This window comes from Silene latifolia, chromosome 5 (assembly GCF_048544455.1).
Source record: "Silene latifolia isolate original U9 population chromosome 5, ASM4854445v1, whole genome shotgun sequence".
Lineage (NCBI taxonomy): Eukaryota > Viridiplantae > Streptophyta > Magnoliopsida > Caryophyllales > Caryophyllaceae > Silene > Silene latifolia.
The window spans coordinates 80839699-80911787 of NC_133530.1; the positions used below are offsets into that span (position 1 = coordinate 80839699).

The window sequence follows — 72089 nt, forward strand, 5'->3', positions numbered from 1 at the left end:
GAGCCCATTCTGTTCTCATTCGTCGAAGCTTCATTTTACTGGTTTGAAACCTGGCTTAATCGGAATCCTATGTTCGGCGATATCCCCGTTGATCCCGGCATGTCTTTGTAGGACCAAGCGAAAACGTCTTTGAATTCATTTAGGAGGTCTATGAAATCGGCCCTTTCGGTAGAGCTCAAGGTAGTCCATATCCTAAGTTCTTTGGGTTCTAGTTCGGTTCCAACATTGATGGGTTCGGTGTCCTCTATTATCGGTCCCCCTTCCCCTTCCCGTAGTATTTCTTTGGCCGCGTAGGAGGTAGTTCGATTGAGTCCGGTCTTGGTCATCCTCGGTATCATCGTAAATGAATGCACTCAAGATAACACAAAGAGTAAGCAGAACCTAATTTATTCATATTAAGATTTGAGTAAAGTTGAAACAAAGAAGCCAACCGATCCATGGTCGGTGGCGGCAAAGGACATGAATGGGGCATTTCCCGAACTACCGTGACTACTCGAGGCTAAGCTAGGAGAAACGAAGGGAGTGGGGATGACAACAGAGAGTAGATTCTCTAATGACTTCTCTGACTCCGACTCGACTCGGCCTCCGACTCGAACTCGTCGTCTCCTGGTTCTCCTTTGAACATCTCTCCTTCTCCAGTGGTGAGCTTGAAGAGTCTTCCTTGGTTGTTGGTCCATTTGATAGATTTTCTCCATCCTTTCTCGCTTTGTGTCGGTTTACGTGATCAACGCGGTGGGGTTGAAGCGATCGTCCTGAAGTATCATAGTAATGATATCATCCTGCGCGGCCCTAATGAATCGATCTTCTCCAAACAATTGGCTAACAGCTTGTTCGTCGAAGCAAGGTGCTTGACGGGTTTTGACGGTAGGAACCGTTTCTGGAGGAATGAAGTAGCAATCGTGAAAGATCTCGATTCCGGCTAACTTCCTCTCAAGATAATGCCAAGGTTCGGGAAATCCATGAAAGAGTTCTGAACTTCCTTCTTGAACAAAGTATCCGTTTAAAGTAGGGAGATATGGCCTCATTTGGACTCCTACGTGCTTGCGATTTTGGACTTGGGCGAGCATTTCGAGAACTTCTTCTTTTGTGGGTTTGTACCCTAGTCCAAGTGGTATCCTTGTCGAGTTGCCTTCCTTGTATGGTGCGAAGGTATTCTTCCGAATTGGGTTCAAAGGCATTCCAGGGAAGTATCCCTGGGATTTGAGTATGTGGTTGACCACCAAGTTAGAGTAGGGATTATAGTATAAGGGTGCCAACTCGCTTTCTATAACGCTTACACTTTGGAAGCCCCCAAGTTCATATACGGGATCCGCAAGGACTTGATTGTTTGATTGCTTCTCGATTATTGCCTTAATGGGTGACGAAGTGATCGTCACAACTTTGCCATTTAGTGGGATCTTGATCTTTTGATGAAGGGTGGATGTTACCGCTTTGGAAGCGTGAATCCAAGGCCTTCCCAGAAGTATGTTGAATGAAGCTTCAATGTCCACTATTTGGAAGTTAACCTTTCGTTCAATCGGCCCCGTGGCTATGGTTAGGTTAACAAGTCCTACCACTTTTCGTCGCGTACCGTCATATGCACGAACACCTTGATTTGTAGGAGTCCAATCCGACTCTTTCATGCCTAGTTTGTATGCCGTTTTGAGGGGTATGACGTTGACCGCGGAGCCATCATCCACCAAGGTCATTGGCACATTCTTCTTTAGACAGATGACAGTGATGTATAGAGTAAGGTTGTGACTAGCGCCAAAAGGTGGCAAGTCTTCATCCGAGAAAGTAATAGGATTACTTAGCTTAGGTGATTCTTGGAAGACCAAGTTGACTACATCTTCAGGAGTGGAGTTATGTGCTACATTCAATTTGGCCAAAGCTTGCAGTAAAGCTTGGCGATGTGGAAATGAGCTTGCCACTAGTTGCCAGACTGAAAGATCAGCCTTGGTCTTCTGTAGTTGCTTGAGCAAATGATCAGTGGGGTCATCTTCGTTGTCATTTGGTGTGATGACGTTGGTTGAACCGTTTTGAGTAGTGCTTTGATATGGGCGACCCGAACGAGTTAGGTGATCCACATCTTGGTCTTCACCATTTTGGACTATTTCTTTGACTAGGGAGTTTTCAATGAGATATTCGTCCTCATCGTCATCGGCCCAAACCCCATTAACTGCAGCTAGTTCCCTCATTCTCATGATATCACCTTCTAGTCGTATGATTTGATCGACTAGTTTATCGACCACGGTGACTACTTCTTGCATAGTGGCATTTTGAGAGAAGACCAATGGTACACGTTCTTTAGGTATTGCGTTGGGATTGCGCAAGGTCGTTACCATGCTTTCTAGTTCCCATACTTGTCTATCTACACTCCTTGCCCATGTGATGAAGTCGGAAATGGTAGGGGAGATAGTAGAGTAGAGCCTTTCTTTCTCAATTGCATGAATTTCATTTTCGGTGGGAGAAATGAGGTGTGAGCAATCTAAGGTAGATTCATCACTTGTAATCACTAGAACTCCAAGAGGATTTTGAGTGTTGTTGGGCTTACCTCCTGGTGGAATTGGAAGTCGACCATCTTCAATCATATCTTGAAGCACGTGTTTCAACTTGTAGCATTTTTCTGTGTCGTCCCCCTTGCCCCTATGGTACTCACAGTATGAATTTTCATCCCAAAACTTGGACTTCCTTTCGGGTTCGGGAGTAGGTCCAATGGGTTGGAGTTTACCTTGCTTCATTAGCCTTTTTAGAGCGTTGGAGTACGTATCCCCAAGGTTTGTGAATTTCCTTGGTGGGGTAGTTTTCTTGGATGGCTCGAGAAGGTTAACTTCGTCGGTCTTGCTAGTAGAGCCGTATAAACGACTTGTGGACCCTTGATATCCTCGACCTACCGTTTTGGACAAGAGTCCTTTACGGATGTCATCTTCAATCCGTGTCCCTAATACGGTTAAGTCTTTGAAAGTCTTGATGTTTTGATATCTCAAATGGTTGGCATATATGGGCTTGAGATTATCCACAAACTTTTCCACGAGAGTAGCCTTATCCGGGCGTTCAACTAGTTGAGTACTAGTTTTCCTCCACCTACTTAGAAAGTCGGTGAATCCTTCTTTGTCATTTTGGGTAAGAACCTCTAGAGTACGCATGTTGACTTGGATCTCGGCATTATCCGCATATTGTTTAGAGAACTCGATTGCGGTGTCTTCCCAAGTAGCGACTTTCTTGTGATCTAAAGTGTAGAACCATTGCTTCGGGATGGTATCAAGAGATGAAGGAAAGATCCTTAAGAACATCTCGGGTTTGATGCCTTTGATAGACATGTAATCCTTGAAGGCGCGGATGTGATTCAAAGGGTTCTCATGCCCCTTGAACTTAGGGATATCCGTCATGCTAAAGTTAGTTGGCAATTTGGAATTGACGGCTTCATACTTATGATTGTTTTCCCTATAAATGTCATCCCCCTTAAGGTACATCAATTGCTCCTCTAGGTATTGGAGTCTTTTCTCAGCTGCAGTCATCCCCATGAGAGGATTCTCATCCCTAGACTCGTCATCGGAATTACGTAGCACTTCACTTTTAAGGGGAGGCAACTTTCCCTCTACGTCATAGATACGGCTTTCGATGTGATCAAGGCGGTCGTAGGTTTGCTCTTGGGTAACTTGCATTTGGGCTAGCGCGGCTAGGATTCGATCATTACTATCTTGAATTTGCTGGAGATTCGTTTCATCACTTAATCCGGGCATCTTGGAAACTGGATAAGAGATCGGCGACGAATCAAAACACGATCGACCATTCTATCACACTTGCTAAAAGAGGAAATGTTTTGACTCATGAAGTGGGTGTGTGCCACTTGTGTTGAGTGAGTTTTGAAGAAAGACAAGGTCTTTGAAAATGTGTGTCCTAGTCAACTGTAGTGTAGTTGTAGGAGTGGACTCGAAGTGAGGTTTTAAAATGGGCTTGTGGCCCGAATTTTGACTCGACAAACGGACAGAGTTTGGACCGGATTTTTCGCTAATTGAAGGCCTTTTTTTTTCGAAACTTTGTTTTGAAATTGGGTTTTGATTTTTGAAAATTCGTCATGATTTTGTTTAGAAATGGTGATCACGTAAGGTTTACACATTTATACAAGCATTATAACGGGATGCTGAGTGCATTTAAAAGGGTTTTGGTTTAAAGGGTGGGTTGCCATACCGAACCATCAAACCCGAAGTCTGTGGAGAGGCTCGCGCCAAACAAGAGTAAGGCCGATTCCTAGTCCATTTCCTCAAGTAGTGAAGGCCCTTGATACAAACAAGAGTAAGCATCATGGTATGGATGACGTCAATCGCTATCCATCCTTAGGCCCAAATAAGAATTAGGACCGTTTAGACGGGACGATTGGTCGAATGGGTTGGGTTGGGCCTAGGAAGGCCGAATAAAACAGTTTAGGAAGACCGAGTTATGAAAACCGACAATTGTCTTGTACAAACTTATTCCCTAACCTTGTTCAAGTTTCACCCTTGGCTACACGTAAGTGTATTATCCCCAGTGAGTCGCCAAACCGTGGACAGACGGGCCGCCCCACGGGGCGCTTGGTGAAGGTCGAAAAACAAGCGTTTGCATTTTGTATGGAGTCGCCACCAATTTTTATGGGAAATTGGAACCGTTCGAATACCTCGTGTCATGTCAGGACACAAAGTAGTGACATGAACACTAAGCAATCGTTACCCTTAGCATTCTATGTCTAGAATGACTCTCGTGGATGCCAATGAACACGGGTGCTCACGGAGATCTGGAGTAAGGGGTGAGGGTACGTATTAGGAAGCTCTTTTGATCGAACACCTAATCCCGCCCGCCTCGATAGCGGCCTCTACTAATGATTAGGGAAGTTATTTATACTTGATATATCGTCGGCTATATGCATGCAATGCAGCATCCAAGTTTTAATCCTAGCATGTGAAGAATTAATACTAAGTCGGTTGACACGTAATTAGCATACAATTGGGTCGAAGTAGGATTTAATGTTGATTACATGTGAAAACATACAAATGAAAGGAATACAATAAAAGAAATACAATAATGAAAATTACATTAATTACATTGGATTAGGCGATTTATGACGAAAATACCTTTAAAACGGATAATTTGAGAAAAAAGAATAAAAGAAGGAATTACGAACAGAACAGAAGTGATAATATGATTAGTAGTAGATTAATAGGTAAACTAATTAAACTACGTCAAAGCGCGTAAACGGAGTTCGGGGACGAAAATCATCCTGAACAGCGCAGGCGAGATCGCGCCCTGGAAGAGGCGCGGCGATTCTTGCGTCATTCTCCAAGGGTGAGTTCTGTTGTGGCCGAAATCGCAAATCGTTAATGTCGATTGGTGAATTTAATGATTGATTGATAATATTTACTCGGATGAAAGTGATTAACAGGTTAATTACATGTGAATGATGGTCATAAAAGCGATAAACATGGATGGGATGAATCGGAAACGGATTATTTACGAATTACAGAGGACAAACGAAGAAGAAAAGAAGCAGGAACTGCGGCAGCCTCACGAAGAGGCGCAGCAGGAACTGCGCTCCTTCGAAGAGGCGCGGCGATTCTTTGCGTCCTTTCTCGACTTGATTACTTACGGAAATCCGCAAAAACAGGTTTTAACAAAGGGTTTTAGAAATCGATTTTAACGGTATTTTCGACGTAAATCTTACAATTGACAACGATAAAGTAAAATACAATAAATAAAGAGAATTATACACCCTCAGACTTACATGTTGACGAAACGAGAAGGACTAAGATATCGATTAGTGAATGCTCGATGATGTGGCTAAAGTCTTATTACCAAATCAAAGTAAAACTATCTCAGGACTAACAAGAATAGCTAGTGATAAGACAGGTATCGAATCCACAGGGAGGCGGTAAAAGCTAGTCTAAGAGTATTTAAACTGTCTAGGAGTAACCAATTTCGGGGGTTTTGTTTTGAGTTGATTCTAACAAACTAATTGCAATAAATAAAGGATGAATAACAATATTATTAAAAGTCTAGGAATTAGGTTCACTAGGTCAATCAGTCGGGGATTATCAATCAATTACTAAATCTATCAAGTTGTTTAAGGTCATAAGATCGGTCGACTCCATTATGCCCTTTAGATCGATTCTAACATGCGGTCGCTATGATTAGATACTTTCTATTTGATTATCGCAGCCTATATCAATTCTAACCCGGTCGGCGATAGGATCGATTCGCTACACTAATTAATAACTCAGGCCTCAAGTGATTAACTAGAAGAATTACAACAATCAAACAACAACTTTAACGATATCAATAGCAACTAATTGATTTTCCCTTCTTAATTAACCTAGATCCCCTTCATCCTAGATGAGGGGATTAGCTACTCATGATTATAATAACAACAACAAACATGATTAAAGATGAAAACATAATTGCAAGATGAAAACAATAATTGAAGAACATAAAACAATGATTTAATTAAAGAGGAAAGATTAGTACCATACAAAAGGAAGATTAGGGTTCTTAAGAGAGTTTTCCAGCAATACTTAGCAAAATATAACGTAGTTTAACAATAAAACCCGAGTCTTTAATTTATAACAAAAGATTAACGTTTTAGGAAATTCCGGAAATAAACCCGCCAGAAAGGATCCTCGATCGAGTCGAGGTGACTCGATCGAGGATTTACCGCCGATCGAGTCGGCGGTGACTCGATCGAGGAACTAGCTCACAGGTTCCTTCTTCTCTTCTTTGACTTCTAGTCTTCATGATTCCTCGTTTCCCGTGCCATGCTTCGTGTATTCTTCTATGCCGTCTCCGCCATGCTAATCTTAGCTTGATCATACTCATAACGAGTCATTTCGCATCAAAACACAAAATAGCGGCGATTTCGACAATTCATTGAAATAAAGCATATAAATGATATAATAGGCACGAAACGGTATGGAATATGATGTAAAGGGAGCTATAAAAGTATATATGAAAGTGATACATCAAACTCCCCCAAACCAAACCTTTGCTTGTCCTCAAGCAAAGCAATCAGACCAAAACAAAGGACAACAAACATATGGTGAATGAATAACTCAGAGCAAATGTCTAGGCACATACAAGACTCAGCTGTCCATATCTATAACAAAGTAATGACCGAAGTTGTGCTAATAAAACAAATTCAAAAGCACGGGTAATAGACTCACGCAGCTCTTACTCAAGATGTGACATGATACTGAGACTCAACCAAACACTTTTCAACCTTGCAAGACCATTTTGTCGGATTCTCGCGGTTTCACTCATGCACTCATAATGGGTGATTTATGTAAGATAGAAAGAATTAGACTCTCACTCAACTTATGAGATATGCATGCAATCTAATGTGATAAGAGATTCTCCAACTAATACGCATTCACGAAATGACCCAAGTACATGTATCAAGGACAGAATGGTGGTAAAGTGGCATGGGTATAGAAGTGGCTTGTGCAACAGCACGTATGGGTATGTGAGGCTCAGACGGTAGTCGCAGCTCTAGACACCAATAGCCAAAACTAATAAGTAATAAATCAAACATCCAACTGGAGAAATAATCTCAACTTTGACAACATATGAGAGAAATGTAAAGGCTCTCCAAATGTGCATTAGACTCCAGTAATTACCACACACGACCTCCTAACAAAACTGAATGAAGCATACATTTTTTCTTTTTCTTTCTTTTTCTGAATCTTTTTTTTTTCGAAACTTCTTTCTTCTTTTTTTTTTTTTTTTTTTTTCTTTCTTTTTCTTTTCTTTCGAGACTTTCATTTTTTTTCTAGCTGCTTCATAATACTTCTCTTTTTCAACATAAGAGGTCACACAATTGTTACAAAAAGAATAGCTACTACCCACATGACAAATAAAGTCCCAACCCAACCAAAGTAGCTATAACAATAAGGACTCAAACAACTGCGACTGTCCCGAAAAAGGTAGGCAAATTCTGGAATGTAGCTAAGAAATAGGATATAAAATGGCTACATGGTTCAAACGGGCTAACAAAACTGGGTAATGTAAGGCTTATTTGAACGGTAAGAATCGCCTATCCACATGTACTTAATCAAATGAACGCGCAAAAGCTAAGAAACTAATGTCACACTTATGCAGTTTGATATTACATATACCACAAGGAGACCACACTCATTAGCCTAAATAACAATGAGACCGGTTTATTAATGTTCCCGGCCTAGGAAGCTCTAAAGACCTCAGAAATTTAAGTGGTTTACCAACAAAATAAAGTCAAGTCTACTCGGCATAAGGCATATTGTGACGGTCAAGACTTGAGTAAAGAGCTTTGTTCATCATAGCTAACAGGTCAAAACAACGTACATGGACAACTAAATGAGACTCAAATGCAAAGACAAAGCAAGTTATCATCATTGCTATACAATTCACCATGACTCGACTCAAAATAAACAAAAAATAAATAAAAGACATGTTTTTGGATTTTTTAATTTTTCAATTTTTTTGAATTTTTGATTTTTTTCACACAACAATAAATAAAAGCACACAACGGGAATAAACACACTCCCCCAAACCTAAATGTCACAGTGTCCTCATTGTGACGCCTACAAAGATAGCAATCACACGAGAAAAAACCAAAGAACCTATAGGACACTACTAATAAAGGAAAGAGGGTAAAAAGGAAATGCAATAAAAATAAAAAGAAAGATAATACCACCGAGTAATGCAAAGAGCCTCCCCAAACCAAATTGGAAAAAAGAGGGATGTAGTGACCATTTTGTCACTCACTGGGCTCCAGAACCATCATCAAAACCATCAATATCAGCATATAAGGACATAAGCTCAGGATCAGGAACGGTGCTGCGGTCACGGCCTCTACCACGAGTGGGTCTCCTAACACGGCTGCGACCACGAGTGCCTCCAGTAGCAGCAGCGGTGGAAGTAGAAGCAGCAAACTGGACGAATGGGCCTCTCTGGGAACAAGGGATGCCGGTGTCCTCCCCGAAAACAGAAGTAGGCTGAGAGGGGCGGACTGGAGTGTAGAAGGGACGGCCTAATGCACCAAACTCGGTGCTAAACTGTCCAAACTCTGTAGGAGTCACTCCATAAAGATGAAACACACGGCACATCGTCACCGGGAGTAGTGTAGTAAGAAGGTGACACACCGCCATCTTGTCCCCCGTAAGCTAAAGTCATAGCCTCCATCCTGTTCCCACATCCTCCTCTCTGTCAAAGCAAAGTGTTGATGCCGGTATGCATCCTCACTTCCCGTTCAACGACGGGATCAAAATGGTAACCTGGAGCATAGCCTGAAGTGGAATAGGCTGAAGGAGGTGGAGGAGGAGCGGGCTGGTAGGAACCCGGCAGATGGGTAGTGGGTGCACGACGTCTCCGGCGCCCGCCGGTGGTGGTGGTAGTACTAGACCCAGGAAAAGTAACCAAAAGATCCTCGGGAATCAGATAAGTAACGGGTGGGGGTCGCACCACAGCCGTACTCTCCTCGAGGGGGTCAACGAGGGCAAACGGGCGCAAGGAAGAAACATGTACGACTCACCTCGGACCCTCCAATAATGGTCCTTCCCATTCTTAATATCAATATAGGAAATGTCATAGCGAAGGTGGTCATCATCAACAAGTGGCTCATAGTCAGCCATGGGCTCATATGGGTCATCACCCTCAAAGTCACAAACAGCCCTAGCAATCTTGGTGATAAGAGCACCACAGTCAAGGTTCCCGTACCGCCCAATCGCCCTATCAAATGCTGAGCAGACAAGAGCAGGGGGAGAGAATTGGAATGTCTCCTCCCTAAAAGGATTCAGGTAACTAGCAAGTATTAAGACCTCAATAGTGGAGGTCTTGCTCTTATCAGTCCGACCATACAGCAAATAACTCAGATACCTCAAAAACATACGAAGGCAAACGTGTTGGACATCTAACAAAGCCATAGCACTGACGTCCGCATCCATATAACCAGTAAACAATGGAAAATAACGAACGGCAGACAACCCACCAACACCATACAAGTCCCCTTCAGTATGCTTATCCAACTCCAAGATTTCAGAAATACGGCCAAAGGTTAAAGACCGTTCAACATTAAGCAAACGAAATCTGATTAGGTGATCACTGGGGAAATAAGTATAAGAGCTCAAAAATTCAAGAGTTAGGGCGGGGTAAGATAACTCGTGGAGCGTGAAAAGACCCTGCAACCCGATTTCATTAAACATGCCAAACATAATGTCGTCTATCTTCAAAGTGCGCAAAATTTTCCTATCAACACATCGAGTGGCACTCATAGACTTGGATAACAGATACACAAACCTGTCCTTCTGCACTTTGTCACGAAATTCGATAAATGGATAATCGTCTAAGGGAGACAACTCATCCTCCGAAGACACAATCTCCTCAGGAATTACTTCGGGTTGTTGAACCGGTGCTCTCCTTTCTCTAGTCCGCTTATTTCCTTGCCTGGAAGTCGACATTATCTACATAAGAACAAGTAGAAAATTAAACTCCAACAATGTCACAAAAACAGTCCCGGTTTTGGCACTTATGGGTCCGAAAAATCAATTTTTAAGACTCCAAATGACAATGAAAGCATCCAAAAACTTAGGGGAACATGAGTGTGTATCAAATATGGAAGATTCCAAGCAATAGAATACAATTCTAACCAATTTAATGCAAAATTTCTACCCGGATTTTGAAGAACCCTAATTCCCAAATTAGCAAATTAGGCATGAATTTCAACAAGTAAGGGGCTAGAAAGCAAGGAAATAGCAATTGTATACTAGCAAGGGAAGATTCAATACAATAAACTCAAGATTTAAGCAAGAAAAATCAGAATTTTCGAGACAAATAAAGACCAAATCGCGACTTACCTGAGCAGTTTAAGCAATAGAATGGAGAAAATAAGCACAAGAGAATGATTCAATCAAGTAATAAGCAAGAAAGCACAAATTTTAAGTGAGTTTTTATGATGATTGATGAAGAAAATAGAGAGAATGAGTAGTAGAGGAGGAAGTATGCAGGGATTGTGTCGAAAAAGGAAGAAGGAAAGTGAAGGAAATAAGAGCAATTAAACACAAAACCGGCAAAAACAAAACGCGGAACCGGGTTTATTTTGGTTCCTCGATCGAGTCGCAGCTGACTCGATCGAGGATCCAATTTAAGGACTACCCAACTCTCGTTTCAAACTTTTCTTAATTCTGCGCAGGTTCCTCGATCGAGTCGCAGCTGACTTGATCGAGTCGCAGCTGACTCGATCGAGGAAGTAGTCTGGGGCTCCTTTCTTCGTCGTTTGTTACTCATAGCTTCAAATCCCGTCAAAATTCTTGCAAAAGACACTTGAAAGCATATCAAGTACCCTCTCCTCGCCTCTCAAAGTTCAAAGAAACATAAAAACAAAAGCAATACGCGAATTTAAATCCTAATTACAAACTAATGATTTACAAAATCCGAGCCGCCTCTCGAGCGGTTTTTGCGGTCCCAAGACGACCGTAATTCTTCATCAATGAGAAGAATCAATGGGGAAGAGGTCAAGAGCCTCTATGATCCCCACGAAAGCACCTTCATAGTACGTTTTCAAGCGTTGCCCATTCACTTTGAAGGTCTTTCCCGTGTCGAAATGCGATGTAATCGACCCAAATTTGTTCACATCGAATGAAGAACGGTCCGGACCATCTACTCTTCAATTTACCTGGAAACAAGCGCAAACGAGAGTTAAACAAGAGAACTTTCTCACCAACATGAAATTCTCTTTGCAAGATATGCTTGTCATGCCACTTCTTCGTTCGCTCCTTGTAAACTTGAGCACTATCATAGGCATGCAAATCGAAATTCATCTAGCTCATTCAATCGCATCCGTCGTTTCTCACCCGCCAAAGGAGGGATCCATATTCAGCTCCTTAATGGCCCACATAGCCCTATACTCAAGCTCCACGGGTAAATGACAGGACTTGCCATAGACAAGTCGGTAAGGTGAGGTGCCAATCGGCGTTTTGAAGGCGACGGTAAGCCCACAAAGTATCATCGAGCTTCCGACTCCAATCCTTTCTATTCTTGCTTACCACCTTTTCCAAGATCTGTTTCAGCTCTCTGTTGGAAACTTCTACTTGTCCACTGGTTTGAGGATGATAAGCCAGTCCTCTTCGGTGTGTAACGCCATACTTCTTCATGAGGGAATTGAGATGACGCTCATTGAAGTGCGTGCCTCCATCACTAATCATCGCGCGAGGCACTCCAAACCGTGGAAAGATAGTCTTCTAAAACAACTTAACAACAGATTTAGCATCACAAGTGGGGGTGGCAATTGCCTCCACCCATTTAGAAACATAATCTATCACTACTAATATGTATTGGTTCCCAAAAGATGTAGGGAACGGCCCTTGGTAATCAATGCCCCAAACGTCAAAAATCTCTACTTCGAGATTCCAACTTTGAGGCATTTCATGCCTTTGCGAGATATTGCCGTTCTTTTTGACAAGCATCACAAGAACTGACAAAGTTAGTAGCATCCTTAAGGATAGTAGGCCAATAAAAACCCGATTGCATTACCTTAGCAAATGTCCTAGAAGGACCATGATGACCACCATATGAAGAAGAGTGACAATGAGAAAGGATGGCACGTACCTCACCCTCCGGGATACATCGTCTGTATATACCATCAAGACACTCTCGGAACAGATAGGGATCGTCCCCGTAAGTACCTCTTCACATCATGCATGAACCTCTTCTTCTCACGATAAGATAAATCAAGAGGAAGTGTACCTCCTACCGATAGTTGGCATAATCTGCAAACCATGGGGTATTTGCGCTCTGACTAGAAGATGGTCGTCTGGAAAAGAATCATCGATGGGCAAAATCTCTCTTCCCGAGAATCTCAACTGACAAATGATCTCGCAACAACATTTTCAAAGACCATACTTATCACGGATTTCCAAATCAAATTCTTGCAATAATAAAATCCATCTAATAAGTCTAGGTTTAGCCTCTTGTTTGGTTAAAAGATATTTTAAAGTCGCATGGTCGTGTGTACAATAACTTTAGAACCAACAAGATAAGCTCTAAATTTGTCTAAAGAATAGACAACTGCAAGAAGCTCCTTCTCTGTAGTAGCATAGTTGATTTGTGCATCGTCGAGAGTCTTGCTTGCATAGTAAATGGCATGTAACACCTTATCCTTTCGCTGCCCCAAAACAGCTCCAATTGCATAGTCACTGGCATCGCACATAATCTCAAAAGGAAGGCTCCAATCCGGAGATCGGATAATAGGAGCTGAGATAAGTGCTTGTTTGATCCTGTCAAAGGCTTGAACACACTTGTCGGAAACACAAAAGGAGCATCTTTATGAAGAAGTTGAGTTAGAGGTTGAGCAATTTTAGAAAAATCCTTTATAAAGCGGCGATAGAACCCTGCATGACCAAGAAAACTACGCACACTTTTAACATTAACCGGATGCGGAGTTGCTCAATTACCTCAACCTTAGCTTTATCCACTTGAATGCCCTTACCTCGACACCAAATGACCGAGTACCACTCCTTCAAACCATGAAATGGCACTTTTCCCGATTGAGAACAAGGTTGCTCTCCTCACAAACTAAAAACCTTAGTCAAGTTTCTCAAGCAAACATCAAAATCGCACCATATACACCGAAATCATCCATAAAGACTTCCATGATAGACTCTATGTAATCATAAAATATGGCCATCATACAACGCTGAAAGGTAGCAGGAGCATTACATAAACCAAAGGGCATCCTCCTATAAGCAAATACACCATATGGACAAGTGAAAGTGGTCTTTTCCCGATCCTCGGGATGAATGGGTATCCGAAAGAAACCGGAGTAGCCATCTAGGTAACAGAAATAACTATGACATGCTAATCTCTCTAACATTTGGTCAATGTAAGGAAGTGGGAAATGGTCCTTTTTAGTGGCCGTGTTCAACTTCCTATAGTCAATGCACATCCTCCATCCCGTGACAAGTCTAGTAGCAATCAATTCATTTTTATCATTCTTTACTACCGTAGTACCTCTCTTCTTAGGTACAACTTGGACAGATCGACCCATTTAGAATTAGAAATAGAGAAAATAATACCAAAGATCAAGTAATTTCTGTACCTCTTTTCTTACCACCTCCTGCATAGGAGGATTTAGTCGTCTCTGACGTTGTGCACTAGGCTTGTGGCCTTCTTCCAAGTGAATTCTATGCATACAAAAGTCAGGACTAATACCTTTGAGATCGTCAATGCTATATCCAATTGCCTTTTTATGAGTTCTCAAAACAGTCAACAAAGCAGATAGTTGACCTTCAGTTAGGTTAGCATTGACAATCACTGGATTCATTTCACAACATCAAGAAATTCATATTTGAGATGAGAGGAAGGGGTTTCAATTCAGGTTTCTTTACCTCAGTTACCTTAGGTGTGACACCCAAACTGTATACCTTCTGATGTGGGCATTCCTCTCCAGTTAGAAGCTTCTCAATTCGATGAACTTCTGGACTCCATGAACCCGTCTGATCACCGGATCGAAAACCAGGGCAATCTCCGAGAGGATCCCCTGTCAAAACACATAGGAAGACACTCATCAATAGTAAAATCAACAACATCTATACTATGACAAGTCTCTTCTATCATGGGGTTTTTCAATGCTTTTTCTAAGTTGAAAATAATCGTGTCGTCCCCCACGGCTAAGGTCAATCTCCCTTGCCTAACATCTATGACCGCCCCCTGATGTAAGAATGGTCTCGCCCAAGATGATAGGGATCTGGTTGTCTTGACCATGTCCATGACAACAAAATCAACGGGGATGAAAAACTTCCCTATTCGAACGGGAACATCCTCTAACACCCCCGAGGGTGTTTAACATTCTATCGGCCATCTCGGTGTCATATTAGTAACTGTCAACGGACCCATATTTAACTTTTTACAGATAGAATACGGCATAACACTGACACTAGCTCCCAAATCACAAAGAGCTTTACTAATAGAAAGATGACCAATTTGACAAGGGATAGAAAAACTTCCTGGATCCTTTAATTTCGGTGGTGAGTTAATTGGCAACATGGCACTGCACTTCTGAGTGTAAGCAATAGTTTCTACCGCGTCAAAGGATCTCTTCCTTGTCAAAATCTCCTTCATGAACTTTGCATAAGCCGGCACTTGAGTGATCAATTCAAGAAAAAGGGACACTTACCCGTAGATTCTTCACGACCTCCATAAACTTACCGAACCGCTTATCCAATTGGATTTTTGTTGTTGGTGAGGAAAAGGTAGAGAAATAGTTATGGGCTCGGCTTGCTTATCCTTAGAAACCACTTTTGAAACACCGTCGGCTGGCGATATTGGATCCTCGATCGAGTCGGGGTGACTCGATCGAGTTGGTGGATCCTCGATCGAGTCGCTTGGACTCGGCCGAGGAACCTTGCGGAGTTCACTTTTTCGTCTTTTTTACTTTCATCGTCAGCTCGTGTTTCAACTTCGTCAGGCTCTTTCTCATCATCACTAAGCTCCAAATTACCCAATCCTTTGGGATGCATGTAAGGGACTTCATCAACAGTAATGGGCACTTCATTCTCAAGACTTTGCAGGTCGGGGTTCGTATAAGAAGTACCGCTCCTTAGCTGAATTACATTAGCTTGCTCATGAGCTTGCTTACCTTGAGGAGGAAGACCTACGACCTGTTTTGATGGGTTTTGAAGTGCCATCTGAGCCACTTGATTATCTAGCATCTTGTTATGGGCAATCAACTCGAAATCGAGCCGTCCGCTTCGTCGCCGCATGACAAAGTTTGTTGCAAAAGATCGCGCAACTCGCCATATCATTATTCGGAGCTTGTTGAGGAATTTGTTGAGGAGTTTGCTTTGAGGAGGTCACGATATTGATTGTTGAACTGCTGGCCTCCTTGATTTTGCCTTTGATATCCCCCTTGTTGTTGATTACCGCGATTGTTAGGAGGGATATAAGGATTCTTTTGCGGTTGTGACTGCTGCGGGTTTTGCACATTCTGGCTAGACCATTGAAGGAATGGATGCTCCTTCGTTCTTTCATTGTAGAAATTAGAGAAAGGTGTACCTTGTGCACCTTGTCTGTAAGCCTGAAAGGCGTTAACCTGCTCAAATGTGCTCATACAATCAGCTGCACCATGACCATCTAAACCGCATCTAGCACAAGTCTCCTCTACTTGCTGACTCATAGCATGAACTCTCTCTTTACTACCCAATGATTGGGTAGTCTTCATCTCAAAGAATCTGGGCGAAATAGCCTCCACTGTGTCGCCAAAGCACTATCAACCCCAGTACCTCGCGTGCTTCCCCTAGGATTTCCATACCTCGCGGTATGGGTAGCAATCTGATCAATCAACTTCCACGCGTCACCATCTAGTGTGTTATCTTGAAACCTCCCATTAGCAGATGAATCCAAAAGGGCACGATGATCGTCAAACAACCCGTTATAAAACTGGTTGCAAAGGAACCACTTTGGGAAACCATGATGGGGAACTGATCGAACTAAACGCTTGAAGCGAGTCCAAGCTTCGTTCAAATCTTCAAAGGGCCGCTTGCTTGAAACTAGTAATTTGATTCCTCAAAGCATTAGTCTTCTGAGGCGGAAGTACCTCTTGTAGAAAGCAAGAGCCAAGGAATTCCAGTCTGTAACTCCTTCGTATCCATATCCATATCTCTTAACCACTCAAAGCCTCCATCTTTCGAGAGAAAGGAAAGAGCACCGCTTAACTTGATCTTGTGTCACTCCGGTGTTAATGGGATTGAACAATGAAAGTGACAAACTTTTCCATATGCGTTGCGGGGTCCTCGTAAATGTCCCTCCAAACATGTTTCGTTCCACCAAATTAATGTAAGATGGTCGAATCTCGAATGTTCCATTGGTAGAAGTGGGCAGCTTGAAACCTTGTGGAATAGAATCTAAGGTTGGCTCGAGTGACCGGCTACGGTAGACATGATGATATTTTCGAAACAGGAGTTTCAGGAATAGGAATATCAGAGATAGGAATTTCTTCCTCTTCCTCTTCGTAGGACCGATCGGGTTGTCTCCGGGGCTCGCCGTTTCGACGTCAAGTATACTCAAGTCTTCTACTTGACTCACTTCTTGATTAAATTTCCGTCCAGTAGCAAAAAGTCTTCTCGGTTCGGGATCAAAAGGAATAATCTCGGACCTATTAGACCAGGCATAAACAAACTAACAAGAAAGTGTGAGAACGGTCTCAAGGAACTGGTTCCCGAGACAAAAAGACAAAATAAACACAAAAAGACTAAACAATTGTTGCCTCCCTGAGAACGGCGCCAAATTTGATGTGGCTAAAGTCGTATTACCAAATCAAAGTAAAACTATCTCAGGACTAACAAGAATAGCTAGTGATAAGACAGTGCTCGAATCCACAGGGAGGCGGTAAAAGCTAGTCTAAGAGTATTTAAACCGTCTAGAAGTAACCAATTTCGGGGTTTTGTTTTGAGTTGATTCTAACAAACTAATTGCAATAAATAAAGGATGAATAACAATATTATTAAAAGTCTAGGAATTAGGTTCACTAGGTCAATCAATCGGGGATTATCAATCAATTACTAAATCTATCAAGTTGTTTAAGGTCATAAGATCGGTCGACTCCATTATGCCCTTTAGATCGATTCTAACATGCGGTCGCTATGATTAGATACTTTCTATTTGATTATCGCACCTATATCAATTCTAACCCTATCGGCGATAGGATCGATTCGCTACACTAATTAATAACTCAGGCCTCAAGTGATTAACTAGAAGAATTACAACAATCAAACAACAACTTTAACGATATCAATAGCAACTAATTGATTTTCCCTTCTTAATTAACCTAGATCCCCTTCATCCTAGATGAGGGGATTAGCTACTCATGATTATAATAACAACAACAAACATGATTAAAGATGAAAACATAATTGCAAGATGAAAACAATAATTGAAGAACATAAAACAATGATTTAATTAAAGAGGAAAGATTAGTACCATACAAAAGGAAGATTAGGGTTCTTAAGAGAGTTTTCCAAAGAATACTTAGCAAAATATAACGTAGTTTAACAATAAAACCCGAGTCTTTAATTTATAACAAAAGATTAACGTTTTAGGAAATTCCGGAAATAAACCCGCTGAGAAGGATCCTCGATCGAGTCGGAGGTGACTCGATCGAGGACGGCTGCTCGATCGAGTCAGCAGTGACTCGATCGAGGAACTAGCTCACAGGTTCCTTCTTCTCTTCTTTGACTTCTAGTCTTCATGATTCCTCGTTTCCCGTGCCATGCTTCGTGTATTCTTCTATGCCGTCTCCGCCATGCTAATCTTAGCTTGATCATACTCATAACGAGTAAGTGACAAACTTGATCTTGTGTCACTCCAGCTGTTAATGGGATTGAACAGCAGTAAGTGACAAACTTTTCCATATGCGTTGCAGGGTCCTCAGCAGCTGTCCCTCCAAACATGTTTCGTTCCACCAAATTAATGTAAGATGGTCGAATCTCGAATGTTCCATTGGTAGAAGTCAGCAGTGACTCGATCGAGGAACTAGCTCACAGGTTCCTTCTTCTCTTCTTTGACTTCTAGTCTTCATGATTCCTCGTTTCCCGTGCCATGCTTCGTGTATTCTTCTATGCCGTCTCCGCCATGCTAATCTTAGCTTGATCATACTCATAACGAGTCATTTCTGCATCAAAACACAAAATAGCGGCAGTATCGACAATTCATTGAAATAAAGCATATAAATGATATAATAGGCACGAAACGGTATGAAATATGATGTAAAGGGAGCTATAAAAGTATATATGAAAGTGATACATCACTCGACGCGAATGCAAAGAAAGTGCCCTCGTAAGAGGAAAACGATTGATTAATTAAGTTGATTGAGTGTAGTTGGTCAAATTGGTCGGTCATGCAACGGAGAGGCTGGTACCCGGAAAGATCCGAGCTTACGTGGTCGAAAGTTCAAGCACGTAGGCGCCAATAAGTAAGAACAAAGTCTAGACTGCAAAGGGAGAAGAGAAGGGCGGACACTCGTGTGAGAAATATGAGGAACGAAAGCTCCTATTTATACTAATCACACGACGGAATTAGGGTTTCGGAGACTCTTTGGAAGTGAATCTCGGAAAGATATGAAAAAGATACGTAAAACATACAGAAAAGGGCCTGGGAAGAGGCGCAGCAGCCACTGCGTCTCTTGGAAGAGGCGCAGCGCCTGCTGCGTCTGTTCCCAGGAGGTTTCCTCCTGCTGAAGAAAGATTTCCGCGTTTGAGTTATGGTAGGACGGAAATAATTTGAATATCTTATGAATATTACGGGATATTATTTGCCAAAAGATAAAATTTGTGAAATATGGAATAGAAATATCCGGAACATTCCAGAACATTCTGACTCGGGATTTAACAGTTATCAGAAAATGGAGACGGTTTTTGACCGGACTCAAATGTACTCTAATTACCGCCAAAACGACCGTATCGGGACGTAGATGACAACTAAGAGGTAGACATTTAATATTTAAGCAATCACTTGACGATAATCTTACGAACTGTCACAAATCGTTCTGCGTATCAAACATGCGGCCCAATCATCACCGGGTGGCTTGCGGGAGGTGCAGAAATGAGGTATCTACACGTGTCGGCTGGGCCGACACATTTAAAGAGTGGACTTATTACGGACCTTCTGTACAATTCTCCTTCAAATACTAAGTACCTTGCGACGATCCTTCTTATCTTCTGAGAGAGACTGTGGTCCTCCGGTAACTCTTTTGTTAGTTTGTATTTCATTATCGGAGTCATCCACGTCGTCTCGGCTTCGATGTCGCCCACCATGCCGACGGTCTCGGTGATGCTTTTAGCATTTCGATATCCACCAGACGTTCGACCGACATTCTTGATCTTTGGAACCGCAAGTTTTGAAAGAGCGTCGGCTCGGTTGTTCTCAGACCTGGGGATGCACTGTATTTGGAAAGATTTCAATTTTGCGGTGTCGGCTTTTACCCTTTCCAGGTACCTCACCATCCCGTCGTCTCGAGCCTCATACTCTCCTCTGATTTGATTAGTCACTAAGAGTGAATCTGTCTTTAACACAATATGCTCCGCCCCGGCAGCTCTAGCTAACTCGACTCCAGTTATCACCGCCTCATATTCGGATTCGTTGTTTGAGGCCGAGAAGGTAAACTTCAAGGCGTACTCAAACTCGTCCCCGTTAGGGCCGGTGATAAGGATGCCGCTCTCGAGCCGTTCGCCGTGGAGGACCCGTCGGTATACACTTCCCATACGCCGGGATGTGATTCTTCTTGATATGTGCACTCGGCTAGGAAGTCTCGCAAGCGCTTGCCCCTTTATGGAAGGCCTCGGCTTGTACTGAATGCCAAAGCCGGAGAGCTCCACCGCCCATTTGATAAGTCTGCCGGATTTTTCGAATTTTTCCAACGCTTTCTCCAATGGCTGATCGGTTAAGACCGTCACGGGATGTGCGTCGAAGTAGGGTTTTAACTTTCTTGCGGCAACGATGACGGCGAGGGCTGCTTTTTCGATAAGTGGATAATTTCTTTCGGCGGCCAGCAGTGTATGGCTGATAAAGTAGATTGGGTGTTGCTTTGCTTGTTTTCTTCCCGACGATTACGACCGACCGTGGCCGAGGTAACTCGCTAAGTATAGATATAGCGTCTCCCCCAGCGTTGGCCTGGACAGGGTCGGGAGAGTTAGAAGGTGGGCTTTCAGTTGCTTGAAAGCCGTGCTCTGTTCCTCCCCCTAGCTGAAGTCTTTATTCCCTTTTAGCACTTTAAAGAACGGAGTGCTCTTGTCGGCCGACCGAGAGATGAAGCGGGCGAGAGCCGCCATCCTCCCGGTCAGCATCATAACCACTTTTCGATTCCTCGGCTCCGGCAGGTCTAGTATTGCTTGGACTTTCTCTGGATTGGCATCAATTCCCCTGGCGCTTACAAGCACGCCGAGGAACTTGCCGGCCCGAACACCGAAGTTGCATTTCATTGGGTTAAGCTTCATCTTATATTTCCTTAGTGAACAAAATGTCTCGCTCAAATCGGCCAAGTGCTCGCTGTCAGACTTGCTTTTTACAATAGTATCGTCGACGTAAGCCTCGATGTTTCGCCCTTTTTTATCTTGAAACACTTTGTCCACCAGCCTAGTGTAAGTTGCGCCAGCATTCTTCAAACCGAACGGCATCATTTTATACATGTATGTGCAAGTTACGGTGATGAATGCGCACTTAGGCATGTCTTCTTCGGCCATAAACACTGATGATACCCGAGAAGGCGTCTAGCGAGGCTTAGCATGGTGTAGCCTGCCGTTGGCCAATTAAACTATCTATTCGAGGCAAGGGATAACAATCTTTAGGGCACGCTTTATTAAGATTGGTAAAATCAACACACATCCTCCACGCCCTGACGATTTCCTCACCATTACAACATTGGCTAGCCACTCGGGGTAAGTACAAGGCATGATAAAGCCCGCCGCTAATAGTTTGTCTACTTCGACTTTGATGGCCTCATCCTTCTCGGCCGAGGAGTTCCTCATCTTCGCTTGACAGGGCGAGCGGTGGAGAGTACGTTCGGCTTGTGAACGATCACCTTCCGCTCACGCCGGCATCTCGGCGGCTGAGTATGCGAAGACATCTTTGTTCTTCCTCGGCAGTTTAGGAGATCGGCTCTGAATTTTGGCTCCGGGACGACACCGACGATTCACGGTGCGCCCGGGTCAATTTCCACTTTCTCGGTCTCGGCTCCTTCGACAATGCCGACGTTGGTGTGCATCGGATCACCCTCCCCGCTGTAAGGATGGGCTCTTCCCTTTCTCGATTTTTCGCCACTTTGAGGGATTGCATGTTGCATCCCCCGCGGATACTTGGACATTGACTATTTCGTCTCTTTCGTCCTTTGAGACGAGCTTTTGCGCTTCCCCCCGGTCCGAGACATACATCAATGTCAGGGCCCGGATGGACATCACTGCATCGGCCTCGCTCAAAGTGACTCGGCCTATGAGAACATTGTAGGCAGACGAACCATCAATGACCACAAACTCAGATAAAATATTCTTGGCCGCATCGGCTTGGCCAAACATTACCGGCAGTCTGATTGACCTCAGGGGTACCAGGCCGGCCCCGGAGAAGCTGTATAGCGGGTTGGTGCAGGGGCTCAGGTCTTCAATCTTCAGACCGAGATTGAGAAAGTACTCCCTGAACATGATGTTTGTGTAGGCGCCTGTGTCAATCGGGCACCTTTTGACCAAGTGGTTGGCTATGTCTAGGTGGACTACAAGCGGGTCGCTGTGCGGAGCGACGACTCCCTCGTAGTCCTTCTTCCCAATGGTTATATCAGGGATTGTGGAAGCGGGGATCGCTGTTTTGGGCACAAAGTTGATGGCTTGGTATAGCTCATTCAGTGCCGTTTGTGCCCATTAGTGACCCACCGTTCTCGTTCCCCCCGACAAACCTGGATCACTCCCATTCGCCGGAATACGATTTTCTATTCGCCCGTCGGAGCTTGTTTCGGGCCTCCGGCTACATACTTGCTGAGGGCCCCCTTTCGGATTAGCTCCTCGATGGCGTTCCTCAGATGCCGACAGTTGTCGGTCTTATGGCCGGCTTGGCCGTGGTAATCGCAAAACTGGCTAAGGTCGCCGTCCCCCCTCGCCTTGGGGGGCCTTGCCCATTTCTGCCCTTCATTCTTGCTTAGGGCAAAGACCTCGGCCGGTGATTTGACCAGGGGGTGAGACTGCTGTACCGCTTCTGGGTGTATGGTCCAGAACTCCCCCCGGCGCCCGCCTAGTTCTGTTTCCTATTAAATCTCTCAGGCCGTGACCTATTCACGTCACGGCGACCTTCATCAACGTTTTCCCGACGGCTCCTCCTCTCTGGGTGCCCAGCTTCACTGTGGCCTACCCAGGTCTTGTGATAGTCCTCCACCTTTACGGCTCGGTCGGCCATCTTTCTGGCGGTGTCGAGGTTGAGGTCCTCGCACTTGATCAGCTCGTTTTTGAACTCGCCTTTCGGGAGGCCTTTCATCAGCGCGAAGGCCGCCAGTTCGGTGTTCAGCTCTCGGATCTGCTGAACCTTAGCGTCGAACCTCTTCACATAGCTTCGGAGGGACTCGTCCTCCCCCTGTCGGATAGTTAGGAGATCCGAGGTCTCCACGGCCCTTCTCTTGTTGCAAGCATACTGGGCTATGAAGTTGTCTCTCAGGTCGGCATAGCAGTATACCGAACCATTAGGTAGCCCCTTGTACCAACTCTGGGCCATCCCATGAAGGGTTGTTGGGAAGACTCGGCACCATACCTCATCAGGCTGTTCCCATACCGACATGTACGACTCGAAAGCCTCGGCATGGTCGGTTGGGTCGCCATCCCCTTTGTATGATAAGGGCGGCAGCTTTAGTTTAGTCGGCACGAGACTTCGAGGACATAGGCACCGAGGGGTCGTCGACCACGTGTCGAATGACACGCGGCGATCGGCTCCTCGCAACCTTAGTCCGGCTTCTCTCCATCTGGCGGGAAGGGCTTCTGTTGTCCGACTTTGGAGAGTCGGACTTCTTTCATTTCTTCGGGGCGGGCCTCGTTGTTGCCGCGGCGACGCTGTCCTCCCGCGAGTGGGGGAAGGACTTTGGTCTGCCACTGGCACCACGGGCTCCGCCGGCGTCCTAGCATGCCCAGCTCCTTGTAATACTCCGGTCAAGTTGTTCGGAGTCACTTTATGGGCCCTGGTCACCTGTGGAGGCGTTGCCGCCCCTGTCGTCGTGACAGGGGTAACCGGCGTACCACCCATCAGGTCCAGGAATAGCTTCAATTTGGCCGCATCGACCACATGTCCCATGACAGTGACTTGGCCGGTCGGCAGCGGTGTTTCTGGCTCTCTTGGCATCCCGTATTTCACCGGCTCAATGGCTCGGCCGGTGGGGGACTGCCCGATCTCAGAATTAGGGAACGCGTCATCCTGGTAGAATGCAGTTTCGTCACTCACAATTATTTCTTGTTGTTTTGACATCCTCTTAGCTCTTTGAGTGGGTTTGGTTTTTGTTTGTTTTTTTTTTTTTTTGTAAGGGAGGTGACTAGCTTTTAGTATCTTCCCCACAGACGGCGCCAATTGTTCCGGGTGTAATTCCGGAGCAGGATTTGTGACCACGTAAGCTTGATGAATGACGTCTTTTTGCTTGTCTCTTCCTTTCGGTCTCTCCTGTAAAGATGAACAAACTAAGGGCTCGGCTTGGTACCGAGCGTACTCACTCCGACGCTCAAGTCAGTAAACTTAAAGAGATTAAGTTGTGTGTTAACTTGGCAAAGTATTTTATAGAGAGATAAGGGAGTTTATACCAGATTTTAGGTTAGTTTTTGGGATCCTTTTCTCAATGAGAGAAGTGGAGTATTTATAGACTTTCACCTTTTGTCACGTAGTGGCCAAGTGGCTAGCAGATGGAAAGACTGTTCTACCCTCGGCCGAGGGACCCATGGCAGGCCGGCGGGCCTGGTTGACTCCATGCCGAGGGGACTTGGATGTGAGTACGCGGATATGCCTCTCGGCGCTAGTTGCCGAGACCGAGACCCAGTGACAGCCGACAGTCGCTGGCGTCGGTTAGGGCTGTCTAATACGTTGACTTGCTGTCTTTTGGCTTTGACCTTGCTCAATATGTTGACTCGGTCAGCGGGTGCAGAATATGCCCCATCAAAGACCATGCATAACGTAGACATAACGTAGACACGGCACACCCAAAATACAAAAAAATAAAGCTTAAGTGGAGGAATTGCTTGGGCATGTCCAAGAATGACACGCCACAAGTCCACAACACAACACAATGTGGGACGTTATTTCATTTCATCGACACGACATGAAACCCATCTTCGTGTGTCTGGGCTGTTCCATTTACTCCTCGAGGCACGGCTCAACACAACCCACTTCTATCTCTATTTGTCATCCTTTATTGTAAGATGAGTTTAGAATTTGATTGGTCTTGTGTTTTAAAGTTACGGTAGACCCTTCAGAATTTAGCATGTTTAGGATACCCAATTTGAAACTTATAATCAGAAAAGTCATTCAAAAGAGATAGCAAATTTACGATTAGTTATGTAAAACCGTCTTGTAATAAATTTGCTCAATCGAAAATAATCAGGAAAAGAGCGTTTCAAAATACTTGACCTGTTGATATGCCAAGAAAAATGTCCCTCCTTCACACGAAGAATTTGATTGAGAGCCCTGATTAAAAACGACGATTATATTCAAGATCAACCTAAAAACTCGAACCTGCATAAAGTCATTTACGATAATTATGTGGGATTTCAATCATATTTTGTATCAATAGATAGAAGGGAAAACTCTCAAAAAAGGCTTTCTTGCAGAAGAGACTATCCCGTACAAGTTTACAAAACCCGTCGACCCCAAACATAGACAAAAACACACCAGACACGATTTCATCCCTTTTGAAGCCTACCATCGGTAATTATAGACGTTAACATCAATTGAACAACAAATTAATCGTGAAAAAGAGAGATGGGTTTAACGAATTTTGTGGTAACAGTAGCAGCAGTGGGTGCTGTAATCTTACTTGCTAGAAGCGACGTCAAGCAATCCGCCACTATTTTCCGTCGTAATATTCGTCATATTCGTACTTGGCTTGAGGAAGAATCTTCTGCTGTCTCTAAGTATGCTCCCCTTTTCTTTCTTTCTTTCTTTCTTTCCTATTAATCTTCAATTTCTTAAGATTATGGGGCTTCTTTTTGCGTTTGTTTTGTTTAATTATGAGGTGGTTTTATGGTACTTTTGTGTGATTATGTTAGCTTATGAGGTGGGTTTATGGTAATTTTGTGGGATTGTTGTTATTTTGTTTGATTGATTCGTTTTATGAACTGGGTTATGATTATTTCATAACTTTGTGTGAAAATGTCTTTTTGCTTTAGATGAATATAGAGTTTGATGGTCACTTGGAGTTTCACAATCGTCTAATTGTGTTACCTGTGTCGGATATTCAACACTTGGACATTGTAGAATGTACAGCTCTTCGAATTCAGACGAAAAGATGCTAAATTTGCATAATGTAGAATAGTCCGACACCGAAATAAGATGTAGGTGTGTCTGACACTTGTACCAGAACTTATAGCTTGCTTGACAGTTTAGTAAAACCAGGATGTCTGGTTTGGACTGTAGGCCGTTTTTCCATTAGTTGTATAGGTGGCTCTATGGGGATTATGCTTGACATATAAGTTATCTTAATGAGGATTAAATCAAGTTCACAGATCACCAACAACTTAACTGTTTCTTAACGATGCAAATCGGCTGCTGTTTTGTGGGTAGTGATATTGCTCTGGTGTATAGGGATCATATTCACCAAATTGTAAGAGACATGTACAAAAGATAGTATGATACTGAGTAGTGGATAGAAAGACCACTCTTTGACATGTTTTTGTGTAGGCTAACTCATCAGGATTGAATATGATGAATTCTTCATGTCCCTTTTGGTGAAACATGCTGCTATCTTGTTTGCTTATGTTATGAGTGTTAGCAGAGGATATATGGGCTGTGATTCTGTCAAGGTTTATCTTGCTCTTTGGCAGTTTTCCTTTCTACAATCTAGTACAATGGAGTAGGAGAGTAAGGAAACATTTGCTTCTTGTCCTGCATTTTTAGACATCTTTAAGCTTGTATTTCCTCACAAATCTTATGATGTTATTTTAGACATTTTTCTAGCTTTTGTATCATCTCCCATCTCATAATTGTGTTTTAGCTTTAGGGCTTCTTCAGCGGGGGAATGTTGTTTAAAGGGCTAAATTGGTTAGGGCTTTCATAATTTATTATCTAGAGTATTAGTTGTATTGTAGGTGCTAAATGCATATGTAAATGACTTAATAAAACCTATATAACTAACTAGTTGCCCTCAGGCCACTTCAATTTCAAATATCCTTCTCCTCTTTGTAATTAGACCTACATATTTACCACTGATGTCACAATCTACTTGTTTGAGTTGGAGTGCGGAGCGCAGCCTTGTCTTATCATATGAGAAAAATGCAAGCTTGTAGGTGAACTAGGAGTGATGAATTACCCATAAACGGGGTTGTGTGTCAAGAATCTTGTTCTCTATTATAAATGTTCAGTTTACACATTCAACTGTTCAGAGGAAACATTTAATAATAAGCAGAATAGAACAACCTTCTTAATCCCAAAACCTTAGAAAACTTTGCAAAACTAATTTCAAGACTCACGGATCAACACGCAGGAAGAATCCATCAAATATGACTTGCAGAAATGAGTGTGATATTGAATAAAAAGTTACATACACATAGTCAGAGATATTCCCTCGCTACACCAGTATGTTTACAGAACCTCACCGCTCCTCATTTCCATTCCCACCATCAAACCAGGATCGTCATTGCTTGTGAGCAATTTAGGATATCAGTATAATCTGAAATTGCGGTAATTCAAATTTAGTTCACAAACATTGGTATAAGCAATGATATCGTCGAATACAAATGTGAGCTTCTAGAAATTGCGAATATTTTAGGGTATGCAAGTTGTTGGTCTGTCAATACTTCATCTTGTACCCCGAATTGTATCATTTGAAGATCCAAAGAAGCAAAAGAGATTTTCTCAGTGCTTTCATTTTTCTTACAACTAAGTACATAGTTTTTAAAATTTTGCTCTGTAATTTGGATCGTGTTCATTGGAATTTGCTTAGAAGCATTTGTTGCTTCAGGTTGGGATGGTAAAGGTTTAAGAGAATAAGAGGAAATAACAAGGAGTTTTCAATAAAAATTAAGCATGAGTATGTAGTCATTTTTGTACAAACGTTTAGTCAGTTTTATTTGTGTTTATTAAGTACTCCTTATTGCAATTTACATTAAGAAAACAAGGTGAAGGAGTTGGCAGGGATAGCAATTCACCAAATCACAATTGCCAGTGTCGTTTCAGGTTTATTCTTGGTCGGATTTTAATCTTACTGTAGAACTTGGATTTGCGATTAAAATATCCATATCTCGATTCTGGAATTGAGACTTAAGTCCGTGAGAAATGAAACACACTTCATAAGGTGCTGTTTTAAGTTCAAGTATGGGCTGTTTCCTCACTTCATTTGGTACTTATGTTTCTTGAAGTGTATCCCACTCTTCATAGTTGGTATTCTTGGTATATTGAGTCGAGCATTCCTACAAGCAGAGGTGGAACCTTCTCCGGTACAATGACTAATTAATATCGTCTATTGACATTTCTGACCATCCACAAGGCCACAACTTGGAAATTGCAGTAGATGGAACAAAACGTCTTCTGGTTCCTTTGTAGGTCCTAACTTGCTTCCTTTATGTTCACCTGAAACGCATTCAATTCACCAGTTAAAGTGGAAATATCAATGAGCTTGCAGAACTTAAGGTGCTATGGTTAGCACGAATCTGTCTGCATTACTCTCTTAATGTCGCGTTGTGCTGATTAATCTCAAAAAGTTTTTGAAATGAAAATGTGTCTCTTTCTCTCACATTACTATATTATTGCTTAAATGTTCCTGAATAGTTTTGGCGTTAGTGGTCTTGTTTTTCATTATGTACTGGTAATAAGGCCTGTGTTATGGTGATGCCCTCTAGCCGAAACTATATATTATATAGAGCAGTCGGATTGCCCGTGTACAAATAATTCTATATTCTTGTGTTCTTACACAACTAAGATGTGTGTTTCTTCTTCTGTTTTTTTTTTCTACCTTTGAGACTACGCTAATGAGACTGATACAACTATTCTACTTTAGGTCTGCTGGGAAGGGAAAACCCAAAGAGTTGAAGCCAGAAGTTCATGAAAAAGATAGTGCAAAGGGAGACAAGTAGTAGTTATCGACTTCAAAAGGCCAGATTTAAGGAACAAGACATTTGTTTCCTATTCTGGTCACTTTAGGGAAAATAGAATGTTATGTTTTTGCAATATTCCGACGTTATTAGACTAATTACTATGCCTATCTAAAAATATTGGTTCTGCTTTGTTCCAGAATAAATGATCACTTTTTGTTCATAGTACGTTGATACACTTTTTGTTCACATTCTAAGGATGTCAATTATGTAGTAGATACACTTGAGATCTTTGTTTGGTGTTTTGGTGTTTGTGACCTCTTTTGCAGGATAACATAATATTGGCTTTTAGCCAGTTATTATTATTGCAGGCACAATACATTACGAGGATGCTCTTCAGTCTTCTCTTGACTTCCCTGCTTAATCTACCAAATATGGTCATCTATGAAAAACTCAACGTGTCCTCGGTCCCCCATCACAGATGCAAGGCTATTATTGACGATTAAGAGATTTAAGATATTACAATACATGCAACACGGGGTCAGTTATACTCAAGTCTACCCCCATCTAAGATGGAGGTAAGTGAATCTTCTAACTTTAAGAGTATATGCATGCTACCAGACTTTATACAAATTTGTTCTAATCACTTCAATTTTTCATGTACTTGACATATTGGTAGTGATAATGTTTTCGTTTGTCAGTCTTTGGTTCAGTGATAGTGTTCTGGTAGTGATATATTGGCCACACTGCACTCATATTTTTGAAAGTCAATAAAGATATCACTACGTTAGCGCTTACATAACATCATATCCTTCTTATGATTTTGCATATTTTATTCAAAAGGTCAATGACCAGTATTTTTACACAGAGCTATACTGATCGGGAGAAAGGGAGTAAATAGTTTTACACCATGCACATCTTTCTTCAGGTGCTAACACCACATTATTGTTACTATAAATGGAGTACTTCAAGCAAAGGGTTTCTTTGGAGAATAGTTAGAGTATCTACTTTCATTTCTTCATCATTTGAGCTTTAAGAGAGTACTTGAAATAAGACACATGCACGTGACGGGAGCACGGAGGTAGACACATAATGATGTAAAAGAATTGTTTTAATTTTTTTCATAATATTTTCGGTCTAAAAATGAAGATGTATCTCTAATGTGAAAATGCTTTGTGTATAAAAAACTCAAAAAGAAAAAAAGGTATTGTGTTGGGAGTCTTTGACCTTGGGTCAAAAGTCAATGATTACGGATGCATCTCTAATGTGAAAATGCTTATATATATATAAAAATGCATCTTTGTTGTTATTAGGATGTTTTACTATGTCTAATTGATAGACGAGTAGTTTAACTCGTTTTTGGTGATGGACATTGTCCAACTTTAACAGAGCCTGATACTCAAAATTATTTTATTGAGGTACATTATAAAATGTATATTTAAACTATTAAAATAGTTTTTTTTGTAGCTTTTTACATTTGTTACTACTACTTCTTTTCACTTCGTCTAAGTTGTTTGTTTATTCTTTGATTAAATCACCCCTATATAGTGAATAATTAATTGGGACGGAGGAAGTATTTGTTATGAGAAAATATCGATCGGAATTAAGATCGTTTGACAAGTATAACCAGGATCATATTTATACTGTGCCTTTTTGTAAAATCACTTTCATTGCACGGCTGTTTAAGCGTGTAAAAACTCAAGTTTCTAAAGATTTTTTAAAATAACCATCATCAACAATAAGGTTCAACTTACTATTTCAAAGTACTATAATATATACATGTGTAGCCAGGAAACCATTGACCAAGGTTTCATACTCTGTCTTTACCTGAAAACTTCTGTATTGAGAAAGTCAAAGAGAGGGACTTGGAGAATCAAAGACATACAGGAACCGGTAAGTAATAAAACTCCCATGTCTCAATAATTTGTTTATCTTTTTTAATTATTTGTGAGAGGTATTTTAATCCAAGGGAAATAAAGGATTGAGCGTAATATAATAGAATACAATGGTAACTAATAACATAACTGTTGGTTGTAGAAACAATTTGCTAGCTGGTACAAAGAAGTCAAAGGTCGTACTTCTAAGAGCACGCTTTACTAAACAAAGGTTAAAACACTCAAATTGGTGGTAATAATTTTGGCTGCTTGATCACTTGGTAACCTCAGCTAAGGAAACGAAAAATGTTTCTATCCCCTTGAGTATTATTCTCCTTTTCGAAAATAGTTGGGTTAATGAGGGCTAAACGTAGGCTATGTTACTCGGATACTTCACTTACTTGCCGTATTCCGTATTCGATACGTATTTTGTCGGATACGATACGACACATAGATACTTCATTTTAGACCAAAATATTGAAAATTTCGCACAAAATAGCCGTATCAGATACTTCGATACGTATTTTGTCGGATACGAGTAGACGAGTCCGAGTAACATAGAACGTAGGTAAATTGAATGAAAATTGTATTGAATGACGGCTACTTGTCAATATATAGAGTACAAGCAAATTTAACGAATCACTGTACTTTACTTTATTACTCCCTCCATTCAACTTTTATCACCCCACTTTAATATAATACTCCTCTCATTTATTAGAGAAATGGGATGATAATTGTTGAATGGAGGGAGTATGATTTAAGATTGTAGAATAATTGTCCTTGTGCTCTATTAGAAATGAAAATGGAAATTGCACATTTTTTAATCACACAAGAATCCACTATAAAATACTCTATTTTATTATAAGCAAAGGCAAGTAGATGGGTGTTTCCAGTCTTTTAGTCTTTCTCTAATTGATTACACAAGCCCCATATTCATTGGACCAAGAAAACATACTAATATTTTATATCTTATATAGTTATATTAATATGAGACATGACTGTATACATATTTATAGTGACTGCTGCTACCTCCTTACTTTTTGCCTAAAAGATAATGCTTGTCATTTCATCAAAATCTTTATGTGTGTGAGAGAAAGTTAATAGCTTTCTGTCTGCACACTGAATGCTAAAAAGTGGCCTAAAAGTGTATTTATTCCTCTTTTAAATTGACAAATCAAATGGATTTTGATGGATAACCTTCTAAATGGCTTTGACTTCTGAGTTCTGAGCTTTGAAGGTATGTTACATCTGCTAGTTTCCTAAAAAAAATCAATTTGCAGATTTGCAGAAGACTGCTGTATTTCAATGAGCTTATACTACTCTTACAAGTCTTTCTGTTTAAGGAAACTTGAGTGTATTTCAAGTCAACTGAAATTTTTGCTTTTCTTTTGGTCTATTATGTAAAATTTTCAAACACAAAAATTGGTGTCTGTGGGTTCTTGTGATGGGTACAATCAGTCTCAGAAAAAAATTGTCAAGTTGGATGATGATAGAATTTCTTCTTGTATGTACCCTTTTGTTTCATGAAGCAAAAGCCCTTAATTTGGAGGTTCAGTACCTTATTGATGTGAAGAACAAACTTGTGGACAAATTCAATTATTTGGGTAATTGGTATCCTGGGGACTCAAACCCATGTGAATGGACTGGTGTAACCTGCAACACTTATGGTTATCCAGTTGTTGAATCTCTTAATTTGAGTAGCATGAATCTATCAGGATCGATATCGCCGAGTATTGGAAGATTGGTTCACTTGATTCATCTTGATCTATCCTTTAATGAGTTGTCCCAAACTATCCCCAAAGAGTTGGCAAACTGTTCCTATCTGCAAAGTTTTGCTGGGAATGACAATAAACTTGAAGGGAACATCCCTAAGGAGTTGGGTACTCTCTCATACTTGACTTATTTGAATATATGCAATAATAAGCTGTCAGGTTCTCTTCCTGAGCAACTGGGAAATCTTTCTTCTCTGTCAGATTTTATTGCATATACCAACCGTTTTACTGGCACATTGCCTCGTTCTATCGGAAGGTTGAAGAACCTGAGAAGGTTCAGAGTAGGGGAAAATTTAATTTCAGGGAGCATACCTTTTGAAATAGGTGAATGTAAGAGCATGGAGGTGTTTGGTCTTGCTGAGAATCAATTGAGTGGCAGTCTCCCTAAAGAGCTTGGCATGCTTCGCAATTTGACACAGTTAGTTCTTTGGGGTAATAAGCTTTCTGGAGTTATTCCAAAAGAGCTTGGAAATTGTACAAATTTGCAAACTCTTGCTTTGTATCAGAACAATTTTATTGGGGAGATACCTAAGGAGCTTATGAATTTAAAGTCTCTTGGATATTTGTATTTGTACAGAAATGCTCTGAATGGAACAATTCCGAGAGAGATTGGCCGTCTTTCTTTTGGAATAGAGATTGATTTTTCACAAAATTACTTGACTGGAGAAATTCCTAAAGAGATTGGTCTGATTAAAGGATTGCAATTGCTGTATCTTTTCGAGAATCGGTTGACCGGAGTGATCCCAGAGGAGCTAATCAGCTTAAAGAACCTGAGTAGAATCGACCTTTCGATAAATAATCTTTCAGGTTCAATACCTGTTGGTTTTCAATATTTAAGGAAACTACTAATGTTGCAGCTCTACAATAATTCTCTTAGTGGTACAATCCCTCCACAGCTCGGGCTGCATAGCCCTCTTTGGGTTCTTGATGTCTCATCAAACAATCTCACAGGAAGACTTCCTACCAATCTGTGTAAAAAATCTAACTTGATTCTGCTAAATGTTGCTTCAAACAAGCTCTTTGGGAACATTCCATCAGGAATCATCAGCTGTAAGCCGTTAGTAAACCTTCGCCTGTCTGCTAACAGTTTCACAGGAAGTTTTCCATCTGAAATTTGCAGGTTAATAAACCTCACTTCGATTGATTTGAGCCTTAATAATTTCAGTGGTGAAATCCCTTCTGAGATTGGTAACTGCAAAGCTTTACAAAGGCTTTTGCTGTCGCAAAACCACTTCTCTTCAACTTTGCCTACACAAATGGGGAAGCTTAAAAAGCTTGTTTGCTTTAATGTCTCCTCAAACTTACTCACCGGAACAATCCCATCTGATATCTTTAACTGCAACTTGCTACAACGTCTCGATCTCAGCAATAACAGGATTTCAGGCACTGTGCCTCATGAAATTGGGACTCTTTCTTATTTGGAGCTTCTCAAGCTCTCTGACAACAAACTCTCAGGAAGTATACCTGCAGTTATAGGGAGCCTACCTCATTTGACAGAGTTACAAATGGGTGGAAACTTGTTTGCTGGAGGAATCCCACCAGAATTGGGTAGGCTATCGAGCCTTCAGATTGCTTTGAACCTAAGTTACAACAATCTATCAGGGAATATTCCTACTGAGCTTGGATATCTTATATTACTGGAGTATCTCTATCTTAATAACAACCAATTGTCCGGGAAAATCCCTAGCTCATTTGGTGGACTGTCGAGTTTACTGGGGTTCAATTTTTCTTACAATGATCTCACAGGTCCTGTACCTTCCTTGCCAATTTTTCAAGGTGCTTCTATTTCCAGTTTTATTGGAAACAAGGGTCTTTGTGGTGGGCCTCTTGGTGATTGTAGGGACCCATCTCTTTCTGATAATTCCAAGAAAGGATTTCGTCGTGGTAAAATCATTGCCATAATTTGTGCTGTTGTAGGTGGAGTTTCTCTTTTCTTAATCACGGTGATTATATATTTATTGAAACACCCTGTTAAAATTGGTACTCAGCTAGAAGAAAAACCCCTCTTTGATCGTGGTTCAGACATGTACTTCTACCCAAAGAAAGGGTTTACTTCTGATGATCTGATTGTATCTACTGATGATTTTAATGAACGATTTGTGATCGGTAGAGGAGCTTGTGGCACAGTGTACAAAGCAGTCCTGCCTTCAGGAAAAACATTTGCTGTAAAAAAGCTGACTTCTCACCGGGAAGATGACAGGATTGATGAAAGCTTTAGGACTGAAATTTTAACTCTTGGAAAAATTAAGCATCGGAATATTGTCAAGTTACATGGCTTCTATTCTCATGAGGGTTCCAATTTCCTGGTTTATGAGTTTATGGAAAGGGGCAGTCTTGGAGAGGTCCTGCATGGAGAATCCCATAACCTTGACTGGCCAATGAGGTTTTTAATTGCGTTTGGTGCTGCACAAGGCCTCTCTTATTTGCATCATGATTGCAAGCCTCAAATAGTTCATCGTGATATAAAATCCAATAACATATTGTTGGATGAGAATTATGGATCTCATGTTGGAGATTTTGGGTTAGCCAAGCTAATTGACATGCCACAGTCTCAGTCTGTTTCTGCGGTCGCTGGATCTTATGGTTACATTGCGCCTGGTAAGCTCCTTTCATCCTTCTGTGCCTTAACTGAAAGTTAATTCAGATTGGTTTGTATGTGAAATTTTTCGCTGTGGTATTTTTTTCTTATGGTGTAAAGGGAGCTATGACCCACGAGGGTTGTTTTGATGCTGTTAGTTTTGAATCCAAGTCATACTGTCATAGTACCTTGACTTGATGACCTTACTGGCTAGCTTGGCTGACATTCGCATTTGTGTTTGTAGCTGCATTAAGCGACTATGTCTTCTGACATTCTCAGCTTAGTAAGGAAATACATCCTTCAGCCCATTCATATTATCTCTGTTTCCTTTTTCTTTCAGCCCCTAGAGTAATGTCGTTATAACGAGAATCTTTAGTCGCATTTTTGTGCGAGTAAATGTATAAGGGCAGTTTCATGTTGACGGGATTCGAACTCAGATTATCAGTAGAACTGCTCAATAATTTACCAGTTTTTGTCTCATTATGCAAACTATTGCTTCTGAAGTCTAATTTCCAAACTGCATTATCTACATCTAGGACTTCATTCATATTACTTTGTCACAAAATTCATCGACATCATATAATTGTCTTGATTCATGTACAACACCCAACATTTTACTGATTTTTCTGAAACTCGTTCTACTTTCAGAATATGCCTACACCTTGAAGATCACAGAAAAATGCGACATATACAGCTATGGAGTTGTCCTACTGGAGCTACTGACAGGAAAAACACCTGTACAGCCAATTGACGATGGTGGTGATCTTGTTACATGGGTGAGAAACTATGTTAAAATGAACTCAATGTCTATTGAACTTTTCGATACTAGATTAGACTTAGAAGATAAAAACATTGTGAATCACATGATGATGATTTTAAAGATTGCCCTGTTATGTACCAGTATGTCTCCTCATGAGCGCCCTAATATGAGAGTTGTTGTGTCGATGCTCATTGATTCTAATGAGCAGGAAGGTCACTATAATCTCTTTCCAAGTAGGGATATGAGCTATGAAGAAGATGAACCATTACAGTAGATTTTTGTCTTTAGTTTCTTGTCGATAACTCAATAATTGTCTTATAGTATTATTTTGTACAGTAGATAAACTAGTAGTTTATCAGTCCTAGTAATTATACAGAATAATATGCGGCTAAGCGATCCTCAAAACTTGTATATATGGAATAGTTTGATTCAAATTTCTCAAAGTTCTAGCTTTTGTGCAGGCCGATTTGATCCTGATCTATTACGAGTTTCTGGTGCTTTATTTGTTGTTCTGAAAATTGTTTTTCGAGTATTATCCTTGCTAAAAGATCACTACAAATTATTGATAGCTTTGATCAATATATTTCTCGGTTGCTAAAAAATACACATTATTAACAGAAAACAATAATAATGACATAAGAAGTTAACTCTGTGCTTCTAAGAAGGTATTGAAGTCTTCTTGATTTTGAGTGTTATCATCTTCATTATCAAACACGAACGCTGCGGTTACTGCAGATTGCATATCACTAACACTACACCTGAGCATCTCCATAGGTAGATCGAAAAATAGGTTTGTAGAGTCGCCCTCAGCGTCTTCATGCAACGAAGAACCCCAAGATCCGCACTCAAACCTCTCCATTGAAACCGTCCTTGATATACTTGTTGGTTCAGTTTGACCTGAGATTTGTGTTGAAACTGCTGAGATAGACCTTATTGGCTTTCCCTTCCCCTTTGGAAGGAAAAGGCATAACTTGCCACACTTAAACCCGTCTTCAGGGTAATTTTGTTCTCTGCTTTTGCTCTTCTTCATGTGATTAAGACGATCCTCGCCTTTCAGACCTAATGGTGGCTTAGAATAACTTCGAATGTTGTTAGGAGGTGTTTGGCCACCTTTTGAGGTTTTGTTAACGTTTTTGTTGTTACCGTTGTTGTTTGATTTCTCAAGCCAAAGATCAAAGTCATCTGTATGGATGCTTGATCTCCGGCCTTCTCCAAGGGATTTGCTTCGCCTTTGGTTAGCCTCGACCATTGCAAGTTGAGTGTCATCCATTGTAGACTCCATACGCGAAATGTTACTGCGAGAGGTTTGTTTATTTTGACCATTTTGGCTCCTCCATATCTTTTTCAAAAGGCTTGTGCTATGTGGGGATGAGGAAGTCGAGCTAGGGAGACTCGTGCTCACAAATTTAAGCTTTGAAGGCGGTGAAGGTACTGGATTGCTTGAGGCGTACCCATTATTTGGTATTGCCATCGGAGGGGAAACTAGCCTAAAGCTAGCTTGTCTAATTGTAGTAGACCCTTGTAATGAAATCGGATCAACTGAAATTTGTCGTTCATTTTGTGAGAGTTCTTTTGTGAGTAGAGCTCTTGGAGGCTCAACACCATAGAACTCGGCACCATGATTAGTGTTAATTGTCATGTATATGTCCTCGCTTTCGCTAAGACTGCCATCGGAGTAGCGAGCGCTATCACCCGGTGGTGGTGGTACGACCATGGTGTGGAGAAAAAAGTGTAAAGGGTGTTTTCAAAGTGAGAATATTATGAGTATACAACATAAGTTGGGGAGTTTTGGTAGAAAACATATAAAGGAAAAGCAAAAACGTGCATGCCATTTAGGAGGGGAGTTGATCAAGCTGGCTGATGTGAATAGAGACTACTATTTTTATTTGTTGTTTAATTAAGATGTCTTCTAAATTGACATCTATGTTGGGCTTGTTCCTCAAAATAAAAAATCAAATGGTAAACAATTCTACCCTTTTGCCGGCATATAGGAGTGTCATAGAACTAACTTGAGTATATTAGTAACCCAAGTAAATTAATACTAAAATGGTATTATTATTATTTTTAGGGTTATTTGATAGGAATAATCCGAATTATTGGTCGTCTTCTCATAATAATCTAAATTTTATTTTAACTCGTAATAAACTATATTATTGCTGTTGGAGTATGTGTCCTCAACAATAGTGCGATCACATCATTTAAAATCATAATTAAATCTCATAATAAGAATACGAAAGGGATGATAAATTAAATAGTCAACTGATCAACATTAATCGGTAACGATTGACTTATTAGAGTTTGACGTTACTGTCATAGGACGGTGGCGGTCAGTTGATCCCTTACGGTCACATCTATAGGATGATGCCCTTATCAGTAAAGTTAATTAGTTGTATATTGATACAAGTTAATTAATTCCTTAAATAAGAACAATTTATAGTTTTGAAAGGAAATATGTATCTTATTGTAATTCGATTAAATAAGATTCGATTTAGTGGATTAATATATTAATTTACTAAATTATGTTGAGGTTTTATTAATATTTCGAGGTAGAGGTAATTAGTTATTTACATTTACAAGAGGTTGTAAATTTAACTAACTAGCTATTATGGGACCCATTATATGTTGAGTGAATATATATTTATTAATTTATCACATAATTGTTGTATGATCAAATTAATATTTAATTATATAAGATAATTAAACATAAGACTTATAAGCATTTGTAGGACAAATATTATAAGGCAAAAATGAACCCATATATACTCAAGTATACCGTCCAAAATAGGTGTGCATGTTTGATTTTTGATTTTGTCATTTAGTTGTTGGAAAGATGCTCCAACATCTTATGACACACTTTATAATCATAGCCTACAAAAGGATGTTGCATAAGACAAATTGAGAAGACCAAAATGCTCTATATGAGAGCCTCTTGGACGGTACATGCATAGAGAATGAGAACAATTTTTTATTCTCATATTTTGACTCTACCATCTCTAATTAATATTCTACATGCAAAACCTCTCTCTCATTCATAGTTTTCTTTCTCTAAAAACTTGAGAAGTTTCAATCTAAATTGTTCAAGAATACTACTAATATTATTAATGTAATATATGAGTATTAATTAGTAGTCATTTTTAAGGTAGACTACTAAATAAATATCTAGCAAATATTAATTAGTAGTGATAAGGGTTAAATCTTGGGTGCAATCAAAAGGAGGACTCCTAGTTTAGAGTCTTGGAGGATCATCCTAATGCTTATCATAGCTCAAGAACAAGTGAAGGTAGGAGACCTTGTGCCCAAAAATCCGAATAACAATATAAGAACTATTGTTTTCTTATTTTATTTCTTATTTAGTTATGCATGCACTAGATCCTTAGAACACAAATTAATATGTTAATTAGTTCACCATTAGAAGAGTCTAATAATAGGTATATGAACCTAACAATTGGTATCGGAGCATAGGATGTTGCATTCATAATCGATTTATAGTTTTTTCGAGTTATTAGTAACTTAATCAAAACTAAAAATTTGTGATTTATTAGATAATGCCACGAAATCATGATGCATGTTGTATATTCTGGTCCTAAAATATTTTTAGGTCATTTTTATGATTTATGGTATTTTATTGCTCATTTTAATGATTTTTAGTTATTTTATTACATTTTTATGACTAAAATGGAAATTAAAATGCTAAAAATAGTTAAACTATGTTTCTGACCTTGAAATTTTTATATGACCTCACATGAATATTTTATGTATTGTATGTAAAATTTCGTATTAATGTGATTAATATTTCATGATTTATGATTTTTATGAGATAAAAATGAATTAAATGGAGGTAAAATGGTTAAATATAGTTAAACTTCGAAATAGGCCATGCAATTTTGATATGTTGTCACACGCACATTTTAATCACTGTATGTAAAATTTGATATGAACTTGATTCATTTTGCATGATTTATGAATTTTTAGTGTAAAAATGGCATAAATAGTGACTATTTTAGCATAAATAGCTAAAACGAATTACATGGCATCAGAAAATTATTTTAGGTTGCATTTATATCCCAATTATAAGATCTAAAGTTGTAAAATTGATTAGATTAATTTTTGTATACTTTAGATGTTTTATTTGATAAAACCAATAAATTGCAACTATATTTTTTCGAAATAAATTCGAAAATTTAACCATGATTTTTGACATTATGAGTGTCATGGATATATTCCAGAATGTTCAAAAATTTAAAATTCAAATTTTGAAATTATTGTAATTTAATTTGGATTTATTTCATAAATACTATGATTTTAGGGTAAAAAATGAGCATAAAATTAAATCAAGTTGAATTATTGTCAAAAATTGAGTGATGACCAATTTTTGAGACCTAAGAATGTTATGATAATTAAATTGGACTAAAATTATATTTTAGTATTATTTAGCGATTTTAATAAGTTAAAATTGTGCATTTCCATAAAATCGGGTTATATAATCGATATAAGTTAAATAGGATGATTTGGCACATAATTTGGCATGATAGACACATATTATAATGCTGCATATTTCAATTGTTGAATGTCATTTTCATTTATATAATTTTGAATTATGTAATTTTATCTTAGTATGACCTTAGTTTTAATCGATATTACCCGTAATGTAAGGGAATATTGATTCGGTTGTAATTTAATGTGATCTCGTATCACTTTTATTTTTACTAGTTTTTCTTTTTACAAATGTATAATAGGAATAATTATGTATTTTTATTATTATTTGTAATTCCGGATTTTCTTCATGACGGTGTCATTCGGAAAGGCGTTCCGACAAAGACGGTGTTCTAGGGAGGCGTGCCACTTGAAGATTCAAGAGACCAAAGGAGTTGGTTTCCGATTATGTAATAAATTATTTGATTTTCTATTTTAGGAAGGCCATACTAGGAATTTATTAGTTTGCTTTGCAATTCTTTTAATATGTTGCATGCATTGCCAAATCGCATTAACAACACATGCATATCATATCGAGTCTTCGACCCTGTCAATTATAATTATCGATAATTCGACTTTTAGTTCACTTAAAATTGATAGATAATAAATTGACAAGACCTTTACTTTTAAAAGATTGAGACTTAGCCTTACCAAATAGTAGGAGCCCATGAATCTAAATTTCATGAGGAGTACAATACGATTTTTCGGGGTGCTTCAATTGACGTTGGATAAATGGGGTAATAAATAGTTATTACACTTCAAAAATTTGGTTGATCTCAACGAAGGTATTTTGCGACCGTAGCCGCAAAAGGTGCGGGCTAAAGATGAATTTAACGTAAAATCATCGACCGAAAGTTCTAATTGTAGAATCGGTTAAGAGGGTTAACCCACCAAGTTATATTAGTAAAGGTGTAGAGGGCCCGTTGGCTCACATCCAAGTTAATATGAATTTTGGATCTCGGAATCATTTATCATAGTTGGGTAAATGTCACTATATAAATGATATACTTGTATTAATATTTACAAGTATTATAACGATAAATGTTAATTGTTTCCTTCATCTCCGTTTTTGTATTTATTTATCCGCAATGGATTAATCTAATAATCTTACACCGATCACCATTAATTCGTGGCTCCAATCATTTAATGAAAAATGCTCCTTGTATGACAATGACCCGATTAGAGAACTACGCTTTGGCATAGGTGAGGATGAAAATCTTTGCTACCTTGTCACTTCCATACCTCCCACTCCCATATTGATGCCCACCTCCTTGGTAAGAGAATCTTGTGAGGAGAATCTCACAAATTCCAAGGTATCCTTGTTTCTAGAAGCAAGGAAAAATATCATATTGTGTGAGAGCTCTAGCAAGAATGTCCTTGCAACTGAAAGGAGTAATGGTATTACTAAAGGAAAAACAAAGAAGGGTAAGAAACCCAAACCCGATAATGAATTGGAAGTAGATAGTGAGACTACCACAACCAAAACCAAGAAGGGTGCCCAATCCTACGACGAATGTCATTATTGTAATGTCATGGGCCATTGGAAGCGTAATTGCCTTAGGTATTTGGAAGATATCAATGTTGGACTTGTCACTCCACTTGGTACTATTTCTTTCGAAATCTTTGTTATTGATATGAATTATAATTCCACCTTAACCTGGGTATTGGATACCGGTTGTGGTTCTCACCTTGTAATTATTTACAGGGGCTTGGAAGTGTGGAAAAGCTAAACAAGGGTGATGTAGATCTCCGACTAGGAAATGGAGCTAGGGTAGCCGCCACTTCAAAAGGACTTATGACTTGTTTTAGCAAATAACTTTGAGTTGTACTTACATAATTGTTATTATGTACCCACTTTGTCTAAAAACATTATTTCCAATTCTATGTTAGACATGGAAGGATTATTCTTTTGCCATCAAAAACAATCGTTGTATTTTGTTAAAAATGACTTGGCCATGAGTCAAGCCACTTCTATAAATGGTATTTATGTTTTAGACACCACCAACTCAACTAAATATATCTATAACATACAATCCAAAAGACTCATAACAAGTGATCCAAATGATTTGTACATTTGGCTTTTTCGATTAGGTCACATAAATGAGAAACGCATTAAAATGCTAGTGTCGCCTGGATTTATTGGACCATTTGATTTTCAATCATATAGAAATATGCGAATCTTGTCTCCTTCGCAAAATGATTCGTACTCCCTTTAGTGGTAAAGGGACACGAGCAAGTGATTTGTTAGTACTAATACGTGCCGATGTATGTGGTCCAATAAGTATCACCGCAAGGGGAAATTATAACTACTTCGTCACTTTTACCGATGATTTAGGTAGATATGGGAATGTTTACTTAATCAAATATAAAGTGAAGCATTTGAGAAATTTAAAGAATTTCTAAATGACGTAGAGAACCAATTGAACAAAAGTATTAAAGCATTACGATTCGATCGTGGTGGCAAATATCAAAGTAATGAATTTGATTTATTATATATGGATTATGACCTTCTGTTAGTACCCATAAGATCAAACTAATATGAGTCAGGTTGAGTTGTTGAATGCACTTTTAGGATTTTGATTTTAATCTGGAGGGTCAACCTGGAGATACCTAAAATTGAGAGTCTATTTAACAAATTACATAGATCAGACTCGCATATTACATGAATCAAGCTGTCATAATAGAGCCGGTCTATTTATGAGCTAACATGTTATTCTAGACAAACTTGTATTACTTCACCATAGATGTTTGTGACTCACAAAGCTATCTCTTTAGGAGATAGGTGTATTTCTAAGAGATAGAGTGGGAGTAGATCGTCACAAACATGTCTTATAGTTAAAGTGTTACTTTTTGAAAGTAATGGAACTATAATCTATTAAGATAGAGTGGGAGTAAAATATACATGTCTTATTGTAAACATATTACTTTTCGAAAGTAATGATATATGACCTATTGAATGATCAATTGCGAGCAGTCCCAAATCGACTTTGCTGCATAATAGCTATAGCATTACAATCTCAAGAGTAGATTTACTTTAAGGCGAGGGTCTCTTTAAAGTAAATAGAGCTTTATAGTACCTAAATGCATAGATTGACATGAAGATGTTGATCAAGATAAATCATGTTAGGAATTTCCACATTTCATTTTGATGAAGAATGGCAAATGATATTAAAAATTCGCTTTTCTAAAATGGGAATTTAGAGAAGGATGTGTACGGAACACAAAACCTTAGATAAAGATCTAAGAATCCTAACATATTATGCAAAGCTTACTTAAGTGATCCTAGCATGGTCTTAAGCAAGCATCAAAGGATTGTAAACAATCATACTTTTCGTTCATGTGATAATTGAGAATGGTTTCATTCACATGATTGAAGAATCATGTTTATACATGAAGTTAAGTGGGAGCCAGAATTATTTTTTCTAAAGTCTTATATGTTGATAACATATTACTCATTGAGAATAATGTACCAATGCTTTCCTTTGTGAAAGAGTGATTGGGAGACTAGAAAAAAGTGTAATATATTCTAGATTTCCGAATCTATGTGTTAAATTTGAGAGAATATTAGCATAGTGTCGAGAGCCTTATGATGATAAGTTCTTTCATGTATCTAACATCAACAAGGTTGAGTAGGTTGTTCATATTGATGAAAGTGGAATTACTATGATAGAGTCATAGTCTTCACTAAACCTAAATAAGTTGTTGATCACATGAGATCGGTTTCTAATGTTTCCGCCATTAGAACGATTATGTATGCATTAAATGCACACGCCGTGATGAATCATATGCTTGGATCATAATAAGTAATTAACAAGTTAATTTGAATAAAGGTCTTTTGAAAGCCATAAAGAACATCCTTTAAGATTCTTGAGAAGAATTGAGGATTCGTTCTTATGTTTGGATGATATACTGAGTTGTGTGTTGAAGGGTTACACAAATTTTAGTTTCCAAACCTATAAGGATTTATCGAAATCCTATGCTAATTTTATTGACTTAAGAGTAAGAGACTAGAGAAATGTTTTAATTTCAACCATTGCAAGTTCTACAAACGGAATCTAAGTACATTGTGATAAGATGGTCATCATAGGGAATGAGAGTGGATCCCTCTATCATAGACTTTATCACAAGTTATATGATAACAGTGGGAGCATCTTCCAAGTATAAGAGCTCAAGTCTAGTAATAAGACTAAACATTTACTTAGATAAATTCATGTCATTAGAAATAACATTTGATAGAAGGAAATAACAATTCATAAAGTTAGAATGAATGGATACATGGTATATCCATTTACCAAGCTTTCATTGCATTTTAACTAGTGTAAAAGGTACACTATAGATTATAAGATATGAAGTAGTAATAGTGTATTGAATATTCATATATGTTAATCGCATTTATCGTTTGAGTTTCTTTAAAACTCACCCATTACTTTGTTATATCTGTTAGGGATAAAAAAAATGAATTTTATCACATGCAACGTGGCACTGTTTTACTGGAAAAAAAGGGGGACAATCAAGGACAACGTGGCAGGCAGCGATTGGAAGAGGATGAAAGTAAGGGATTGCTGACGTGGCAAGAGGAGAGTCGTGGGATGAAAGGTGAACAAACACACATTAAAGATAATACACGTACAACAAGGGGATTGTCAACCAAGTCAATCAACAACTCCCTATTCTCATGGGTTGACCAAAGATATAGGAGCATAACTAGGATGGAGGTTTTCTGGCTCTGGGTCTGATGTGCGCAGCTATATAAACCAGAGAAGGGCATCACACAAGGGCATCGGAACTCGAGCAAAAACAACACAACACTTCTCGAAATTCTTGTCTACACTTGGCAATAATTCATTAGCAAAAATAATCATTGTATTTCCTTACTTGCGTATTCAACCTCAATTATAGTGCAAAGTTGGTGGGATTCCGACTCCCCCCGCGGTTGTTCCCACACCGGGTTTTCCGCGTCACCAAAAATCCTCCGTGTCATTTTCGTTCATTTCATCTTTACTTCGCTCGTTGTCATTATCGCGTCCAAACCATAATTGGCATTAGTCTAATCACTATCACTCACATAATTAATTCGTAACCGGTAAATTTTTACCAAAACAGTTTGGCGCCCACCGTGGGGCATAATGATCATTTTCTATAGCCAAGCCTCGCAAAATCGAACCAGCCATTACAATGTCTGGAACCAAAGAATCCTTCCAAAGAATTTAGGTATGTCAGCCCTATCTTCTGCAGCAGGAATTACTTCTGCATCTGCAGGACCAGTCAGTGCATCCCCGGCATCCAGCCAAATGATCCCTGCCAGCATGTCGACCAGAGCCATGCCCCAGCCTCAGAAACCACCGCAGATTCCAAAGGCAACAGGTGCATCCAGTCAGTCCAAATCCAGCAGGGAAAGCAGCCCCAGCAGAGGAGGCGAAGCAGTATCCAGAAGCCCGACCCAGGAAAGCTCAGGCGCAGAAGTTCTCCGAAGCAGAGGATCCCCAGCACTCGATCCGATGCAGGTGATGATTCAAGGGATGGACATTCTGCGTCGGGCCGTTGAGGATCTGAGGAAAGACAACCAGAACATGATGGCTCAAATCGTGACGGCGGTCCAGTCCAAAACCAAAGATCGGACCGAGGCTCCGGCCCGAACCAAAGCAGTGTAGGATTGGGTCGACCAATCCCGTCGAACTAGTTACCAGTCGATCTTGCGGGGGTAGCACCCAAATGAACCAATCGAGCCAAGAGGATTGGGATGTCATCATTCGATAATCCACCCATCCGCAGCAGACAACAGTAACGCTTTGTTTAACACCCCTTCGATCGACCTTCCACCCTTTTCGTACCCCCGCACACCGTTAATCGGGATGACCCGACATGTCCCCAATGCAGCAATTCCATCCTGCAACCAGTTCACCAGTGAAGCCTGGATCGGAGGATTACAGCAGACACCAGGATGGCAGCCTGGATCCATAATCAGTGCAACACCAGTAACCAGTCACCCTGGATCAGGCCAACTTTCTGGAGCACCCTGGCTAGGAGGTACACCTGCTGGTTCCTTCCCGCCTGTTTCTAACCCTCCTGCAGGAGCAGGTAACTCGCTGGAGCAGCAATACCAGGAGCTGAGGGAGCTAATGTATAGGATACCAGGCGTAGCCGTCCGGCTGGAGAAAGCGACCAAAGATAGCTACGCAGACTCACCTTTCGTGGATGATATAGCTCTAATCGGTGTTCCTAAAGGATGTGTGCCGCCAGCTATGACACTCTATGACGGGACCACAGATCCACTTGATCATATCAACCACTACAAGCAGAAAATGATGGTGATAACCGCAAATCGGATCTCTAAAGGAAGCTTGCATGTGCAAAGGTTTCGGATCAACACTGTCGGGAGCAGCCTGCGAGTGGTTCATCGGCTTACCGAACAAGAGCATATCCAAACTTCGCCGACCTAGTCAATGCCTTCAATCGCAATTCGCCAAAGAGCGAAAGCCGAGAAGGCGGACCAAATACCTCTGCGGCTAGTGCAAGGGTTTGAGGAATCTACCCGTGATTACTTGAACCGGTTCAACAAAGAGAAGGTGTCAATTCCGAGGTGTGATATAGCAACCGCTATACAAGCCTTCCGCCGAGGGTCGCACCAGATTCACAAATATACAAGGAACTAACCATGCATCCATGCACTACCTTTGAGGAGGTGCAATCGAAGGCGATTCTTGTCATGAGGCCGGAAGAAGACTCGCACCGTAAGAGGCACTTATGATTCAGACCCGATCCGGAAAAGCTCCAAAGAGAGAAGAAGAGCGAAAGATCCAAACCCTACGAAGCAGAGCGTGAATAAAGTTTCTGGAAATTCGGAAGGAAAGTCCGGCGGATCCGCCTCCGAAAGTAAGTGAGTATGGTTTCACTACCAATCTTGCAGGACTATTCAAAGCCTTGAAGGAGCCGGGACGCAGAGTCGATGGCCAAAACTTCCGGAAGGAAACCCCAAAGAGAGAGATACGGGCAAAAAGTGTGAGTTCCACGGCGTGAACACTCACAACACCGATGAATGCCACTCCCTCAGAAAGGAAGTCAAATTTCACTATGACCAAGGAAACCGGATCATCTCCTACCCGTAAACACAACCGAGTAAACTCGGCGGATCGGGTTCGCCTCTCCTCCTCCTCATTGCTCTAGAACCGTGAATGTCATTACGGTGGATCGGAGTCTGTGTGGGCGACATACTCGGCAGCCAAGAGGCATGCAACCAGGGCTAAGGGAGACAGACCGGAGAGCTCCCGCAGGTTAACCACCAGAATCCGCCGTCACCACCTTCGACGAAACGGACGCAGGATCTACTCCCCGAACAAAGACCACGATGCTCTAATCATCACGCTTCCCATAGGAAATTGCAAGGTGAAAAAAATCCTGGTGGATACCGGAAGCTCCGTCAACTTGATCATGATGGAAACACTCAAAGGAATGGGATTTACCGAGAAATATCTAGCAAAGAAGGCAATTCCTTGGTTGGTTTCAATGTGAAACAAAGCACTCCCTGGGAGAAATCATCATCCCAACCTACGCCGGAGGTGTAAACAAACAGGTAAGGTATTTGGTTATTGATGGGCCCTCTACTTACAATGTAATCCTTGGCGGTGCCCTGGATCCACGAGATGAAAGCAATTCCCTCAACGTACCACCAATGCCTCAAGTATCCAACACCTTGGGGGTGCAAGAAATACGTGGGGATCGGGAAGAAGCTAAGGATTGCTACAAGGTGGCTCTGAAGGCGACAACGGGTTCGCCCGCATAGCAATTACAGAGCCAGCGCATCCAGGACGAGTACATTATGCCTCAGCAGGCAGAACTAGACGAAGTCATCCTGGACTCGCTGCATCCAGAACAAACTGTTCTCATTGGATCTGAGTGTAGAGGTAAGATTCGTGAAGAACTCGTTCGGTTGTTGAGAACTAACATAGATTGCTTTGCTTGGTCACATGATGATATGATAGGGATAGACCCAAGTGTGATAACTCACAAGCTAAGTGTGGATCCAAGCTACAAACCTGTGCAGCAGAAAAGAAGAAAATTTGCTTCTGAAAGAAACCAGGTCATAAATCAAGAAGTAGATAACATGCTTGCTACAGGAAAGATTCGTGAAGTAAAGTACCCAGAGTGGTTGTCTAATGTGGTAGTGGTCCCAAAGAAAAATGGCAAGTGGAGGGTCTGCGTCGATTTCACGGATTTAAATAAAGCTTGCCCAAAGGATCCATTCCCTCTACCACACATAGACGCCATGGTAGATGCTACTGCAGGCCACGAGATGCTGACATTCCTGGATGCCTGGAGCGGATATAACCAGATAAAGATGCACCCCAGTGACCAGGAAAAGACAGCGTTCAGATCCGAGAGAGGTATCTATTGTTATAATGTCATGCCTTTTGGACTGAAAAATGCAGGATCTACCTATCAGAGGCTGGTAAACATGATGTTAAAAGAACAAATAGGCCAAACTATGGAAGTATATATAGACGATATGGTCGTCAAATTGAAGCAGGCTTCACAGCACTACCAGCACCTGGCAAAAACTTTCAATACCCTCAAGAAATACCAAATGAAGCTGAATCCTACGAAGTGCACCTTCGGAGTATCCAGTGGAAAGTTCCTAGGGTACATGGTGACCCAGAGAGGGATAGAGGCCAAAGACACCGAGCAAATAAGAGCAATTCAAAATTGAAATCACCGTAGAAACCAAAAGACGTCCAAATACTGACCGGAAGAGTGGCGCCTTAAACAGATTCATATCCAGATCTTCGGACAGATGCAGGCTATTCTATGATATACTCAGAAAAAGCCAAAGATTCGAGTGGACGGATGACCACGAGAAAGCATTTCAGGAGCTGAAGCGTTATCTCAGCACCTCACCTCTCCTGTCGAAACCAGGGCCAGGAGAGCCACTTTTCCGTATCCGCATCGACCACGAAGCGGCGATCGGTGCGGTGCTAGTACGAGAGCGGGAGGGATCACAAAGATCCAAAGATACTACATCGCAAGTCTCCGCTCCTGGCAGAGACCAGGTACACATCACTAGAAAAACTTGTCCTTGCACTAGTTACTGCATCCTATAAACTGCGTCCCTACTTCGAGTCTCATACTATTTCTGTGATAACTAATTATCCTCTTAAAACTATCATGAGAAAACCAGAACTGTCAGGACGAATGGCTAAATGGTCCGTGCATTTGAGCGGGTACGATTTAAAGTTTGAACCCCGTACGGCCATAAAGTCCCAGTGCTCGCGGCGGACTTGTGTCGACTTCTGCCAAAGACTCCGCACCCAGGCCGAACAGACATCCCGAATCTGGAAGAAGACAAAGGAGAACAAGTATGGGAGTTACATGTGGACGGAGCCTCAAACGCCAAAGGAGCAGGAGTAGGGCTGGTCCTCAAATCACCCCAGGGAGACCACATAGTCCAGGCCGTGCGATGTGAATTCAAAGCCACAAACAACGAAGCAGAATATGAGGCACTAATCCTGGGTATGAAGCTGGCTCTGGATCTGAAAATCAGACACCTTCAGGTTTGCAGTGATTCTAAGCTTATAGTTAACCATGTTAATGACTGCTATGAAGCCAGGGACCCCAGGATGATGGCATATCTAGATATAGCAAAGGAGCTGAAAGTCAGGTTTGTCACATTCAACATCAAGCAAATCCCCAGGGAGCGAGAATGCGAAGCGACGCACTAGCCACCCTGGGGCAACCTTCAAGACAGAACTATCTCCACGATACCAATTGTCCACGTCTTTGAGCCAAAGAACACTAAAATCTCAGGGAAGCGAAAAAAGTGTGCAAAAGACCAAAAGTGAAGAAAATACTCCAGACTGGAGGAAACCCTACCTAGACTGGTTGCAGAATGACGTCCTACCAGCAGATAAAAAGGAGGTAAGGGGCTTTAAAATGAGAGCATCCAGATTCCTACTAATCGATAATGTTCTTTTCAGGAAATCCCTCGCCGACCCTACCTCGGATGCCTGGATCGGGAAGAGTCTCAGTTTTTGCATGCTCTCCACAATGGAGAATGTGGAAACCATGCAGGGGGCAGGAGCCTGTCCAACAAGGCACCGAGGCGGGGATACTTCGGCCCACAATGCGCAAAGATGCCATGGAATTCGCAAAAGATGCGACGCTTGCCGAGGCACGCCCACGTTAGTCACCGGCCACAGAGCCTCTCCGCACCAGGGTTATCTCACCATGGCCTTTCATGAAGTGGGGGATGGATATCGTGGGACCACTACCCAGAGCACCAGGAAACAAAGTCTACATGCTCGCCATGACGGATTACTTTTCCAAATGGATAGAAGCAGAATCATTCTCCCAGGTTATAGAAACCCAGGTGATATCTTTCATTAAACGCAATATCATATGCAGGTTTGGCATTCCATCTGAAATTATATGTGATAATGGGTCCCAATTCATTGGAAATAAGACGGAAGCTTTTTGTGCTAGGTGGAATATCTCGTTGCAAAAATCTACTCCCAGAACCCCACCCAACGGACAAGTCAATCCAAAGAATAAGATTATCATTGAAAACTTGAAAAAGAAACTAGAGGAGATTGGGGGCAAATGGGCGGAAGAGCTACCTCTGGTTCTCTCAAGGTGGCTGAACCACACCAAAGGTTGCAACGGGGCAAACCCCTTTAGCCTGGTGTTCGGAGTGAGCGTGGCGATCATCCCATCTCAAGTCGGGTCCCAACCCACGATATGGATGCATCACGAAGATCGGAACCAGGTGGAAATGGCAAGCACCTGACACGATAGATGAACTCGTAACCAGCGCCCCGGATCGGGATGGCTTCCTACCGACTGCATCGTGGGCTAAAAGCTACAACAAGAACGTAAAAGTAAGAACTCGCAAGTAGGAGATCTGTCCGAGGAAAGTCTTCCAGAATACCAAGAACCAACAAGCAGGGAAATTCGCCTACAATTGGGAGGGACCATACCAAGTAGAAAGCACAGTTGGAAATGGAGCCTACCGACTCATGACTATGGAGGGGCAAATGGTTCCCAAATACTGGAATATCACCCGCTTGAAAAAGTATTTTACTTAAGTCACCAGCATGGTCAAGCAACTGGGTACTCAGCCTACCAGATACAGTCCAGCCAGGTTCTAGATATTGCCTTACATATTTTCTAGCTCTGAATATTTTTCTATCTCTAAGTATCTTTATATCTCCAAATCTTTCTCTGGCCCTAAAGACCTTTTCCTGCTTCTAAAATATTTTTCTATTTTTTCTGGGTCTAGATACCTCCTGATTCTGAATATTTTCTGGCTCCAAAACGTTATTTTTGAAATTCAACATTTCTGGTTCTAATAGCCTTGCTTGTATTTTAATTCTAACAAGTTTTAAATTGCAAAACCACCCTTAATAATTTAAATTTTTTCAAGTAAGCCAAGGAAATAAAATGCAAACTAATCTGGCAGAGCCTGTATTCATTACAGAAGGCGTGTGTCCGTGGCTAAGCACGTACAACCGGGACAACCAGCCTCCCGCGATGCATTAGCACCCACGCAAGCCTGCCTCCGGACGAGTGGGCATACTAGACCCCTTAGCCAAAGAATCTAACAAATGATGGCCAAACAAACGACGTGCATGCACAAATCAAAGCACCAGAAACGGTACGACACAAAGAGATAACCAGTAGAAAATACTTAAGTCGCAAAAGCAAAGTACGTCTGGCATCAGAACCAGACCCAAATACATAAACTGTTCAAAATAAAGATGTTATGCCCCGTAGGGCCAAAAACTAACTAAATCTAGCAAAGTCTTTCAGGTGCAAAGAAAAACTAATCTATGTCAATATGCTCCACAGCTTCAGAAGCAGCTGCCTGAGCATCAGGAGCAGGAGAATTCACTTCTTCCTCCGCATCCTGATCATCAGCGGAAGCAGCCCCAGGTTCCACCAAGCCAGCCAGCACATCCAGGTTCAGACCATCGGGAAAGCGGCGAAATGAGCTTCTCCTCTTCAGCTCCTAAGTCCCAAGCCGAATGCTCTCCCCCTGGAACGCCTTTATGCACTTGATCTTCGTCTCCAAAGCAGCGTAGGACAGAGCATTCGCCAAAATCTCTTTTAACTCCTGCACCTCAGAAGCCTTCTCCTCCTGGATCTGAGAAACATGAGCCTCCGCATCAGACGCACGTTTCTCAGCCTCTGAAGCACGTTTCTCAGCCTCTGAAACACGCTTCTCCACCTCTGAGGCACACCTCTCAGCTTCTGTGGCACGCTTTTCAGCATCAGCAGCCTTCTTCTCAGCACCAGAAATCCGCCCTTCAGCAAGAGAAAGACTGTTCTGCAAGCTCTACTTCCGAGTGGCCTCCTCCAACAGCAAACTCTGGGACTTGTTTAGATCAGCCTGAGTCTTCAGCCTATCCTCATTGGCTTCTTTCGCCAGCTTCTGGAGTTTCGCATTTTCTGCTACTAGGAGAGGCACCTTCTCCCGCAGATACAGGGTCATCTGGAAGGACTGGTGCACCAGAACCAAGCGTCAAAAAAAAAAAAAAACAAAAAAAAAAATGATCGTTTACCTCAAAAGAATGCTCAGTAGCACGATCCACCAAGTCAGGTAAAGGATTGCTATCCAGCGCAGACCTAGGAGCTGGAAGAAGCATCTGGCTCATTAAGTCCAAGCTACTCGTAGACTTAGCCTTACCAAAATTATCTGGAAGTATAAAAACAATAACCCCGGAGCGGTTTGAAACCGTATAGCCCCGGAAGCGGGGAGCGACTCTAGAAGCGTATAGCCCCGAAGCGGGAGCGGCTCCGGAAGCGAGGAATAGCTCCGAGTAGGGATGGTTTCGAGACGTTGGAATCACACCGAGACGCGGTATAGTCATAGGGCGGCGAACCGAGAATGACTTTGGGAACCGGAGCATCTCTAGAAGCAGACAACCCGTGCCCAGGTAATGGAGGCCTCACAGCCAGAGGAGTAGCTTCAATAGAGTCTCCGCTCCTTAGCCCTACCCACAACAAAGAGATCTTCTTTTGGGACGAGGTCCAGAACCGGGGGCAGGAGTGGACTTTCTCTTCTCAGCAGGCTTCGGGGCGGCCTCGACCCGCTTCTTTTCTCTTTGGGCCAAGACATCGTCCAGCGAAATTTTGGATTTTGCAGAGCCTGGAAACAAAAGGATCAAGTCAGAACCAGAAATAGTAAGTATCCAGAAACAGAACATAGTTAAGAAGGGAAGAACAACGCACCAGTCGACATTGATTCTCGTACTTCCACTTCTTCTTCTTCCTCTTCAAGTTCACCCTCTTTCGAAGCAGCTCCAGATGCAGAATCCTGGACCAGATTGGTGAACGTCCTGCGTTCCTCCGGAGGCCCAAAAAGCTTAGTCAAAGACGCAACCTCGTCGGAAGATGGAATCAGATGATGCAAACCTACTCAAAAAGCCAAGTAAGGAAATATAAGTGTCAAAATAAAAAGTTACCAAGTAAGGGCATGTAAGTACCACGAGTAGACCGCCAAGTGCTGACAATATAGTCAGTGGGAGGAGGAAGCGTATCAATTTTCACGAAGATAAAACGAGAGAACCACTTGCTATCATCCGGTTTCACGGGAAAGATGATGCAGTTTTTCTCCCCATCTCGCACCCGAATGGTCACCTGGCCCCGGCTAAGGGACCTGACCGAGAACAGGTGTGCAAGATCTGAAAGTCCGATGTCATAGCCATAGCGACTATTCATAGCATGCACCGCAAGCAGAGTTCGCCAAGTATATGGAGCGACTTGACAGATAGCCAAACTATTCAACTTCAGAAATTCCTGGACCAAAGGAGGAAAGGGGAACCTCAGGCCCAGGCGGAATGCGTACTCATACAAACACATCCACCCCTCCCTCACGGCATCAGCTTTCTGACTAGGAACGGGTATGTGAAACACCACTTGGTCGGAAAAACCAAAGACCTCCCTGATATAATCCAGATCCTCCACAGTAAAGTCAGAATCACATGAATGTTTCGGGGATAGGACGCCGCCTGAAGGGAATGGGTTGACCGGCGCTGGAATCTCCGTGACGGAGGTCGAGGAAGCGGTTTGATGTGACATGGCCAAGTGGAAAAGGAAGCAAAGAAAAGAAAAGGGAAGAAGACGGTGTACCTGTCACGCCGGCTGGAAAGAGAATGGTTGGTGAATAATGAGAGAGATGGGAAGTGAAAGGTAATGATGAAGGGAGTTGGGGAATATAAAAAGGGGGAGGATACCGAGGGTGTGGTGTAAGAGGAATAGTTTGAGGGCAAGTGGGGAGTTAATTGGCGGTTGGGAAGCATTAAGTGGGGGAAGTTGAAGAAACCAAGGTAACTGCTAAAGCTTCGTCAGTTCTCCGCATCGCAACAGAAATTCCCGCCTAAAAATATTTGAGACGGAAATTTGGGGGCAATTGTTAGGGATAAAAAATGAATTTTATCACATGCAACGTGGCACTGTTTTACTGGAAAAAAGGGGGACAATCAAGGACAACGTGGCAGGCAGCGATTGGAAGAGGATGAAAGTAAGGGATTGCTGACGTGGCAAGAGGAGAGTCGTGGGATGAAAGGTGAACAAACACACATTAAAGATAATACACGTACAACAAGGGGATTGTCAACCAAGTCAATCAACAACTCCCTATTCTCATGGGTTGACCAAAGATATAGGAGCATAACTAGGATGGAGGTTTTCTGGCTCTGGGTCTGATGTGCGCAGCTATATAAACCAGAGAAGGGCATCACACAAGGGCATCGGAACTCGGGCAAAAACAACACAACACTTCTCGAAATTCTTGTCTACACTTGGCAATAATTCATTAGCAAAATCAATCATTGTATTTCCTTACTTGCGTATTCAACCTCGATTATAGTGCAAAGTTGGTGGGATTCCGACTCCCCCCGCGGTTGTTCCCACACCGGGTTTTCCGCGTCACCAAAAATCCTCCGTGTCATTTTCGTTCATTTCATCTTTACTTCGCTCGTTGTCATTATCGCGTCCAAACCATAATTGGCATTAGTCTAATCACTATCACTCACATAATTAATTCGTAACCGGTAAATTTTTACCAAAACAATATCCAAATGGGTTGTTGAGACAATATTGAACCCCATTAAAGTGAACTGGATTGACATAGTATGAGCCCCCGGTTACTTAAAGGAGGCGACGTCTTGAAGTAACTAGAGTGTGATGCGATTGATGGCAAGTTCAAGTGCCATAGGGTCATATGGGATGGCTAGTCGATCACATAGACAGACTGTATGAGACACTCTGTCGGGCAGTGACCGCATATAGAGTTCTGAAAATTCATAAAGCCTACTCGTGGCGAGAGCTATTATAGTATTCTTATGAGTCGATTCTTTTGACTAGAGACAATTCACCCAAGTAGGCACAAGTTTCTGATTGGTTTTGATTTATACTCTACGATTGTCGTAACTGAAGTCAAACGAGTATATTTTGGGTCATGATGAACTGTGGCTATACGAAGGGAATAGTGCGATAGGAATTGTCCACCCCCTTGTCAGGGTTGTTTGAAATCTCAGGGCCACTCGAGGAGTAGTGGACTGAAAATGCGTGGCCACGCTCGGAAGGTATCTACGGTAGATAATTCCGGTCAGACAGTTACCCTCCAGATCGAGAAAACCACTCAAGATATGATCAAATGCAAGTACGACCTGCAAGACACCTTGCATTGAGTGGGAGATTGTAATAGGACAAGAGAATTGGTGACGCACACTTGTCTCGGACAAGTGGGAGATTGTTGGAGTATGTGTCCTCAACAATAGTGCGATCACATGATTTAAAATCATAATTAAATCTCATAATAAGAATACGAAAGGGATGATAAATTAAATAGTCAACTGATCAACATTAATCGGTAACGATTGGCTTTCTAGAGTTTGACGTTACTGTCATAGGACGGTGGTGGTCGGTTGATCCCTTACGGTCACACCTATAGGATGATGCCCTTATCAGTAAAGTTAATTAGTTGTATATTGATATAAGTTAATTAATTCCTTAAATAAGAACAATTTATATTTTTGAAAGGAAATATGTATCTTATTGTAATTCGATTAAATAAGATTCGATTTAGTGGATTAATATATTAATTTACTAAATTATGTTGAGGTTTTATTAATATTTCGAGGTAGAGGTAATTAGTTATTTACATTTACAAGATGCTGTAAATTTAACTAACTAACTATTATGAGACCCATTATATGTTGATATAATGATAAAATATTATTCAATAAGTTGAGTGAATATATGTTTATTAATTTGTCGCATAATTGTTGTATGATCAAATTAATATTTAATTATGTAAGATAATTAAATATAAGACTTATAAGCATTTGTGGGACAAATATTATAAGACAAAAATGGACGCATATACACTCAAGTGTACCGTCCAAAATAGTTGTGCATGCTTGATTTTTGGTTTTGTCATTTAGTCTTTGGAAAGATGCTCCAACATCTTATGACACACTTTATAATCATAGCTTACAACCTACACATTAAAAGGATATTGCATAAGACAAATTGAGAAGACCAAAATGCTCTATATGAGAGCCTCTTGGACGGTACATGCATAGAGAATGAGAACAATTTGTTCTTCTCATATTTTGACTCTACCATCTCTAATAATATTCTACATGCAAAACCTCTCTCTCATTCATAGTTTTCTTTCTCTAAAAACTTGAGAAGTTTCAATCTAAATTGTTCAAGAACACTACTAATATTATTAATGTAATATATGAGTATTAGTAGTCATTTTTAAGGTAGACTACTAAATAAATATCTAGCAAATATTAATTAGTAGTGATAAGGGTTAAATCTTGGGTGCAATCAAAAGGAGGACTCCTAGTTTAGAGTCTTGGAGGATCATCCTAATGCTTATCATAGCTCAAGAACAAGTGAAGGTAGGAGACCTTACTTGTGCCCAAAAATCCGAAAATAACAATGTAAGAACTATTGTTTTCTCATTTTATTTCTTATTTAGTTATGCATGCACTAGATCCTTAGAACACAAATTAATATGTTAATTAGTTCACCATTAGAAGAGTCTAATAATAGGTATATGAACCTAACAATTGCCCCCTCTTCTCGTAGCAATCTGAGTAACTGGCTACCTATTTAACCGGTTAACTTACCTCCATTTCTTTTTATTTTTAGTTTAATGACCCCCTTCCCCTTCTTAATTATTTACCCTTCAATTCTCACTCACTCAAACCCTTCTCCCTCACCATATCACCACCGCACCTCAATCACCAAACCACAACCACAACCACAATCAACCACTAACCCACCGCCGCCACCATCATCAGCTACCCATCCCACCACTATCCTCACCAATGACACAATTAACGCCTGTAGTCCTTCATGCTACCTACCAGGGCCGTCGAATGTAATTAAGTGGCCCTGTTCTAAAGGTCAAAATGAGGTCCTATATAATAAAAAAGGGAAAATAAGAGGTCAATGTTCACGCATTAAATTTGAAAACTCTTAATATGTGAAGATCACAAATTCTCACTTGTGACGGGAGTATCCGTCACAAACTTATAGTGGGTCAAATAAAACTCATTTGGGTATATAAAGATGAGCCACTTGTTATTCCCTTGGTAATTGTAATTTTATCTTATCTACCCAAGTTGGTGATACTTGACCCGTCACAAGCTTGTGACGGATATACCCATCATAAGAGAGACTTATTCAATGAATATTGCAATAATATGTTTTTTTTTAGCAGTGTAATAATAGCATTTATGAATTATAAGACCTTCAAAATAGGTTAAAATTGCATTAAAATTTTCTGAACAAGTACTCCTGTATGGCAAAAGAGATCAAAGAGACCCTTAAAATTACTCGTATTAGTTATAGTGGGGCCACTTCTTCTACACTAATAGAAAGGATATAGCAGCGAAAGCAAGTATTAACATGGGTCGTTGGACTTACGCAGTTGAGCCAAGTGTGAATTTTTATATCTAACTACACTGAAACGTATATATTGGGGCCCCGGTTCTTAGAACCTTGTGAACCCCCTAATGAACGGGCCTGCTACCTACCGTGAATGGTAGAGTAAAAGCGAATAACTCGTATAATCGAGATTCCGTACTAATTTGTTGGTTACACAAGGTATTTAATTACGTATTTGCTCTTTCATGGACGGGATTTACTCTTTCGTGGACTTTTTTTCATCTTTTTTCAATTGTATGCCCTTTGCTTGGAGAGGAGAAAAAAACTCTCTCGAATTCTCTTCCTCACAAGATTAATATTAATCCGTCAAATTACACAACTATGGATGCTAATTTTCATATCGATCAAGTAATCATTCTACTAATAATTAAGTTTATCAATTATATTATATCAAATTAGGGAATTAATGTACCCTAATTAAATTAGGGTTTTGTTCTAAGGCGCCGCAGGTGTTGGAGTGAAGCAAGGAGCTAGGTAGAACCAAAATGGACATGGACACGGACACGACACGGATACATGACACGGCATCCCATGAAATTTAGAACACGAGACATGTTATTTAAATTTAATAAAATATATATTTTGTAGTTATATATGTATGATTTTATTTTTGAAAAATTATTTGATATTAAATTTAAAAAAATGAAGGTAAAATTTGACGTTAAATATAACTTATTCTCATTTCTAAAACCAAAAACCAACTTATAATCAATCTATTTCGACATCTCATTACTTGTCTAAAGAACATCATTTGCTCATCTAATTCAACCATATAAAAATTCATGCCATTTACCTTAAATTCAACTTTCCGTTTGAAGGTGTGTCCAAATACCATGGACACGGCTCAAAATACCATGGACACGCATTGGACACGTGCCCAAATAAAAGATGAAAGTTAGACACAGCTTTACATGTGTCCGACACGTTTTGACGTGTGTCCGACGAGTGTCGTGTCCGACACAGGAACACCGATTAGGAGGAGTGTCCGTGAAACATAGGCAAGGACTCCGTCACCAACGTAAGGCAGAGGAATAAGCAAGGTGTCCGCGTAAGACAGGGGAGGCGAAAGGCAGAAAGTTCTTAATTGACAAACGATGAAATAATAATTCTAGCCAAAAAGCAATTTTTGAGCCAAACTTGTACTGGGTGGTTGTTTCACTTGTTTGTCATTGATGATCAATGAAAATCAATGATACACTTTGTTACGTTGTTTGTTTCTATTGTTTATTTCTATTCTATTTTTTGTTAAACGTTTCTAGAAAGACGCATCAAAAACATTGTAATCTTTCTGAGCAAATATTTAATAAACTTGTTTTCAACATAGATACATTGATACAACAAGCGAAATGGGAGAGGAGGTGTCAGTTCGTCATCGTCGTATCTTGTGTGGCAAAAGCTGTCCAATTGGATACTACTCTGAACGTCGTAAATCGTCAAATGTTCATCATTCAACTTCTTTAAATTTACAGAAATTAAGATTGAGCTGCTATTTCTTGATACTGGTGCGGCCTTTCAAGGGGAGGCGCCGGTGGGGGACAGCTGGTGGTTTGTTGGTATAGTTGGATTGATTAATTTGAGAGGTAGAAAATGAGAGATTAGAAATGGCAAGGGTATAATGGTTATTAATGTCCATGATTAAGTAAATCATGTCTATGAATGAGCATAACCCTTTAATTATCATCACTATTCTACCACACTAAGTTGACGTCATAAACAAAAATACCCAAGTCAATTGACTTCGCTAAAGCACTGCAAGTCTACAACTACTATTCCCGCTTCTATTTTCTGATTATTACCATCTGGGTTCCTGCTACATTTTACCATTATACACAAGATTCTTGTACTGTGCTTTACTTTGTAGTTTTTTTCCCAGAAAAATTTCCCCCAAAAACCATGGATTTGATACTGTTTGATGATGAATATGATTGCTATGATGTTGAACCAGGAAGAAGATTAATTAGACATAAGAGACCCAATGACCAATTAAAGTTGAGAAATTGTATGTAGCAGTTGGTAAAGATTTGAGAAAAAATGAGTCACTTCTTTTGTGGGCTATTCAGAACTTTTGTGGTTGTATTATTTCAATTATTCATGTTCATCAGACTCGTGAATGGGTGATGCCGTGATGGTGGCGTTGGAAGGTAAGGCAATGAAAAAGAAAGTGGAGGGAGGTTCGATGATGGGCGCGGAGTAGTAGGCACGTGGGTGAAGGTGGAGCGTAGTCATCCGATAATGACAACACGGAATATCGGACTGAGTGCGGTGGTTTGATGGTGATGCAGGCGTAGTTGGGTGGCAGTGGTGGTGGTGATTACGGTGGGGTGAGATCGGGAAATGTGTAAGGAAGTATGGTGGCTGTTGTGGTTTTGTGAGGGAGGCAGTAAAAGGGGGGAGGGTATTTGATTCTAGGAGGTCATTTAACTTGATATAGAAGGTCAAAATTAAGCTAGTGTATTTTGAGACGATAGTATTAGAAGTTGAGTTTATTTTAGGTTAAAATGTAGTTCGGATTATTTTGAGAAGATGGGTAATAGTATGGATTATTCCTATCGATTAATCTTATTATTAAATTAAAGTGGCATCGTATATTATGAAAAAGGAGGGTAAGAAAATTAGTATTGTCCCGTAAACCATATAAGTTATATATTTTCCCCAAATTAAAGTGTACGTAGTGGAGGGGGAGGAGTTGCCTTATAGAAGTTGTCAATCAAAGAGGTACATCACAAAAGTGATGTTCATGTGTGCAGTCAACATATCTATTTATGGAGAAGATGGTGAATACATATTTGATGGTAAAATAGGCATGTTTCCATTTACTAATCAAGTGCCAGCAGCTAGGTCAATCAGAAATAGGCCAAGGGGTACATCCCCCTTATACTAAAAGAATAAGAGATCTCAAAATTTTCCCGCCTAAATGAAAATTACTCTATAGTTGGGCTTCATTATGTAATATCTATAATTGGATCATGCGGTTTAATTTCAATTACTCTCACTCATTCAAAGTTCCAAACCAAAGCTTACATTCTCTTTTCGGAGTCCAACTTCACAAATTTTGCCTGTGAATACTATCAAAAGTATAAAATTTTGATAGCCGAAATTTAAATATATATAGATTTGTTATGAAAAAAATTACATAAAATGTTAATTTTTGATAAAAAGCGCCAAGTATTAAAAGTATTGAACCTTCTCTTTTCTACTACCTCTTATACTAACATTATTAATAGTAAATTTTATAACTAAATTTCAATTAAAGTTAATACTATTACTGATTGTTAGTTTCTCTAATATATTTATCTAGAAAACCGCGCATTTGCGCGGGATCTGTACTAGTTAGAGACTAAGCCTATTGAGTCTATCACAAAACAAGTGATAAAAGATTGTCTAATTCATCAAGTAATACCAGCAATTAAGAGTGTTTGGCCAGAAGGTTTGAGCAAGCATATTTACGTATAACAAGACAATGCTAGGCCACACATCAAGAATGATGATCCTGATTTTATGGCAGCAGTAAACTCAGATGGATTTAATATTGAATTAGTATTTCAACCCCCTAACTCACCAGACCTAAACGTTAATGACCTTGGGTATTTCAAGGCACTACAATCATAACAAAAAAAAGAAGGCAACAAAGACAGTGGATGACCTAGTGAATGAAGTAATGAAAGCATTTGTGGAATACAGTCCAAGCAAACTCAACAACATTTTCTTATCATTACAAGCAGTTATGATAGAGATAATGAACTGTAAGTGTCATAACAATTTTTCACTCCCTCATATAAAGAAAGGGCCATACTGTCATTGGAATCTTAAGCATAAACAGAGCATCATTGTTGGACCATGTGGTGGCTTAATTACCTATAGTAAATGGACACTAAGCTATACATACACTTCCTACATTCAACTACACCATACAAGTACTTGCTCTCAAAGCATAATCATTGAGCACAAAACTCTCAGGCCTAAATGGCCTCATCATTGAGTTTTGTAAAGTAAAAAATGCCTCCAACACACACACACATACACACACACACAATGAAGATAGACCATGCTTTCTATGCTCCCACTGTTGTTCCTGGCCGAGTTTCGTCTCTTCTTTTGTTTGTTTGCTTTCTGTCTTGTGTCGTCTGTCAATTGATATATTTAAACACCATTAGAATTTTGTTTTTGGGATTTTTTACGCAGGGTAGGATTAATCGTCAATGGATCCTCTAGCTAACTAACGATTAGATTTACGTAGGATTAATTATAAAGATAGTGATATGGCGCCGCCAATTTTTGACGCCACCATAATTAAAGAAAAGAAAAATTTTAAAAATAAAATGTTAGTTTTTATTATTATTATTATTATTATTATTAAGTAAGAAAATTAGATTAATCCTCTTGGGTAGGACCAACCTATCTCATCCTTTCGAATGAGTGAGGTAAGTTGAAGCCACCGACTTTCAAACCACCTCGAAAGAGTTGGACATGAATAGCCAATAGAAGCCATAAAGTCATCAACTTTGTTGGCTTCACGAAAGTAATGTTTAACTAGTGCAGACCCCGTGCATTGGATGGACGATATTTATAGAGTTCTAGTTTTTAGTATATTATTTATAGATTATAAATTGTCAATTCATTAATTTTGTAACGTTTCTCATTATTTTATTTGAGTTGAGAAAATAATTAAAACAACAAAATAAATCAAGAGAATTATGTAGTGATATGAAATGTGTATTTTAATGAAAATTTTTTTTACGGGAAATTAGTGATATTATTTTATATTCCATTTTTTTACATCTTCCTATTTATCAAAATCTCTTTTCTTTTACAAAATATCATTTCAAAGAAAAAAGAAGTTATATATGTTTGTCGAAAAGAGCGGTCAAAATATAGTCTAGGAGATCATGAGAAAATAAATAGGAAGACTAAAAATGGAGGAGATATTTTTTTAATAACATATGTTTTAGCTATGACTTATCTTACAAAGTCAACGAATTTTTTATCATAAAACCTTCAAACAAATTCTCTATGCGACAAATCTTTGTAGGTAGGAGATTACATCAAAATAGGAAAGCAAATAAGAGTTAATTATATCAAAATAGGAAAGGTGTTTTTAGGCGGGAAAATGTGAAGTTTTTCCTATTCATTTAGTATATAGGGGATTATCACTTCATCGAAGAAATGAAGGTCTAATTTCATGTCCTTGATAATACTAGAAATTTACCAAGGAATTTGTCAAGTACTACGAATTAAGTTAATAACACATAAATTATCACCTTCCACAATTAACTTTGAGATTCCTTAAGTATTTAGCTGCTAAAATGCGTTCTTTTAAAGCGAGAGCTTCCGCAACCAGAATACTATTAGATCCAAACTTTTTTGCTCCCAACAAAACAACATTACCATTATGATCTCTTATAGAGTATCCTAAAACAGCTTTTTTGCCATCTATTTTCGATCCGTCAAAATTTAGCTATAGAAAACCATTTTTAGGTTTCTCGCACCAGATTTTTTTGCTTATTAGTAGTGTTTCTAGCCGACTCATATTTCTCGGGATTGTTGGAATCTTTACGTTTGGTCTCATTCCAAATCTTAATGTTATTACTACATAAGATAATAAGTTTGCTGATATCTAAATGGACAATATTAAAGATAATATCATTTCTATATAACCATGCATTCCACCAAATAAAAACAATCTTAATTAAATCAACTTTTGGAATTAAGTCTTTGAGATAGTTTACTTTTATTATAAAACTTTGACTTGCAATATTATTATGTATTGCCAAAAATTTATTAAAACTAATAATGTTCATGTCTTGGATAACTGAACCTATCAATGGACATTTGAAAAAGAAATGATCTTTGTCTTCAAAAGGATGGTTGCACACAACATAATGAATTGGGACATTAATATGACTTTTAAGAAGTCTACCTTTCGTAGGAAGGCCATCAACGCAAGTTTTCCAAAGAAAAAAATTTAACTTCGGAGGAATATTCGGTTTCCAAATCCTTCATTCATACAATAACACACGATTAACAATATTAGACCCCTTTAACCCTAAGATAATTAACTCGGTAGAAAAATACCAAAACAGTCCCTAGAAGCTGTAATATGGTTGCTCATAGATTAGCTAAAGGAGCAACTCGTTTGTAAGTTTTACTCGCTTTCCAATTGTCGAAAAAAAAAAGTTGACTCTTCCTTCTTGTTCTGCTACGGTTGTTCCACAAATGAAACGACTTTTAGTCTCCCACCCTCCCTTAATTTGTGCTTATATTTACAGGGGCGGATTTAGGAGGCTCGGGTGGGCAGGTGCCCACCATGAATTCTCGGAAATAAATATTTATTAGTATCATAACTTTATATAAAGTTATGGTGGAGCAGTTGGTACAAGTGTGTTTGTGCACATGAGAGGTCTCAGGTTTGACTCTGGTGTTATGCAATTTTAGTTAACTAATTTTTGGTTATTTGGACTTCGCCCATCATCCCAGGTATTTTTTTTTTGTTTTTAATTTAGCCAAAAAATGTTAGCAACACCATTTGAATTCTAGACCTCAAAATAATATACCAACTACATAACCATTGAACCACTTGCACTTATTGTTTATGTTAGTATTAGAATGTAATATATCCTATAGCAAGTGATGATGTTATCATCAATTACTACAAAGTAAATATAATGAAATCTACTGCATTTTAGAGAAAAAAAAAATCAACCTAAAACATTATTTATTTGAAAAAATATCAATCAAAACAATTAATTTGTCATTTTTTTTTACTTTATACAACATTAATTTAGAGAAAAAAATTCGAAATATTAAAATGTTCTTAAATATAAAAATAATATACTGAGATTTTTTCCGGTGTCCCCCTTATAAGAAATTCCTGCGTTCGCCCCTGTATATTTATATATGTTCGTGTAAGTTTAGAAGGTCCTAAGCTAGTTAGCCAAAATATTAACCATATTTAAGTTTTGTCAATTCTTCTTCCCTGGTAGATCATGGTTAAGCTTCCCATATCGTTTGACGTGTCCTCCACTCCTCCGGAATGCACCAAATGCCCCAGAATGCACTTACTCCAAAAAAAAAAAAAAAAAAAAAACTATGGAATACTCAAAAGAACTTCTGAATACACCCCATGAGGGCATGAGGGGATTGAGATTGAGCCAAGCGGATATTAAGTATGCTTATAGACAGCAGAAAAAGATAGCTAGTGACCCAGATAATTGGTTAAAATGCTAATGATGAAAACGAGAAGCATTAACATACCCAAAAACATTAAAATAGCATCCACTGAGAGGCTAACCTTCCTTCACCCAGGTAAAACAAAAATAATCGAGCAAGATTCAGTAACATGCAAATGATCTCCTAACAGCAAATGACTTAACCTTTCAAGAGGAAATTAATCAAGGGGAACTATATGATACAGACTAATCGTAGCATCTTTTTACCAGGCATGAAACTAATTAACCACACAACCAAGTAATGCATTGTTATCATCACTTGAATCTAATTCATACGGAGTATTGATGCTATAGAATCCAAAACGTGTTGTAAACATTGTTCAACACGAGGATAACACGATGACATAGTATATTGCCAAAAGATCATACATGCACAGCTTGGCTAACTAAAACTTAAGGAAATGCTAAGTAACACAGTGGCAGAGAATTTTTTGTGACAAGTATCTTTTAGATCAGCATAGAATGTTTTGTATCCAAAGATATTTAAAGACGCAAGCCTGAATTCGCAAGCTTCTCATTGGTGATCTTCTCTAGATGTTCAATCATTGATGGAGTTAAGTAATTCTTGTGATCACCCACCTCGCCTTTCCTGAAAAACATGTCGTTGGACACAGAAAGTAATGATGCAATCGTCTTTATTATCTTGTTTTTGTTTTCGGCTTGACTGCTCAGACTTTCGAAACTACAAAGATGGTTGATTTTATCGACAACTCCTTCCTCCTCTTCGAGCTTGGAAATGGGGTGACCAATAAACTAAGCAAGCTTTTTTATGTTCTCTTTGTGGTTAAACTTCATGTCTTCATACCTGTGGCACTGATATTGATCGGCAACTTTAATTGTAGGATCAACCTCCCCATTATTTCACTTTACCAAAAAAAAAAAAAATCGAAAAGAAAGATTAATCATTGTAGAAAAGCCTAAAATTCCATCTAGTCATTTACTAAATTCCAATGGAAACCATTTGCTAATACTGCACTGTAATACTCCGTATTTATATGTCTTGGGGTACTCTATCGAGTAGCCCTTACTCTGTCGAGTATGGGCAAGTTGCGAAATAAAATAGTTTCGACTGTTGGGTACTCGATCGAGTAGTCAGGGTACTCGATCGAGTAAGGGGGTACTCGATCGAGTACCTTGGGTACTCGATCGAGTGTCCGGTTTTACGGGGAGTTTTCTCGGGTTTTGTTAATTATGCGATTAAGGTATTTAAACATATTCGTCATTGTTTTAATTCACTTTTACAAAACCTAAAACCCTGTTTAAGAGAGAAAGCAGCCACTTCATCTTCCTAATCGCATTCTTAGCAATTCCCGGAGTTCAGACGGTCGGTTCTTGTCGTTTTTCGTGTCGTTGGATTCTTTGCGTCGAGGGTAAGCTTTTAATATAGTCTTTATAATGTTTTGTTAAGATTGGTTAAACCCTAATTTAGGAATTGGGGGTTTTGGTGTGTAGTTTGTGATGTGTAGTCTTTATGTGTTTGTATGATAGGAGGAGAATTCGTAGAGGAGCCGTTTTGATACAAATTGTAGATACCGTCTGCGTGTTGTGCTTTCCGGGTAGGATTTCCTACTCGATTAGTCCCATAATGGGATATTGGTGATGTCTTTGTAGTTAGTTGTTTGATATGATGATTGTGATTGTGATTGTGATTGTGATTGTGATTGTGATTGTGATTGTGATTGTGATTGTGATTGGTTGTCTATGGCTCTCGAGATGCGTTCTCGGCTGAGTGGGGTCACTTGCGGGAGTGACTTCACGCCCTAGTTTCGCCCTTCGTGGAACCCGCCACGGGAGGGGATGTGCACATTAATGGGACAGGGTTATCGCTCGTACGATGAGCGGGGCTTAGGTGGGAACGATCGTGCGGTCCCCCATCGCGCGGGTCGGTCCAGTGGACGATCGGATTGAGATGATGGGAGTTGGTGGTGTGTGTGTGTGTGTGTGTGTGTGTGTGTGTGTGTGCGACGATTCAAATTGTCTGTTTGTCTTATTATTGTTATCTATATTGATTGTGTGATTAGTACCGACCCGATGTTGTTTTGTAAACTGCGGTGATCCATTCGGGGATGGTGAGCAGATATTGAACAGTATAGAGATGAGTGCTTTGGGATAGCTGGGATGGCCACGACATGACGATAGAGTCTTCCGCTGTAGTTTAGCATTTATTTACATTTTAGTTGATAACAGATAGTTTGGAATAATGTATCGTACTTTGGTTTGGTTTTGAGGATTGTATTTATTCATTAAACTATTTATAATAAACGTTGTTTCTGTTTTGTCTATTTGATTATCATACCTCGGGCGACCGAGATGGTGATGTCTTCATACCTGAGTGGTCCTGGTAAGGCACTTGGAGTATGGGGGTGTTACAAATGGTATCAGAGCGACGATCCTGAAACCTGTAACCAATGAACTTAATGAACATAGGGAGTCAATTAAAATGAACCCGGGGTAAAGGTTGTAGGAGCTAGTGCAAAGGCTTGGGAGACGTCCTAAAGTCGCGGGGGTCGCCCTACAACTTTGAACCGGTCACATGGGAAAGTGTTTGTCGAGTCATATGTGTGCTTGGTTAACTTGTTAACAATGTGATGAAGTGTGTGATTGTTGGATGTTGAAGGAGAAGTTGAGAATGTGAAAGAAAAGTAATATATGTGTAGACTTGATGTTGGAATAACATGTTGGGTGTTTACAATGTGGCTTTAATAGCATGATGAATTGATCTTGTTGATAGTAGAAAAGATGCGTAGCATACTTATTATGATATCATGTGGTTTTATAAAGTTTAACATGTTAGTATATGACGTAATATGCGGGTAGCTCTTACGTATTAGTGATACTCGATCGAGTGGGACTGACTCGATCGGGTGGATTTTTGGCGATTTTGAGTCCGAATCGAGTTTTGGGGCACTCGATCGAGTAACTAGGGGTACTCGATCGAGTAGAAAATCACTCGATCGAGTAGCCTAGATACTCGATCGAGTAGGTAAGAGATCGAAGGTCCGTTTGGTTCTCGGAGTTTGGGTACTCGATCGAGTACGTGGGGCACTCGATCGAGTAGCCCGTTACTCGATCGAGTATGTTTGGGAACTCGATCGAGTGGGTTCCGGGCAGCGTGTTTTCGTGTTTTGAGGTTTAGTACGTGTGTTTATGTTTACCCTTTCTTATATAGCTTCAAGATGCCGCCCAAGAGAATTGCTTTGTACGCGAGAGCAGAGCTTATGACCACGGATGACATCGTTAAGATGTTAGAGCACCAGGATGCTCTTACTTGAGACCCCAAGAGAGTGAATGAGGACAAGGATAAGAATAAGGAGAAGGAGGTTGATCATTCTAAAATCGGCCTCTATATTGCGAGGTTTAACCCGAAAGAGTACAAGGGGGTTGAGGAGCCTAATCGCTGATAGTTGGGTGAGAGAGATGGAGAACATCTTAGACTTGGTTCATTGTCCCGATGAGATGAGAGTGGAACAGGCTGCGTTTTATCCGAGGGAGGCAGCTGGCAAGTGGTGGGATTCGGTGAAGGTGAGTGCTAAGGAGATATACACCAACCAAGGCTTACTGCGATACCTTGGAGGGAGTTTCGTAGGGTCAAAGGAGGAAGGAGTTCGTACCGAAGCATGTGAGGAGTAAGTTTAGGGAAGCGTTTGATAAGTTTAAGATGACCGCTGAGATGTCTGTCGCCGAGTACTACAGACAGTTCAATGAGAAGTCCAGGTATGCTGAGGATATGGGTTTAAGTGAGGAGAACCTGGCATTGAGGTTTGAGAGAGGGTTGACTACCAAAATTATGGATAAGTTACCCGTGGGAATCCTTACCGATGTTAAGGAAGCTTATGAGAGGGGTGGGAGAGCCGAGAGGTTGGTGGAAATGGCTCGGGAGAGGTCTCGGCGGTGAGAAGAGGAAGTCGGAGAGCGAGGGTGGTGGCCAATCTAATTACAAGAAAGGCAACTACAATCGATCTAAAGGATTTTCTTCCGGGTCCGGGTTTCTTCTTTGGGACTTCCTTTGGGCGAGGCCGAGGGAGTGTGAGTAATAGTTGGGGAGTGACCTGCTTTGGTTGTGGTGGTGTAGGCCACAAGAGACATGAGTGCACGAGTGCACCGAGATCCGTCGCAGACCCGCACGAGCTTTGCGAGCAACAGACCCGGCTGGATCATGGCCAAACCGGGAGGTCGAGCTACAGTGGAGGCAACCGCAACGGCGGTAATTCTTATCAGAAGACACCGATGAACAACAACAACAACAATCAAGGGTCGGGTGCTAAGCCGACCGCATCGCCCGATCTTGTCCGGGGAGGTGGGCGAAGACCATGGCAAGTTGTTCATGATGGACAAGAAGGCGGTGAGGAAGATGCGCACGTTATCAACGGTACATTCCTTGTTAATGGTATTCCTACGTTTGTTTTGTTTGATTCGGGGGCTTCTCAGTCGTTTGTGTCTTCGAGTCATGTAAAACAGTTGGGTTTGAGAGTATATGAGTCTGTTAGGGAGCAAGTTTTCATACCTTCGGGTGAGTCTGTATCGTGTGGGAGGTTGTTTAGAGATGTATCTTTGATAGTTGGGCAAGTCGATTTCCCTGTAGACTTGCTAGAGTTTCCTTTTAATGGTTTCGAGATGATAGTTGGGATGGATTGGTTAGGAAAGTATAAAGCTAAGATAGACTGTCATCAAAATAAAGTGTCCTTAAGGGGTCCAAAGGGTGTAAGTGTGTCTTATCGTGGGTTTCTAGTCAAACCCAAAGTTAAGTTGATTGCAGCTGTCACCTTGAAGTCTTATCTGAGGAAGGGATGTCCTTTGATCCTGTGCCATGTAAGAGATGACCGGATAGAGATTCCGGCAGTTGATGAGATACCAGTGGTGGGAGAGTTTGCAGATGTTTTCCCGGAGGAGATTCCGGGGTTGCCACCGAAGAGGGAGATAGATTTCACCGTTGAGTTGAAGCCAGGGACGGGGCCAATCTCTAAGGCGCCGTACCGTATGGGTCCTAAGGAGATGGAGGAACTTAGGAAGCAGTTGGATGATTTGATAGAGAAGGGATACATTAGACCAAGTGTATCGCCTTGGGAGCACCCGTTACTGTTCGTGAAGAAGAAAGATGGGAGTTTGAGACTGTGCATAGATTACAGGGAGCTGAACCGTGTGACGATAAAGAACAAATATCCTTTGCCAAGGATAGATGACCTGTTTGATCAGTTGAGTGGTGCAACAGTCTTTTCTAAGATTGATTTGAGGTCGGGATACCATCAGGTGAAGATTAGAGAGGTGGACATACCAAAGACAGCTTTCACGTCAAGGTATGGCCATTATGAGTATGTTGTGATGCCGTTTGGGTTGTCTAATGCGCCGGCAGTGTTTATGGATTTGATGAATAGAATCTTCAGACAGTTCTTGGACCAGTTTGTAGTAGTGTTTATCGATGATATCTTGGTCTACTCTAAGACTAAGGAGGAGCATGAGGAGCATCTAAGGATCGTGTTGCAGACTTTGAGAGATCATGAGTTGTATGCTAAGCTGTCCAAGTGTGAGTTCTGGTTAGAGAAAGTTGCTTTTCTGGGGCATGTAATCTCTAAAGATGGGGTAGCTGTGGATCCAGCGAAGATTGAGGCAGTGACAAAGTGGGAAGCACCAAAGAATGTTGCTGAGGTTAGAAGTTTCTTGGGTTTAGCTGGATACTACAGACGGTTCGTGAAAGATTTCTCCAAGATAGCTAGATCGATGACAGCGTTGATGAGGAAAGAGAACAGGTTTCGTTGGGATGAGGGTTGTGAGACGGCGTTCCAAACATTAAAGGAGCGTTTGACCACAGCTCCTGTCCTAGCATTGCCTGAAGGGAGCGAGAATTTCGAGGTTTATACAGATGCCTCGAAGAATGGGTTGGGATGTGTGTTGATGCAGAATGGTAAAGTGATTGCCTATGCTTCTAGGCAGTTGAAGCCTTATGAGGAAAACTACCCTACTCATGATCTGGAGTTGGGTGCAGTGGTGTTTGCTCTCAAGATTTGGAGACATTACCTTTATGGAGCAATCTTTAAGGTATTTTCTGATCACAAAAGTCTTAAGTACATCTTCACGCAGAAGGAGTTGAACATGAGACAGAGGAGGTGGATGGAGCTGATTGGTGATTACGACATGGAAATTATCTACCATGAAGGGAAGGCCAATGTTGTTGCTGATGCTTTGAGTAGAAAGAGTGTACATTCCTTGTGTACAGCTCTATCTTTGATGAAGCTGAGGGATGAGGTAGCGAGCTTTGGGATACATATGATGCAGAAAGAGGATGCCATGGGTGATATGACAGTACATCTGGAGTTTTATGATGATATTCGGGATAAGCAGGCTTTGGATCCTAAGATAGTGGAGTGGAGAGTCGGAGTAGAAAAGGACAAAGTGTCCCGCTTTTCTATTCATACAGATGGTAGTTTGAGGTTTGATGGTAGGTGGTGTGTTCCGAATGACGAGGAGTTGAAAAAGACAATCATGACAGAGGCGCATTGCACACCATATTCAGTTCATCCAGGTGGAGACAAGCTATACAAAGATTTGAAGAAAACGTTTTGGTGGCCTGGGATGAAGAAAGAGACAGCTGAGTTTGTGTCCCGTTGTTTGACATGCCAAAGAGTTAAAGGGGAACAGAGAAGACCACAAGGTAAGATTTAGTCTTTAGAAGTGCCTGAGTGGAAGTGGGAATCCATTTCCATGGATTTCATTGTGGGTTTGCCGAAGAGTCAAC

General features: G+C 40.6%; 3 protein-coding genes across 4 annotated transcripts; 2 read left to right on the forward strand and 1 right to left on the reverse strand.

Annotated features, from left to right (window-relative positions):
- Positions 1 to 25148: 25148 nt before the first annotated feature.
- LOC141657629 (uncharacterized) lies at positions 25149 to 28938 on the forward strand. Its single transcript, XM_074464917.1, has 2 exons — positions 25149 to 25601; positions 28682 to 28938. The coding sequence occupies exons 1-2, from the start codon at positions 25450 to 25452 to the stop codon at positions 28755 to 28757; spliced, it is 228 nt and encodes a 75-aa protein (XP_074321018.1). The 5' UTR covers positions 25149 to 25449; the 3' UTR covers positions 28758 to 28938.
- A 96-nt stretch (positions 28939 to 29034) lies between these two features.
- On the forward strand, positions 29035 to 36180 carry LOC141657627 (uncharacterized). 2 transcript variants are annotated; one of them, XM_074464916.1, is made up of 3 exons: positions 29035 to 29293; positions 29584 to 34959; positions 35588 to 36180. In XM_074464916.1, exons 2-3 carry the CDS (start codon positions 32034 to 32036, stop codon positions 35971 to 35973), a joined length of 3312 nt encoding a protein of 1103 aa, XP_074321017.1. In that variant the 5' UTR covers positions 29035 to 29293; positions 29584 to 32033; the 3' UTR covers positions 35974 to 36180. The 2 variants fall into 2 exon arrangements, with proteins under 2 accessions (XP_074321017.1, XP_074321016.1); XM_074464915.1 differs by having other exon boundaries at positions 29035 to 34959.
- A 110-nt stretch (positions 36181 to 36290) lies between these two features.
- Positions 36291 to 37565, reverse strand: LOC141656190 (uncharacterized). Its single transcript, XM_074463046.1, has one exon. The coding sequence runs from the start codon at positions 37411 to 37413 to the stop codon at positions 36343 to 36345; it is 1071 nt and encodes a 356-aa protein (XP_074319147.1). The 5' UTR covers positions 37414 to 37565; the 3' UTR covers positions 36291 to 36342.
- Positions 37566 to 72089: the final 34524 nt, after the last annotated feature.

Excerpts from the sequence above, each read along its gene's own strand:
- LOC141657629 (XM_074464917.1), top strand. The coding sequence starts at position 25,450 with ATGGGTTTAACGAATTTTGTGGTAACAGTAGCAGCAGTGGGTGCTGTA. Across the intron at positions 25,602-28,681 it reads GAATCTTCTGCTGTCTCTAA|GTCTGCTGGGAAGGGAAAAC; the intron begins GTATGCTCCCCT and ends ATTCTACTTTAG.
- LOC141657627 (XM_074464915.1), top strand. The coding sequence starts at position 32,034 with ATGGGTACAATCAGTCTCAGAAAAAAATTGTCAAGTTGGATGATGATA. Across the intron at positions 34,960-35,587 it reads TTATGGTTACATTGCGCCTG|AATATGCCTACACCTTGAAG; the intron begins GTAAGCTCCTTT and ends TTCTACTTTCAG.
- LOC141656190 (XM_074463046.1), bottom strand. The coding sequence starts at position 37,413 with ATGGTCGTACCACCACCACCGGGTGATAGCGCTCGCTACTCCGATGGC.